Raw genomic sequence first — 72,089 nt, forward strand, 5'->3', positions numbered from 1 at the left:
CACCACCACCCTCACCATCATTTTCCCGTAGGAGTATCAAAAAACTCCATAGGAACCTCTAAGGCTCCATGAACAAGAAATTCATTAAAAAAAACTAAAAAAATTTTACATCTAAACAAATTATAAGAATAGATTTTAAGTAAATATATATATATATATTATTTAATTAAATTAAATATATAAAATGCCACAATTTAAACATCGCCTTGAGCTTAAAATTCTCTTGGGCCACCTTGCTCGATCGCATTGGTCACAACTCACAATCTTTCAATATAGAAACCTTATTCTATAGTACCTAAATGTTAATTAAAAAGGTAAAAAAATAGAAAAGCCAAGTTTTTCAAATTTGTATAGTTGACTGGCTCAAGTCAAGAGAAGTATAGACCAATACACCTGAAAATTCAACAATATCAATTGCCATGTAGCACGTAGGACAAGGCTTTCAACAATTGCTAAAGACTCTCTTTGTTGTGAGGGTGGCTAAGCTGTAACATCCATCATCAAGAGCAACTTAGTAAGAAATTTGCTAACAAACGCTTGGACATAGTAGCATCCAACGAAAAATGTTAACCTTGTCACAATTGCACTCATATCAAAAGCTTGTCTTCTTTCCTAGCTTCTTTCCTAGAAGAAATGGCTATTTAGCCTTAATTTTTGAACTATGTAGCCAAATAACTTATTTTTCAAATTATATAACAAAATTCTCTTATTTTGGAACTTGATATTGTTGATGTTGAGTTATGCTTGAAATTCAACATTAGCAATATTGAGTTTTATGCGTGTTTTTAAATGGAACTCAACATTCCTAATGTCAAATTTTGCACAAAATTTTCAAAAAAAAAAAAAAAATTATATAGCAAAATATGCATAGAACTCGACATAAACAATGTCAAATTCCAAAACAGGGTATTTTACTACATAGTTTGAAAATGAGGGTGTTTGACTACATAATTCAAAAATTAAGGCTAAAACAACTATTTTTCCCTTCCTTGGAAAAATTGAAAAATGGCTTGCCGTAAGAGAATCACTGCACTACTTTGTCTATCACGAGAATTTAAATCAGTATCCATTCTAAAAAGGCACATTTAAGCTTTATTTAAAATAATAATAATAATGAAGACAAAGAAAGACAAAGAAAAAATGATAGGAAGAATAATAAATTTACTTCAATTGTTCCTACAGTGTCTTTAATAGCTAGGCCAAAATTGAATTAATGAATACACATGCTAAATACTAAACTATGCATATAAAGCTATAAAAAAAATCTGGTCACAATCCTATCAATACAACTATAAACAAAAATATAAAATATAAAATAAAAACCTACAGAACAAACCAAACATGTTTTACAAAAAATATATATTAATATAGATAAAAACATTCATGTTGAAAAATGCGAGGACAGACAAACATGCTGAGCCAAATCGCGAATTTAATTAGTCCCAACCCGGTCAGCCTTAAATCATCTTGGTTGTCCCATCAAAAAAAAAAAATCATCTTGGGTTGGGTCAAATCCAACCCAGCCCGTAATATATGTATTTGGGTCATCACGAAACCCTCAACCCATCAAATTTAGGGCCTGGCCCGAATAAGTCTCTAGACCCATTTTTATTAAGGTCCACGTCAACTCACACAAGCCCACACACTCCAATCCCTAAATTTAAACCTCAAGCAGCCCAATTTCAAGCAAAACCAAGTCCAGTCCAAAACCCTTACAGCCCAACTCGAAAAACATCAGAATTTTTTTTTTTTGAGAAACACATCAGAATTTAAACTCAAACAAGTCCAATTTCTAACCCCCCCCCCCCCCCACAAAAAACATATTTAGCCAGCCCACTTTTAAACAAGAAAAAAAACAATAAAGCCGAAATACACTATTTGGTCTAGTATACCTTATGAGTGACTGAGCGCAATTGGTCTTTATGTTTAAAAAATTAGCTCTATTAATCATTTTATTGTATTTGGGGATTTTTTTTTTTTTCATGTTTGAATTGAATTTTTGATGTTGTAACCTTTATTGTTTCATATGGTGTAATTAAAGTGAAGCTGTAAGTAGGTAATCTGTGTGATGAGTTTCTTAATTTGATTAGAGGAGTATTTGATTAAAATTGGCATATGATTGACACATCCTCTTAGTGATTAGCATTATGATAGAACTGTGAAGAACTACTAAAGTACTGACGCATATATGAATGAACACGCTTATATGTTAACATAGTCATAAGATATCAATTGATCAAATTGCATGATAACTAATGTTTGTAATTCCATAGTTTTACTATTTCATAATTTCATCTATGGTGCTTACTTAATAGAGTGGAGCTTGGCCCCATTTATGATGACTCAATTCTTAATAGTCTTACGCAGAATTTGAGTCTCAATTCTAATATCCCTTAAGTCCAAGTAATGGAATGGACTGGATTCATCTATATAGTTTTGTACAGGGAATTTTGCTATAATTTGGGTTCTCCTTCACTGTAACGGTATCAGTCTTTGTAATGTATATGGAGGTTGCAACTAAAGCTACAGTATGCTTTACAGAATGATGCAGAGCTTGCTGTCTAGTTATTTGGCTTGCGCCAATGTTTTTTTGTTAGACAGGGAGCCTACTTTTTTAAGGTGTAATTAATTGCCATTTATGGGAATTATTTGAATGCAATTTGTGGAAACTTCAGGAGTTAAGGGAATGGCTAGTGGTGGTGATGGTGTGTCAGTTGTTGGTGGATTGCCAAAGAAATGTGTGGGAGAGAGAAGGGATTTTGGGGGAGAAACTTTGGGGAGTTGAAGAGAATGGTCCTCTTTTGAGTGAAAATGGGGAAATTGGGACCATTGAGGTTCCAATTGAGGATATAGGTGTGAACAAGGAAATGGAGATGGAAGAAGAAGGAAGCATGGATACTCAAGAAGAAGGTAAGAAGGATGGAGGTGTCGCTGAAAAAGAAGAGACAAACTTAGGCAAATTGGCATCATCATCTGGGTGGAAGAAAAGGAAAGGTACTAGCAGTGATCATGAAACTAATGCTCATTTGGGTATGGAGGCAACTTCCCACACCTGTGTAACAAGGACTAAGAGGAAGGACAAAGTGGTAATTGATGATGAACCTGTGTCAACAAAAAGGAAGAAGAAGAAGAATATACTGGGGTGCAAAAGAAGAAAGACAAAGAAGTAGAAGAGCCCCTTAACAAGGAACTGGAGTTAAACTCAAATCAGGCTAAACCAAAGAAAGCTGCTGAAATACCAGATGCAAAGTTAAAAAAAGCCCAAGTCAAAAAACCAAGCTGCTTGAACATCTGTTTTTGATATGAAGACAAGTGACAAGGAGAATGAGGAGGGGGAAGCTTCTGCTGCAGTGCTTTTTTTGACATTTGGATTAGGATCCTGTTTGCCTACTAAAGCTGACCTTATCAGAATTTATGGTAAGTTTGGCGAGCTAAAAAAAGCAAAAATAGAGATGTTCAATGACAGTTTTTGTGCTCAAATTGGCTTTAGAAGTCTCAGTGATGCCATAGAAGCCTTCAAGGAGTTGCTATGAAAGAACACTTTTACAAATCCCTGTTTCTATAAAAAAGAACGAATCCCCCTTTATCTTGCACCTAAGCTTGTAAATCTGTTTCCGACTACTAAAGCCTGGAATGGCCTCTTTTCCATGTTGTCTTCTAGATCCCGCACATTTGTTTCTGCCTCCTAAAGATTGCAATCTCTGTAGTTCTTTACCTCTATGCCACACCTGAGCATGTGAATCAGTTTTCGACTATTAAAGATTGCAATGTCAGTGCCTCTTTTCTCTGAGAAACTGAACATTTTGGAATTACACACAGACAGATATACATTGATCCATGTCTAGGTTTAGAAATATATATTATGTTACTTTCTTTTTTGCATGCTTGGAGTTGCAGAGGATGTAGGAGTTAATTCTCTTGCTGTTGTTTTTGTGAGTAGGTATTAACTTGACTTAGGTGGGCTACTCTTTTTAGTGTTTTAAGTAAGCTAGTTGCATTAGCACATGCTCACCGATATAGAGATTATCACTTTTTAGTCCCTCTTTTTCTATATGTCTCAGCTAGTATGGCAAGAAGCTAGTTTCCTACAATTTTTCTTAATAGAAAAGTGGAGATTACATATTTTTTTCCAAGTGCCAATCCCTCCATATTTGAACTTTTGTTTGTGTTTTGCTTATTTCCTAATCAAAGAATCAGAATGATCATGAGCAATGGACTAGTTTGGAGAAAGAACCTGAAATTTCTTAGTTAGGCTACTTATTTTGTCTCAAGATTGCATTTAGTTTATTTTTACTTTTTAGTAGTATCATACAGTTTTTTCTTCCAATTATTTTACTTCTGAATGGTAAGGCTTCACCACACCTTTTTTCCTCCCATTATTGTAAGGGCTCAAGTGGCCAATTTCTTAAAACTTCTAAGTTAGGCTTCCCTAGAGCCATTTTTAGTATTTAGTAACTCAACTATAAGTGTCTATAAGCACCTTTTGAGGTAATACTTGATTCTTGAAATGTCGTTTTCACCCATAAAAGATTTTTAAAAATGCATATTTTCAATCACTTGTATCAATTTGATCAACTTGTCGTAAATTTGAAAAGATTGACCTTGTTGCTGTGGCCTTTTAGGTGTCCTAGTTCCTAAAGAGCAAATCATAACCAATTCTGGTCCATCATAACTGTTTTCTTAGACAATACAATAAAGAATCTGATATTAGATTTATTGGGCAACACACTTGAACATTCTAGATTGTTGTCATAATCCTACTTCTATACGAGACCCAATTGGCATCTGGAAGGCCTAATGCTTGTATCCAGAATACATCTATGACTTTTTGCCAAGAATTTCCTCAACATGGGCACCACTTTTTAGTGCCCTTTTGGTCTCAGAAAAATGCAATTACTTCTGTAGCTTTGCTTCATGCTTTTGATAGACATATATGAGACATTATTTGCCCACCTGGTCATGAAAGCAATTGGTGGATTAATGCAAGATTTTGCCAGTTCTGGAGAAAATTTCTTCAGAGCCTACATCAAACCGCTACCTCTTCACCTTATAAACTGAAGGAAAGTTCTATTTAAAAGAATAATCGATCCATGTCACGGAGGAGATGTCACAGAATCCATACAAGCTAAAATTACAGAGATCAGGGTTAAGAGATAGCTTCAAAAAGGAGTCTACAAAGCAAGGGGAAGACAACATAAAAAAAACAGTGTTTTTCCCTATAAATATTTTCTTCATGTATACAAAATCTCTACAATGAGCAATTCTTGCAATTGTTTTTTGTATTATGGTATAGTGCATTGACCCATGTTTTAAAATTATAGTTTTTTTAGTTGTTGGTAAAGTTGGATTAGTAGTATCAAGGTAACAAATGACTTTAACTCGTCACATTTTATGGTAATTCACATCACATTCAACAATAATTTCAAAATTTTATAGCACTTATAGATTTATTTTTTTTTTTTTTTTCTTTACACTATGAAAGGATCACAAAAGATTGTGTATAACTGTATATGTCAAGTCTTGTGGTTGGCTCTACCACACCGTGTCTTAACAAGGTCATTATTTTTCTTATTCTTTGCTCAGGTAGTAACACAGTCACTCGTGACTATTACTTTTTGACATCCACCAGTAACTCTATCACATAGAGAAGTGACTCCATGATTTTTGGTTTTAGCCTATAGTTCTTGAAAAACCTACAAAATGGTCTTGGATATTAAGAGTTGGCATGCTTTAGTAGGCCACATTTAAAAGATTGCTACAACGGTGTTGATATCAAGGGTTGGCTGTGCTTTTGAAAAAAAATATGTATGCTTTATGTACTTGGAAAAGTAAATGATAATACAGTGTTTGTTTGGTTGATTTCTTTTGAATCTGTGAGTTTAGAGCATTCGCATTAGTCTCAAGTCTCAACAAACCAGCTGAAGGTTAAAAATGTATCTAAAAACCCACAAAAGACCTATGCATCAGTCTCAACAAACTACCAAAAAAATTTAACATTCAATTTTAGAGCGTTCTGTCCAAAATAGCATTTGCTTAAAATGATTGGCGCACACCATTTTGATACCAGCGTACACAATAATGTATTGGCTCAAGCCGGATATATGCGAATGCGATCACATGCCTCTATATATATAACCGAAGCAAATAAAAGGTTATGCTAAAACCTTCGGTCATTTGAAGAAGTGGTTTTTCCTTAAAATTAAACCACAGTACTAGTAAGTGTGTGTACTGTATCAGTCGAGTGTCTATGTGAGTCTTAGTTTTGACTTTATAACCCCAAGAGGTAGGTGAGGAGCAAGTCGCGATCGAGGGTGTGATGCCCTAGATTAATTGATTGGATGTTAATTGAGTGTATAGATGTGTAAGGAGTCCTGCATCAGGCTTTATTAAAAACTATAAGGAATTTCAATTGTAACTAGCATGTCATTATTTAACAACTATAAGGAATTTCAATTGTAAAGATGTACAGACTACATAAATATTGAAAAGAGTAATGTGTTCTATGCAGATGTTAACGGAAAGAAAGATATTTATATTCACTTGCAATGATGGGCTTTAATAAGATATCTTAGAATGCCTTTGATTCTAGAAAGATTATGCACGAGTGTAAACCCTTTCTTCAATAGCTTGTAGGAACAATTCAGTCTTTGATTGCAAAAGATTTATCTTTTGCCAGGAAGTTTGCAACATTTCATATTGCCGAAATGTTTGTTAAAAGCATTGAGCAATATCATTATCTTATATGCATATTTTGCTGAGAAAGCCAATATTGGCGCTGAGGTTTATGCTGGTGAAAGATTGAAATAAGGTAGCTGCTTTGAAAAACATTACTTGGCCTGGCTCTCCATATGTGCCTTGGGTGAAAAACTAAAAGCTAAATCTTCTTTACAAGGAAAAAAAATTTGGCTTGCCCGTATACCTTCATATTGTGCATTGTGGAAGACAGAAAATATTAAAATCATGATCTCTAGATGTGCATAGACGAAACCATTAAGCGCAAAGCAGAAAGTGTACGAAATAACTCCTGGTTTCATCAAGATGCCATCATACCATCACACCATCACTCAAACTTGAAGATAGAGTCAGTTAAGTTGTCCTTAAAAGATAAAATTTTGATTCCACAACTACTTGCAAAGAGTTGAGAGTACCTAATTTGGTCCTGATATCATTTGTTTTGGCACCTTCTAGTCCAAAACATTGCTTTGTAGAGGGGTTGGCTTTAATAAGAGTTTGTCCAACAAGGTTGAGCAAATTAAATTGGAAAATAACAATTAAGGCAACCTTCTGTGTTATTTGAATGTCTCTGGATGAGAGCAGATATCATACGCAGTATACTTAACCTATTTGGGTCACAAATCATTAAACTCTGTGTAAAGTCCAGGAGATAATCAGTCTAGAAGACATTCGGTATTTCCATAGGTAATACAGATTTATATATATATATATATATATTGGTAAGATAACATATGGATATCCTAGGTTTTAAACTCATGACTTCACTCTCAAATTGCTCTTACAAGGGAAAAATGCGTCATTCAAGTTAAATAGATCATTATACAAGGATTGTTTCCTATACTGTTCGTCCACCATAAGTCAGGCTTGTAGAAGAAAAGCTGCAAATCATACCTTTATCACCTACAGTACATTGAGAGCCTAAAACTAGATTAATGCAACATATTATAATCCATAGTATTCAGATGCTCCAAATGCTTAGTAATCTAAAAGTACACATCTCTAGATTACCATTTTGGATAATTCAAGGCACGAATTAGTAATGGAGGCTATATTCCTTCTATTCTCCAGCCCAATATGCAGTTTTTTAACTTGGGGGAGGGTGGCTGTTTCATATGATTTCACCTCTCCTTAAATAGTAATATACAATATCAATGAAATGATTAGAGAAGGAAGTTCATTACCTAAATCTACAATATCATGATATGCTTTAGTAAGATATTGACAGGAAAAAAAAGAAGAAGGAAAATCTAACTTAATTTTACCGAATAAGTGGAAGATGTGTCATGGCCAGTACATACGGACCAACAAGGAAAACTGCTGAGGCCAACAATAGTTACTCTTTGAAGCAATCCTATAGCTGACCACTATCACTACAGTAAACCCTATACATCAAACAGATAAGATCTAAGATCATATTCAATGAGTGGAAACAAATGCAACCCTTACAAAAAATACAAGAATTATGGTAAAAAGAGAGGATAAAACAATCAAGTGTCCGAAGTATGAGGAATGTTTTATCACCAAAAGAACCAGGGTATATTAATATAGATAGCTCATATAGCTTAGTTCTTAAACAAAATTCCCAGCCAATCTAATCATGTTTTTTGATTTTCCATGTGGGGGCAATCCAATGGGGCATAAAATCAGAAATGTGTTTCAAGATACTATGAATAAAAGAAATTTACACTGAATGGTTGTTAACTTCTTATTGAAACAAGAGTATCATAACCTTTTAAATGGCTTAACAACGAGGCAAGCTGAAAGAAGACTATTCTCCACAAAGTAACATAAGAATGCATGTTATCACTGACCTCAGGAAATGTATATTACACTTGCAATCCAGCAGGGATTGACACATGTTGAGTCTGAAGATATTCAACTAATAAATGCTTCCCTTTGTTACTCTGGAATTTCTATTTTCTAACTCCATTGTAGCATGCAAATATACCCTTTTGTTGTTGCCAAAAAAGTAATGAAACCAAGTGGGGATCAATCATTTTCATTTGCTGCATCAAATAGTAATGCATTAGTATCTGAATAATATAATTACAATAAGAAAAGAATAATTTTCCTGAAAGAATTAAAACACCATTAAAATATTAAAATTCTAAGTCAGAAAGAATTGCATGACCAAGAATAAATGTTATAAAGAACTAGATGAAAGAAGGGGAAATATATGTTTCAATTTTCTTAAGCTCTACAGGTTATGAGGGTACTACTAACAATTGCACTAGAGCATAATAGTTAATCACATATTTAAGGAACTCATGCATTTGGAATAAAACTCACCCCAGTTATTGACACAGCCACCTCATCCTATATGCCAGTGTTCCTAACCCTGTAATAGTACAGAGGTCAAGTACCTTAGAAACAGATTAATTTTGCTTTGATATGTTCTATAAATATATGGCTCCATTCAACTGGAAGGAGACCATATGGATAGAATAAAATAGGATGAAAACACATTCTTAGAAGCAAAAAACACAACAAGCAACGAAGGCCCTTGGAATTTCTTTTTTCTCATCATTGGGTGGGGGGGATGCAAAAAGAAGTTCCATCATCACGTGATTTTCCCTTTCAAGACCTTTTTAAAAAAAAATAGTAAATGATTCATTAAAGAGCAGGGGCATGCAACCCATGTACATGGGAAGTATACAAGAGATATACTAATAACCATGGATGATAATTACAAAGATCAAGTATCTCAAGTAAATTTGAAATGGAAAATTGTCCTGAAGCTGATATCCCTCATATAAGGATCTAAGAAAGGGAAAATACCTTCGCAATATTTGATGAATCCTCAGTCATTTCAATATTTTGTTTTTCCAGGCCAAACTTAGTTAACACACTTTGTTTCCTTTCTGCTCGCCAATTAAAGATAAAATTTCTGACCAGTAAGTCCATCCATGTTCACACCTAAACTTTAAACATGCCTTTAGTAGTTCACCTAGTGCATTGGTCAGTTTTTGTTACCAAGACACCCTTACCATTGTTCTTATAATTCCTCTTTTTCTCTCAAATGCAGAACTGCCATGAATGAGCTACACAAACTACATACGCATTATTCTTATACATGCAACCCATTTTCAACCAAACAATTCTCCACTGTATAATTGATCACTTAATGAATTACCACACTGACACTATTCACTGAAAAAATGTTTCAAACATCCATAGACAGTTACCTGTCTTGTTTTGGTTGTCTGCTTGGTTGTAACAGGAAATTTCTAATAATTTTCTTATTAATATGCATCTAGTGTCTCTCATATTCCAAAAGAAACTAGAGTAAACAATGTCATTACGGAAAAAAATTAATTAATAATAATATATCCAAAGGTAACAAACATGGTCACTTATAGGATCAATTCAATCCCAACCCTAGACCTTTTGTGTGGCAACATCTATTCCAATCTACCATGAAAACAAATTATTGCTAGATTGCAAATTTTCCAAGAATGTCAAAATTTATTTCTTTACTCAATCATTCAATTTGCATGGGATCCAAAATTATAAATGTAATTTTCAAAATAAAATAATATATAGATTGAATAGGTTTAGGATGTAGTTATAAACCTAATGATAACAGACAAGTTTTAACCATCAGGATGCAGAATATCAGTTACATAGAGAGAATGCCTCCGAAACATCCCTTTTGCAGGTGCTGATTTATTCTCCACAAAGTAACATAAGAATGCATGCTATCACTGACCTCAGGAAATGTATATTGCACTTGCAATCCAGCAGGGATTGACACATGTTGAGTCTGAAGATGTTCAACTAATAAATGCTTCCCTTTGTTACTCTGGAATTTCTATTTTCTAACCCCATTGTAGCATGCAAATATACCCTTTTTGTTGCCAAAAAAATAATGAAACCAAGTGGGGATCAATCATTTTCATTTGCTGCATCAAATAGTAATGCATTAGTATCTGAATAATATAATTACAATAAGAAAAGAATAATTCTCCTGAAAGAATTAAAACACCATTAAAATATTAAAATTCTAAGTCAGAAAGAATTGCATGACCAAGAATAAATGTTATAAAGAACTAGATGAAAGAAGGGGAAATATACGTTTCAATTTTCTTAAGCTCCACAGGTTATGAGGGTACTACTAACGATTGCACTAGAGCATAATAGTTAATCACATATCTATTGTTATTTAAGGAACTTATGCATTTGGAATACAACTCACCCCAGTTATTGACACAGCCACCTCATCCTATATGCCAGTGTTCCTATACCTGTAATAGTACAGCGGTTAAGTACCTTAGAATAAAATAGGATGAAAACACATTCTTAAAAGCAAAAAACACAAGAAGCAATGAAGGCCCTTGGAATATCTTTTTTCTCATCATTGGGTGGGGGGGAGGCAAAAAGAAGTTCCATCATCATGTGATTTTCCCTTTCAAAACCCTTTTTTTAAAATAGTAAATGATTCATTAAAGAGCAGGCGCATGCAACCCATGTACATGGGAAGTATACAAGAGATATACTAATAACCATTGATGATAATTACAAAGATCAAGCATCTCAAGTAAATTTGAAATGGAAAATTGTCCTGAAACTGATATCCCCTCATATAAGGATTTAAGAAAGGGAAAATGCCTTCACAATATTTGATGAATCCTCGGTCATTTCAATATTTTGTTTTTCCAGGCCAAACTTAGTTAACACACTTTGTTTCCCTTCTGCTCGCCAATTAAAGATAAAATTTCTAACCAGTAAGTCCATCCATGTTCACACCTAAACTTTAAACATGTCTTTAGCAGTTCACCCAGTGCATTGGTCAATTTTTGTTACCAAGACACCCTTACCATTGTTCTTATAATTCCTCTTTTTCTCTCAAATGCAAAACTAAATGCAAAACTGTCATGAATGAGCTGCACAATCTACATACGCATTATTCTTATACATGCAACCCATTTTCAACCAAACAATTCTCCATTGTATAATTGATCACTTAATGAATTACCACACTGACACTATTCACTGAAAAAATGTTTCAAACATCCATAGACAACACCTGTCTTGTTTTGGTTGTCTGCTTGGTTGTAACAGGAAATTTCTAATAATTTTCATATCAATATGCATTTAGTGTCTCTCATATTCCAAAACAAACTAGAGAAACAATGTTGTAGGGACTCGATTTAGAAAGGCCCTAACAATACATTTTTAGAGAGTGGGATGAAGAATTAGGCCCTAACAGACTGACAACAGTACACAGGGAACTTCTCACCATTGAAGGGGGAGGAACCCAACTTATTCCTAAGGGTAGCTCCTCGGCGCTAATCCGAGGAGGGTCCTTCTCCCTTTCTTTTCCCCCTCTCTTAACTGCTTTGCTCGCTCTTCTTATATAGTCCTCTTCCTCCTATCTCTTTCTTCCATTTGTTGATCATCTACTTGCCTTCCCTCTGACCGTCCGTCCCATCAGAAGCCTTATCAGTACTCGAGTGGTTCACAATGACCAATGTTGCCCTGTCCAGGGGTTACATCCCCATTAATGCGGCCAGGGGGTTAGGTGAGCGCATTTAGTGTGGAGGTGACAACCTGCCCTAGGCCCGTTCCCCCACCTGGAATTAGTCTCGGTCCGCCGAGGACAGGGATGTCCTCGGCGTGGATCTAAAAAAAGTATAAGCCTTCATACACCATTCTCGGATGATCCTCTTTCCTCAGCGTGGGCCTTGGGCCAAATGCAAAATGGGCCGAGGTCACCAAGCCCACGGGCCCCACAATAGCCCCTCAAAATCCTGCTGCCCGTTCCCTCGGACGGGGATGAGGGTTTTGATATCCCCGGGCCCTCTGCACGACTCACCCCACCTCGGTCCACATCAGTGCTGGTGACTTTTCGCTTGCCCAATGTACGTTTTTAGCGTTTCAAGACTTAGTGTGCGCCCGCATTAAATTTTGGCGGCTCCACGTTTCCCACTTCCAACGGTGTGATGGTAATCGTTCAGTGGGGACTTTCTGCTTTTATGGGCGGGAGGTTACGCTTGGTAAACTTAAATTGGGGATATAAATACTTGTTTGAACCGCTTGGCTTCCTTATTTGCGCACTCACGAACTTTTGTGCATATACTTTGAATCTGGTTCAACTTCCACACTACCCGAGGAGGATCTCCACATTTCTGTAAGTCTTCTTCTCTTAGTAGCACAAAATTTTCTTTGATTCTACTCTTTCTTTCCTTCTTTCGGATCCTTTTGTAGTTGCTATGAATGGGTAAATTTAAGAAGTTGGTTGAGTCCGACGAGATGATGAAGAAATTCATTGCCGATTATGGGATACCCAGTAATGTGAGCTTGAGGTATTGTAAGGAAAGGAGTGGTATATTAAGAGAAACGAGAGTGAAGTTGTGATCTCCATAGTCGCCTTCATAGAGGGAGGGATGAGAATCCCTATGAGGCCAGTGACGAGCAGTTACCTTAGGCATTTTCGGCTGGTACCTACCCAGTGTGCCGTTAATGTATTTAGGATACAAGGGTGCGTAGACGCCCTGAATGAGAAAATGGGGTTGAGATTAACTCATCATGACGTAAACTGGTGCTACAACCTTCAGCACCTGAGGGGTAAGACGTACTATATGAAGACGAGGGACGATAGGGTCCGACTTATCCAGTGCCTTCCCGATTCTAATAAGGGGTTGACTCAAGATTTCCTCATTGTGTTGGGGGAATGGCACGACGGTCTCTACTGCCCGACAATAGAGGGAGAGCCAGGTAGGGTACTCGAAGTAGGAGGCGGTCTGGATTCTTGTATTTTTTCTTTGTTGCATATCTGCTTTGGTTGATTGATCACAGGAGTTTTGCTTCTTTTTCTGCAGATCCGCACGCCTTCGCGCGTCATTTTCACCTGGTCAACAAGGAGGATTTGGAAGCCGTTCTTAGGGCAGAACTTTTTCTGAACGAGGTTGATAACCAGGTCAGAGCCGCCCACCAGATCCTCGGATGCGACCCAGCCCAGAAGTCGTTCTCGGTCCCAAAGCATGTTATTAGGGCTCGTGATCCTCGGCTTAGGCAAATCACTGTGGTAGAGGACGGTTTTGCATTTTTCGAAGGATCTTCTATTCCGGAAGGCATTCCGTTGGCAGGTTCTCCTTATCCCATAAAGCAACAGAAACCGAGGAAGGGAACCCTGAGAAGGCAGGGGAGGTGGTCGAACTGAGCTCGTCTGAGGACAAATTTAGTGTGTTTAACCTAGCTGATCAGTCCGAGGATCCCTCTGGTGATTTGGGGGATCCCCATTTGTCCGAAGCCGATCTTCAGTCCCCAAGGGTTGATACTCAGGCCGAGATGGGTTTAAAGAGATAGCCCCAAACCAGCCTTCTTGACCTGCTTGAGGGCAACTCCAAGAAGGGTGTGCCAAGAGAGTCACAGCCCAAGCCTCCATCACCTCTGCCCTAGCCTTTGTCTGTGCATACCAGGTCATCCTCTATCCCCCCAATTTCAGACCCTCAGTCAGAATCCTTCGACCCAAAAAGGAAGAGATCTACTAAGGGCAAGGACCCAATGGATGGGGGCAAATCCCATTCTTCGCCAGAGGAAGGTGGAATCCACCGACCTTCTAAACAATTGAGGCTCAGTGGTCAACGTAAAGGAAAGGAGATCATCCAGCAGTTCGAGGCCTAGGTCTGGCTGCCCGCTACCATGCTCTATGGTCAACCCTTGATGGATGACGCAACGATCCGAGAATCCCGAGGAGGCGAGGGGGCTCTCGTAGCCGACACCCTGGAGAAGTCTCTTCTCCTTCCCGCCGACATGACCGAGCTTGGGAGCATGAGTGGGCCAGAGGTTGCCGTTAACCTTAAGAGATATCTAGGCATGGTGGGTCCCCTGGTACTTGTTTATTCTATTTGAATTTTATTGCTTAGCACCTTTCCTTCTCTTTACGGCGTACTTGTTTTTGTTGGCAAGCTGTCCAGGCCATTTTCAGGCTGGATGAGGAGGTCGACGGCCAGAGTAACGCTTTAGTGCAGGAGCGTGACAAGTTCTTGAAAGCTGCAAGTACCCTTAAGAGGTCTGAGGCAGATCTAAAAAAGGCGATCGAAAATCTGGAGGAGATGACAAAGGCTAGAGATAATGCAGCCTCTGACCTAGCCGCGGCTACGAAGCAGTCTGAGGATCAAACAAAGCGCTTGCAGGATGTCGAGGGCCACCTACGAATTGTCAAAGAGGGCGTCGCCGACATGAAGAAAAAGTTGGCCGAGGCAGTCAGCGCGAAGGGTATTGCCGAGTATGCTAGGGACGAGGCTGTGAGAGCCAAAGACGAGACGGTGTTTGCGAGAATAGACGCTGAGCGCTCCGTAGAACAGGTGGAAGAGGAGGCCTTTGCCAAGGGGGTGGCTAAGACCGAAGCCGCCCTTAAAGCTCAAGTTCCTGCAGTTTGCAGGCGCTTCTGTTTTGAGACCTGGCATGAAGCCCTCAGCCAAGCGGGGGTTGATGCCTCGTCTGACCTTAGGAGGGCAGAGAGAGTATATTACCCCTCCGCGATTCGTGAGGTTGTCCCTAGTACTTCCGAGGAGGGGTCTGCATTGCCAGCGGCAAGTGAAAGTCAGATCAAAATCGCTGAGGACACACCATCAGCTGACAGACCTTTTGAGGAGGCTGAGCCCCATAGAGCGTTGGAGGGGGCTAGAACCGAGGGTCAAGAAGTGCCCCAAGATGTGGTGAGGCTTCCTACTGACTCCCCAGCCACACTCACTGTCCCTCCGATTTCCCCTACCGTGGAAGGGTTCCCTGAAGTAGCCCCTCCGAGACAAGGTCCCTAGGTTTTGGTTGAGCCTTTTGACAACCTCCTCAAGACAATTTGCCTACTGATTTGGGGGGGGGGGGGGGGGATTTGCCACAAAGGTCACAAGTGAACTTTATTGACTTCCACATGCGTGTTAACGGGTGGTCATGGACTTCAGTTTCTATGGTGAGCGGTAAAGTAGCGCATTTGCTGTGAAGGTTAAAGTTGCAGTGGGAACAACCGTAAGTGTATTCCTCAAGAAATTCTTTGCAGACTTCGCATTTGCTATACTCTTTGTCGCAAACACGTTTCCATTCCGCAAAGAGAATAAGAGAATGTTTTGGATGCAAAGGATGTTGCAACTCACGAGGTAGTTCTGCACACGATTTATGATGGTGAAACTTGTTGCATTTTATGCAACTGTAACTAGGACCCAATACTGGTTCCCTGCATGCCCAACAAAGAATTCCTCTTCTCTCGTCTTCATTGAATACCAAAGAATGCTCATTGTTGCAAACATGTTGATTTTCCATCTTTACAACGTGAAAACAAAAAAAAAAAAACAAAAAAAACATCCTAACTTGTTTAGGAAAAAAGAAAAGGAATTTATAGATTAACCAAATGTAGAGAAAAATTGTTGGAGATGGACTCATACCTTGATATGGATTATCTGAGAGTCAGATGGGCAGCAAAGTCTTCAATAATCTCTGCTGCTAGAGCCTAAAAGGTTCAGACACTTTTTGTGGAGAGACATGAAACTTGCCTTTCGGTTTGTTTATTGTGTGGACTGGGAGGGGTGGTAGTGGTAGCTTTTTTCTTCCTTCTTTTTTGGGTCAACAATACGACTATACTTATACAGCTATACACACTTCTTTAATCCTTTTGACTAGAAAATTAGTTAGTTCAATTTTGGATTTTTCTTTGCCTGTTTAGAGACCATAGATCTTCTAGTCTTTTTTTTTTTTTTTTTTTGGGGAATACTAGTCTCCTCTAGACTTTGGCTTAATATTGTTGCTTGTTTGGGTTACGTTTGCAGTTATTTGTGCCAATTTTTATTGCTGTTATTTGGGCTTTTAATTTTTGTTGAAGGATTATGTTTGGTAGCTCAAAGCTATTTTTGTAATTAATGTTTGGATACAATAAATGACAAAATAATTTTACAACATTCTTAAATTAGTATACTAAAAATTTTAAGTTAGTTAAATTATTTTTAAAAAATTAAAGATTGTGATGGACCTATAAGTGAGTCAATATGCTAAATTAAGAATGTTATAAAATTATTGTGTCATTTTGTTGTATTTCTTGCATCATGATGTTCAATATTTTATTTAAGTAGACAAAATATGTATAATTATGTATATAATTTTCTTTTTTGGCAAGTATATTATATATATTTATTTTTTCTACTTATTTTAAATTGTTCCTACAAACATCCTGGCTTCTATGTAGAGTTTTCCTTAGAATCGAAAGGATTATGCCTATGTTTTACTTGTTGCAACATTTTCATATTAAATTATTAACAAATAAAACAAGAAGTTGAGGTTTAGATTAAAATTCAAATTTCATTTTTACACAAAAATTTCAAGTTGATACCAAGTAAATGTTATAGTCAAGCACATCCTCCCTCTCTCATTCTCTAAAAAATTCTCTTGCATTCCGAACATATTTCCATGATGCTGTTTTCAAATTTCTCTGAGATATTTCTAGAGACTCCTACGTAGACGTAAAACTCAGCCACAAATTGTTGTAAAAGTCTAAAGGCTGTCATGGGCTGGATATTAAAATAATAATAAAATAAAGCCTAGAACTCTATTGTGGCAGAAATTATTTTTTATTGTGGCAGAAATTAGATGAAGCTAGAAGCTTCAGTGTCGGTTACTTAACAACTTTGGTTCCTACCTGTGATGTATGAGGTGCGAGAGACTTGTTCGGTAGAGTGTGAGACTAGTGAAAGGTGTGTGAGACTTGTTAGGTAGAGTGTGAGACTAGTGAAAGGTGTGTGAGACGTGTGGAATAAGGTGAAGTAGTGTGTGACGTGAAGTGCAGCAGGTGATGTGAAGAAAATAAAGTCAAGGGTTAGTAGCTAGGTGTCTAGGGGTAAAGTGTATGGTGTTAAGCGTGTGTTGGTGCATTGGAGAATAGTGTGTGTAGTTGTAACAGTGCCGTGTGTGTATTGATGCAATAATAGTGTTAATAAAGTGTTATAATTTGAAGAGTTAAGTTTTAAATAAAAACTCATCGTTCCGACCTTCGTTTAACAATATAGTGTTAAAACTACCGCTAATTCAATAGAAAAGAGTCTAGGTAAGCTTGCTTTCATATTTGTTTATGGTTAATTCTCTATGCAAATGTAGCTTAAGACCATATTTATTAAATTTGGAAATATCTTACCGAAATATCTGGAGTCAATTTTCTTGGCCACATGTTCAAAGGTTAACCCTTAGATAATTGTCAAGGAGACAAAAATGGGTATTTCCATAAGCAACAAAGATATATATATATATATATATATAAAAGTGATTTTTCTTGGCCACATGTTCAAAAGTGGACCCTTTGACAATGGTCTAGAGACAAAAATGGGTATTTCCATAGGCAACGCAAATCTTTTTTTATTTTATTTTATAGGAAATAAATATAGGTAAGTTAACACATAGATATTCTGGGTTTTAAAATTATTGTGTTATTTTAAGTTCAATGGGTCTTAACTCTTGACTTCACCCCCTCCCCACCTTGCTCTTATGAGGTGCTATTTGGGCTATACCTTATTGATCATATTCAGCATATTATCCTAATCCCATAACTCATCATATAGGTTACTGAAATAATATTATGACCTTGATACGAACCTAGTACTTGAGCACCAGAAATTTGACAAAAGCATTAAACAATTATGATGGCACTTAGCATACTGAGAAATTCAAGTATAGAATATACACCAGAATTCCATTAATATTCCAAATAACAAGACTAAAAGGAGAAAAGATCCAGATTTCTTTCACTTCATGTTATTTTACTTCAAAGAATGACACACACACCCAAAAGATAGACAAGAAAAAAAATGCCCAAATTTTTAGTTTTTCAAACACAAACTGTTCTCCCTGTAAATATGTTTTGCATCACTCACCCTATTTTATCTTGGTTGCAATCATTCAAATATAATCTCGGACCAATTTGATAGTACCACACGCACTTTTTTTGTGACAGTATTGTATATATGTATCCAACTAAATTAACTAATGTGCCCATAAGGTCAGCGTAAATAGACCATTGGTCGAGTAAGTTGGGAATTGCAAGTTTAGTTAGAAACTAATTGGATCGCGGTATTAGTAAATCTAGATCCAATCAAGAATTTGTACCTTGCTTTGTTCACTTACTGGTATTTGCTTCAAAACAAGCAGCACAAGCACACCCAAAAAGGAAAAAGAAAAAAAAAAGAACTACATAATGAGAGTAACGTTGATGGTGGTAATGGTACTTACATAAATCGTGGTACTAACATAGTTGCTGCATGTGTGTTCCTCTATCTCAAAGTTAGATTAGAGGTATTTATATAGACGGGGCATGGGTGACAGTCAAATGTGTAGGCACCAATAATTACAATTTGCATAGTAGTAGAATCAATGCATTGGGTTTTGTTCTTCACAAATATCACAATAATATTTTTTGGAATCATATTTAACAACATAGCTAAGAGTGATGGAGTGCCCGTGTTGTTTCTACCTTGTAGGATGCGGTAATGTAGCATATTCAAAGTGTAGTGAAATTCACAAGTGATACAACGAAATACTTGGAAGCTTTCAAAGTCACAACTAGTGCAGTTTGGTTTATATCTTGTGTTGGAGAAGATTAGTGCAATGTAACATTGACATAGTTCAAAGCAAGAAGATTCTACAAATATTTTCTAAACTAAGCCCTTAACTTATCAGACAAGATTTAAAGAAGTCTCTATGCACAGCAAGGTTTTAACTTTTAAAGATCACCAAGAGAAATTCAATCACAATATATACCTCAACCAGCCAAGTTATTAACAATTATTGCTCCCAAATAACCATACTTTTAACATCAACATTTACAAAGTACATAGTGTGCCTTCCAATTAAGATATTAGGCCAATATTTTTACTATGCTGATGTATAAAGTTTAGGCGTAAATGCACTTTTAGTCCCTACATTTTGATATGATTTTTATTTTGGTCCTTACATTTTATTTTTTATCACTTTTAGTCCCTAAACCAATTAACGCATGATATTTAAGTCCTTACCGTTACCCAACTAACAGAAAATGCTGACGTGGCTGATGGTACGGTTAAATAATAATTAAAAAATCTACTTTAGCATTAAAAAATTGCCACATCAGAATTTAAATTAAAAAAAATTAATTTGTTAATTTTAACTAAATGAAAATTAAAAAAAAAAAAAAAAAAAAAAAAAAAACACAAAAAANCCCCACCCAAATCTGATTAAAAAAAAAAAAAAAAACTTAGCTAGTCCAAGCACCATTCCTCTTCGATCTGAGAACGAAACCCATCACCAAACTCCAATCTGTGAACAAATCCCACCACCAAACTCCGATTTGTGCCATCACCGAAACCCACCACCAAACTCCAATCTCAGCCACTGAAACCCACCACCAAACTTCAATCCAGCCACCAACCATTACCGATCTAGCCACCGAACAATCATCTAGCCCATCACCGACTGACCCAAACTCTGATCTGTGCCATCACCAAAACTCCACCACAGACGTCGATCACCACAAACCCACACCCTCCACCACGTCGATCCACAAACTAAGACCTCCATCACACCGATCCCCACAACCCACGCCCTCCACCTCACCACCGCAAGTCGGCAACACCATATGCACAGAAACCCACCAAAAAAAAAATGCCAAAGAGAGAGACCCATTGATTTGAGAGACGAGCTTGAAGCATATGGGTTTGGGTTTGGGTAAGCACCAAGATAGAGGGAGAAAGAAGAAAAAGAAGAAGAAAGAAAGAAGAAAAGGAAAGAATGGAGGCGGAGAAATTGAGAGACCAATCTGGGGAAGAAAAAGAAAAAGAAAGAAGAAAACAAAAAAGAAAAAGAAACCCACAAGCATCATTGAGATAGGAGAGTTTCAGAAAGTTGTGATCCGAGATTGTGGTGTTTTGATCTATATTGGGCTTGATTTTTTGTTTTTAATTTTTTCATTTAGTTAAAATTAATAAATTAATTTTTTTAATTTAAATTCTGACATGGCAATTTTTTAATGCTAAAATAGATTTTTTAATTATTATTTTATTGTGCCATCAACCACGTCAACATTTTTAGTTAGTTGAGTAACGATAAGGATTTAAATGTTACGCATTAATTGGTTTAGGGAGTAAAAGTGGTAAAAATAAAATGTAGGGATCAAAATAGAAATCGGGTCAAAATATAGGGGACTAAAAGTGCATTTAAGCCTAAAATTTATGTTGAGAAAAGATAGAAGAATTGAACCTCACCATCTATGATAAGAGCATAATTTCGCTCTCATAGAATTAACAGTAACAACAATAATAACAATCAAGTAAAACTAATAACATAAAAGATGTTGATAAATATGTAAATATGTAATATCCTAAAATGCTTTTAAATCTTGGCATAGCATGTTTTGCATTCACTGCTAGCCGATTTGGTGTGGGAGAGGACAGTAATGTTCAGACAATTGTATTGAGAAAAGAAACACAAAGAGAGAGAGGCATGAAAAATGAGAATTACTTTTCTTCTTTTTTTGGTTTTATTTTTTGGAAAAATATGAAATTATGAATTGCTTTTTGGTTAGTGGCTGTCCAAGTAATGAATAGAAAGATCTTCGTGTCCTCTTCCTTGTGGTCTGTCTCCGAGAGTCCGAAGCATGAAGGCATGAACAGAGAAATGAAGGAAGATAGCAATTTCTACATGGGTCCCATTTACTTCTGTAATCCTCGACCTATTTGTTTCCCTTGGCTTTGGGAAACATCTACATTAATCCTTAAGAAAAAAAAAAAACCAACCTCATGTTTCTGGTCTGTTTCCCAGAGTTGCAGATTCCGCTAATAAGGCAAGAAAAAAACATTCCCATGTTTTAAAAAGAGAATGGACATCCATTTGATCTCTAATTTTGCAAATGTAACATAACAGTTTTCTTCATTGTCTATAAGATTTTTGTGAAGGACAATCAAGTATTAAACTTGTCTACAAAATCTCTCACGCTCATCGGCAATTCAACAAAGTGTTAATTAACATTTCCAGATGCATTTCAGGAAATCAAAAGCTTGTTCTTAGTATTTCTTTTTTCAACTATTTTCCTTTGTCCGAATTTGCCTTAATCAAGAATTTCTGGTTATTTCCGTATGTTTAATAGCTTATTCCTCCAAAAACAGTTTAATAAGTTAGTTTTAAGAAAACTAATTAATTATTTACCTACAAATGATAAGATCAATAGCAATCCATTTCATCCTATTTCTTAATCAATCCAATGCATTTCTTCTTTTTATCATCAAAATTCTTAAAAACACCAATGCCCAATTTTTTAGTTTTTCAAACACAAGTCAAAACATCGATTCAATTCACTTTTTGTGACAGTATTGTATTTATGTATCCAACTAATATGCCCATAAGGTCAGTGTAAAATAGACCATTGATCAAGTAAGTTGGGAAATTCTAGCACATAAAAATATATATACTAGAATCTCATTCTCACTATTGCAAACGAAGAAATTGCCTCAAAACATACGTAAAAACACGGTTTAGGGACAGAGTGCGTTTGCTAACACATTACAAATACATTACTCAAAATCAGGCTTTTCACAAAAATGAAAATCTCTATTAAGAAAAAATGTGGCAGTAATAAAAGGGTCTGAACAATCAGATAGAGGGTCAAGTTCAGGCGAGTGATACTGGCTAAGATCAATATTGCAAGGTCTGTAAAAAGAAATTGATTGGATCGTGGTATTAGATCCAACCAAGAAGCTGTACCTTGCGTATTTCACTTCCTTATTTTTGCTTCAAAACAAGAAAAACACACACACACACACACACAACGAAATGATAAAACTACAGAATGAAAAAAATATATATATAGATTGTAGCACATGTTTTTTTTTTCTGGATAAGAAACATGATTGGGATACTAACATATGCAGTACGCAGTGGGTGTTCTCTTTGTGAGAGTTTAGAGGTATTTATATAGATAGGGTTAAGTGAACCGAAGATTAGGGTTTTGCAAGGGGAGAGGACTAATGAGTGGTCTTTTTGTCATTTGGGCATGGGCTGGTTTGTCTTTGTACTAACCCAAATCAGCGGGAGGGCTCTGCTTCGTATGATACTAAAGGCCCAACAGATTATAACAAGAAAGACACAACTTTAGTTGGGTACTTTTTTCTTTTTCTTTTTTTTTTTCTTTTTTTTTCTTTTTTTTGCATTTGAATTCCTTTTTTTTTCCCCCAATAAATCAATGAAAATAACAATTATTTCACCCAAAGTCACCATGTTTCTAACCTCAACATTTACAAAGTACATAGTGTGTCTTCAAATTAAGATACCAGGCTAATATATTTACTGTGATGATGTATAAAATCTATGTTGAGAAAAGAAAATAAAAGAACCTCACCATCTTTTTTTTTTTTTTGATGAGAAGAACCTCACCATCTACGATAAGAGGAAAGGCACTTGTTAATCAAAATATTAGGCTCCCATCTAATGCAAAAAAAAGAGATGGACAACTTAATATGAGCTTAAGAAAAATGAATGCAGTCTAAATTGCATAGAAACAAAAAAGAGAGAGATATAGTCCTACAAGGCTACAAATAACAAGATATATTTCCACTATTGTTCATCATCCCGAATCAATGTTCCACATTGAGGGAGAACTTCCCGTTCTAAATATTGTACCATAAAACATTAAAAACTGAAAATTCATATTATCTCTACCTTTTCATTCAAAAAAAAAAAATCATATTATCATTGAAAATAACTATTGCATTGTCATTTGACGAATTTTTCACACTAGAAATTACGTGAACTAAGTCTAGTATAAAATAAAAATTAAAGCCAAATTTGTCTTTTCTATAAACAATACGTGTGCACATTGAAATTACATGATACACATTGGTAGAAAAACTCTTCATCACAAGGACCGTCACATTTGTGACATGCATGGTGGTCTTTAGTTTTATGAATCATAGTAAGAGGGTGTGGGTGACAGTCAAATGTGTAAGAAACTCCGAATTTAAAATTTGGATATTTCCCAAGAATACATTCCGGATGAGCAGGATAATTGCAATATGCACAGTAGTAAAACCATTGTTTTGGGTCTCTTTCTTCTTCACATATATCACAATAATATTCACCAGAGTCATCTTCAGCAGCATAACTAAGAATGAAGGGATGCTCATGTTGTTTATACCTTGCAGTAAGTGGTAGTGTAGCGCATTTAAAGTCTAGTACAAATTCACAAGTGATACAACGGAATCCTTGGGACCTTTCAAAGTTACAACTATCGCATTTTTGACTATATCTTGTGCTAGAGAGGCGAAGACAATGCTCGTGACCTTTATGGGTAAGAATATCCAAGATCAAACTACATTGAACATCGAGATCAAAATCGCACTTATTGCACTTGTAGGTGAAGCCATTGCAAAGCTGGCCACAAGCATCACACCAAAACAACATAGACCTACAAGGTGCCTTTGGGAAGAGAGTGAGTGAGTGTCGATGAAGAGGGTGTCGCTTTTTTCTAGGTAATTCAATACAAGATTTATGAAGAAAGAAACTGCACTTGACACAACTATAAAATGGAGGGAGAATGGCTCGTAAACACCCATCACATTTTTTGTTATTCTCAACCTCATCAATAAGTTTTAAGTCATGCTCATGACTGAAGTGTTTGATTTCTTTGGCAATTTCAATTCCGTCCCCACTTACAATGATTTTTTTGACTATGTAAGTTGCTGAGTCATTAGATTCATCGAGCTCTAAATCTTCATTTTCCAACTCACTATACTCTCCATCTTTAAGTTTCATCAAATTTATGTCCTCCCTATTTTCCTTGTCCATAGCACAATCAAGATGGACAACAAAATCGCAACTCAAGCAATAGTAAAACCCATAGTCTGTGTCTACTTTTTGGACACAAAGTTGACAAAATTGGGAAACAGATTGATGGACTTCAAGAGAAGAATAAGTGAGATGGAGGAGGTGGTCGTGACGTATAGCTTTTACACTACGTGGGTAAGAAGTGCAACTTTTATGAATACAAAAATTGCATGGGACACAAAGATAGGGCACATTACCTTCTTTGCCACAAAGGTCGCAAGTGAACTTCATCGACCTCCAAATGCGAGTTAATGGGTGCTCATGGACTTCAGATTCTATGGTGAGCGGTAAAGAAGCACATTTGTTGTGAAGGTTAAAGTTACAAAGAGAACAACCATAAGTGTATTGCCCACGGTATTGTTTGCAAACTTCGCATTTGCTATATTTTTTGTCCTTAAAAAAATTCATTTCATTAAAGAGAATAAGAGGGTGTTTTGGGTGCAAGGGATGTTGCAACTCACGGGGTAGTTCGGCACATGATTTATGATGGTAGTATCTTTCACATTTTATACAACTATAGCTAGGACCCAATATTGGTTCGTTGCACGCCCAACAACGAGGTCCTCCTCTCTCCTCTTCATTGAAGACCAACGGATGCTCATCATGGCAAAAATGTTGAATTTCCATCTCTATCACATGAACATATAAGATAAAAAACCCAATTTGTTTAGAAAAAGAGGAATTTATAGGACGCTAGATTGCACCCTAAATCCAAATCCAAATATAGATCAAAGAGGTAAAATAATTGGAGAAGGAGACATACCCTTTATAGATTACGGCAGCACAAGCCAAACTCTGCTCACAAAAGTCTTCAATAATCTCCGCTGCTACCCGATTTGGTAAATTCCATATCCAACCAAGAAGCTTTAACTAGCCTTTTTCACTTCCTTATTTTTGTTTCAAAGTAAGAACACACGAACAACAAAAAGAAAAACTCTCCTTCGAGAGAGTGAGAAGAAACTCTTTTTATTTTATTTTTTTTTTTTCACATCCCATTTTATTTACTTTCTCCAATATATATATATACACTCACCAGATAAATGCTAATGCACGTTGCGAGAAGGCATTATGTGTTAAAGAAATGCCCAGAAGACAAAGTCCAAGACGCAAGAACAGTATCTTATAGCTCTTTGATTTGGAATTTCATTAGACACATGACCACATACACTCTAAGCAGTTCCCATAGGGCAAGATGACTTTGACCCTGTAATTTTAACCTCTATTAAGAATTCCTAGACGGCACATGTGCATGTGCATTGCTCAAGACTTGTTTCTCATATATTATATATATTTATACCCACAGGAAAAAAAATAATATATATATATATATTATACGGACAATTTTATATTTTGACTGATTGGCCAAGTGTACATAATAAACAAAAATGAGAATTGTTAAATCCATCGGCCAATGAGCTCTTCAAAACCGCGGTCACGCCACGCATTAAAAATAATAATAATAATAATAATAAGGCAAAAATGCAAAACTGACTCTTTAACTTTTTAGCTTTTGTCATTTTAGTCCTCTAACTTTCAGCTTTATCATTTCAGTCCTTTAAGTTTTAATTTTTGTCAATGTAGTCTTCCGTTAGAACTCAGTTATCTTTTTTCGTTAAGCGATCAAAACTACACCGTTTTAACATTTTTTTTATAATAATTTCATAGTTAAAAGAAAACTAAAAAAAAAGCTGTAAAAAAAAAAAGAAAAAGAAAAAAACATGTCAGAAAACAAAGTCGGAAATGGTGAACGCAAATCCAGAGGGAATCAACGGAGTTGGATGAGTTTTAACCACTTCCAGTTCCTGTCTTCTGGGTTTATTTGTTTGGCTTCTTTTATTCTCGTACTAGGAACTACTGACTCTCAAGACTCTTGGCTTGATCACCTTTAATTTTCTTTCTACTTTGAATCTCTCTCTCAAACCCTTAAACCCAACGCACTCTCCCACAAAAATTACTCACAAAGATACCAACTTCGCTTACAAAGCCCAATACCACCCTTAATTCTGGTCTTACCTGCAACACGTAACGCAAGGTGAGTTTTTTTATTTTTTATTTTTATTATTATTTTTATTTTTAATGTGATCCCATTTTCTGTCTTTGAATTTCTGGAACTGGGTTTCATTTTGTTTTTTATAATGATTTGTTTAACATTTTAAAAAAAAAAAAAAGAGTATTGAAAATTTTCATTTCGTTTAGGATTTTGGTGGGCAATTTTCCTCTTGCGGCTGTTAGTGTTCACTGTTGAAACTAACAATGTCTATTATGTGCCAGCATTTGGTTGTGTTTTCAATTCTTTCTAAAAGAGACTGGTTGCTTGAAGCAAAATTTGCCTTAACTTTTGTTTTTGTGTGGTGTGGCCATGAACAAAGGTTGAAGCGAGCAAGTGTGTAATCCCACTCCACTTCGCTGCAAAACCTGCGCTTCTGTTCTCAACCCTTACGGCCTTACGCTTGCATTGTCTTCGCCGCCAGTATCTGGATCTGCCCCTTCTGTTACCAGCGCAACCATTTCCCTCCTCACTATTCCATGATCTCCGATACCAATCTCCCCGGCGAAGTCTATGCTCAACACACCACTGATCAATACACTCTCCCTGGTTTTCGTTTTTGTGCTCGATACTTGCATGATCGAGGAGGAGATAGGCTATGTCAAATCGACTTTGAGGCGTGCGGCGTGCCATTGGCTTGTTGCCAGAGAACGCCCTTGTTGGCTACGTTTCATTTGGGACTCAGATTCAAGTTCATGAATTGGACTTCTCCGACATGTTCAAGGTTTTGATTTCTCAGGTGAGAGGAACGACGTTGTTCCCCACTTCTTCTTTTTTTTTTTTTTTTTTTTAACAGCTTTTTTTAATTTTCTTTTAATTATGAAAATTATTATTAAAAAAAGAGTTGAAAGTTAGAGGGTCGCTTAACGGAAAAAGATAACTGAGTTCTAATAGAAGACTGCATTAACAAAAATTGAAACTTAAAAGACTGAAATAACAAAATTGAAAATTGAAGGACTGAAATGACAAAAGCTGAAAGTTAGAAGGTCAATTTTGCATTTTTACCTAATAATAATAATAAATATATTTTTATAAAAAAATTGACTAGGTATAAACTTTAAGAATTGGGGCATTTACCATATAATGAAGACTTCTGTCACATCCCATTTTATTTACTTTCTCCAATATAGATATACACTCACCAGATAAATGCTAATGCACGTTGCGAGAAGGCATTATGTGTTGAAGAAATGCCCCGAAGACAAAGTCCAAGACGCAAGAACAGTATCTTATAGCTCTTTGATTTGGAATTTCATTAGACACATGACCACATACACTCTAAGCAGTTCACATAGGGCAAGATGACTTTGACCCTGTAATTTTAACCTCTATTAAGAATTCCTAGACGGCACATGTGCATGTGCATTGCTCAAGACTTGTTCCTCATATATTATATATATTTATACCCACAGGGAAAAAAAATATATATGTATATATATATTATACGGACAATTTTATATTTTGACCGATTGGCCAAGTGTACATAATAAACAAAAATGAGAATTGTTAAATCTATCGGCCAATGAGCTCTTCAAAACGGCGGTCACGCCACGCATTAATAATAATAATAATAATAAATATATTTTTATAAAAAAATGGACTAGGTATAAACTTTAAGAATTGGGGCATTTACCATATAATGAAGACTTCTGTAGATTCCATCAAAAAAAAAAAGACTTATGTAGAAAGAGAATGGAAATGTCAAGGACCCGTTTGGTAGAGGAGTTTAAATAATGTTGTTTGTAATTTTTTGAAATACGTGTAAGTAAAAAAGTATGTGAAAATATGTGTAATGTTATTTAAAAACTAAAAATGGGTGTTTAAAATACCCTACCAAATTGCCCAAATTGTCTAACCATTTGCTTTGCTCGTATCAAAAATTGAAAGGACAAAAGCCTTGTTTCTTTATTTCTTTCTGTTTTTTGGGGTTGAGAAAGCCCAGTAGTTTCTGCTGAGTCTTTTTTTTTTTTTTTTTTTTTTTTTGTGAGTAAAAGTTTCTGCCGAGTCAGTTTAACAAGTTTGTTAATTTATTTTTATCTTTTTTATAACAAACTGACTCGACAATTTTAAAAAATGTAAGAGTCTTAGTGAAATAATGAAATAAGTGACATAGTCCACTATAAGAATAGTTACAATAATATAATTTCTCCAATAGTGGAGAGAGTGTATTTTATAAGACATCTATATTCTATATATATCTAAAAACTGAAGCGTAGCATTTATTGTTACTACGCTTCAATTAAGCCACATTAACATCTACGTCATTATCTTTTTTCTTTTCAATTTTTCTATAATTGTTATTAACATTTATTTTTTTAATATTTACACTTCTCTAACCTTTCTCCCTCCCTTACTTTTTCATCTCTCTACTATCATCTACTTTAATATCATTCTTCCTCTATCATTTCGTCTTCCTTTATTTTTGTTTGTTTTATTCACACTCTTTACTATAAATTTGTCACTATTTCTTTCATTCTATGCATAGTTTTCTCTCATAAAAATGTTCTCTCTCTCTCTCTCTCTCTCTCTCTCTCTCTCAATTTTTTGGTGAATTTTTTATTTTTCTTGTATTTCTACTTTAAGTTGATAATTTTTATATTCTTTAAAACTCTACTCTAGGCTAATGCAATTTAATTTTGTTTTTAAAATTGTTTTTTTCTTTATTCTCTTTGATTGTTAAATTTTATCCTATTGCGTTATAAAAAATTAAATATAACATATAAAAATTAAATATTATTCTATTACATAGCATGATTTGAATAATTTAATATTTATTATAATTTGATATTTATTCTATTACACATCATGATTTTTTATAATGCTCAATTTAAACGTTAAACTATGATATTTTACTAATTTTTGTTTATTTTTTAATCTTTTATGGTGGACAAAGTACTTTTAATAATTGTATTAGAAGTAATCTATAATGCCATTTATTTTATAAAAAAAAAAAAAAAAAAAAAAGCAAAGGTTAGCTAAACAAAAATAATCAAATGGGTGACAAATTTCAGCTTTTGCAATTTTACTTTAATTGTTATTATTATTTTATAACAATGTATATATAAAAATTTAATTCTTAGATTTTGCTAATAATTGTTTATTGGATAATATTTTCTGGGTGAATGAAATAACTATTTTTGCAAAGAAAATAAAAATAAAAGATTATCAACAACAAATTGTTTTTCCTAATTGGTCCAATTAATCATTGTTAAGTTTATTAATTTTCTTAGTTACATTTTTTGGTGTTTTGGATTGTAGGCAAAAAAAATAAAGTTTGAGAAAATTTGTTTAAAACTAAAAGAATAATTTCTTAATTTATATTCTTTTTAAGGATTTACAAAATGTTAGAAATAACGTTTATTAAAAAACAAATATTTTCGTTAACTTACCTATCAAATTTCTATAAAAAAATCGTATTGTTTTCATTTTAGTACGACAAGATTTATATTTATAATTTATGATTCTTCTTATATTACATTTATAATTGTTATTATAATAAATAAAAATATAATTATAAAATACATTATTCTTTATTAAATTAGTTTATATTGTAAAAAGAAAAAATAAAAATAAAACCACCATAAAAATGATTATTACGCGCAATGGGCGGGTTCGCAGCTAGTTATACTAATCCCATAGATCATCATGTTTTATACTGAAAAAATATCATAACCTTGCTACCATACTTCATAAGCACCAGAAATTTGACAAAAGCATTAAACAATCGTGATGGCACCATGTCTACTGAGAATATATTGTGATAGTATTATGTACCCAACCCTGGTCCCAATACGGTTAGTGAATAATAGTCCATTGGTCGATAGGCTGGGAAATTCAAGTATAGAATATATATCAGAATTTCATTAATATCATAGACAAGGAAATTGCCCCAGAACATCGTTAAAAAGATAGTTCTGGTACAAAGTGCATTTGCTATGATACAAAGACATTACCCTAATGATATTTATGTGGTCACACAAACAAAAGGTATAAAACAACTGCACCAAAAGGGGAACTGTCATCAATTCCAAAAAATTCTAAAACATATATTTTCTAAAAAATTTAAACATATCCTTAATGGTAAAAATAGTGCCCCCAAGCGATTGGGAAAAAATTAAAAAGAAAAAGAAGTAACAATATAAGAAGGTCCTGAAAAACCAGAATGATGGTCAAGCTAAGGTGAGTGATACTGGCGAGTTGAATATCACAAGTTTGTATTGAAACAACTGGATTGTAGTAACAATCAAGATCCAGTCATGAGGCTGTCCTTGATTTCTTCACTCCATGTTATTTTTACTTCAAAGAATGACATACACACACACCAAAAAATATAGAAAAGGAAAATGGAGTTGAAACGGAAATGAAAGTAAGAGGATTTTGGGAAGAGACTGAGACTTGTGTAGAAGTCTTTAACCAAATCCAGAGCTTAGGTTTAAACCAAAGCCAAATCAAAATGTTACCTATTTTATACCAAAGCTTCATACGGTCCATGTCTTTTTTATCCAAATCATTCCACTGGAGCTACCACTAATAGCTAAGCTACAAAATTATTTGAACAGTATTCCCACAAAATTAAGGAATGTGCAAATATAAGCATGCAGGTCAAATAACAAGACAACCTAACTTGCAAATTGAAGGTTTTTATTCTTCATTTGCTAAATCTTTCAACAACCAAGAAGCCGCAATAAAATCAAAACTTTCATCCCTAACGGGCTTCAAGAGTTTTCTCAAGCAATACATCAAACAAACTGAATTCAGATATATACAAAAGAGTGAGAGAGGGAGAGAGTCAACATCTGACTATGTCTCTAACCTTGCTAAAGGTGGGATGTTTGTGTGAAAAGATGCTTAGAAAAAATAGTTAGAGAGTGCAAATGTTAGAGATTTCAACAACTTAGTGTGTGTCTAGCAAAAATTATTTTTGCTAGCTTCTTTTACTATTCAGTTTATTTTTGCTACTATTTATGAGCCCCACTGCATTTTTTTTACTATTCATAAATCTAACTGTACTATTTCAGATAACTTTTACTTTTATTTACAGTATTTTTAACAAAAAAAATTCAGTTTCAGCAAAATAAGTAGATCCCAAATAGACCCTTAGTGTGAAAAATGAGCAAAATTTGGCCCACTATAAATCTGGGAAGAAGAAAACAACCACTCAGTTGATCATTGTATCATCATTGAGGTGTCTTATAGGACAAGATAAACACTCCATCCCTATTCTGCTTCCAACATGTACCAGGTCTTGTCAAGTGCATTGATGCCTCTTTGTGCTTGGTGGATTCATGAGAATTGCCACCAGCATAGAACAAAGCAGCAACTCTTAAGCTCAACATTAAGCTTTAAAGCATCAAACTACTCTCCACTTCAATTTCTTCACATACTTTTTTTTCTGAGCATTCCAAAGATGATAACAAAGCAACGAATAACAATTATGACTGTATTATTACATCCTCAGCAACTACTTAAATACACACCTGAACAACAATTTGAATCACCACCAAAAGCGCATCTGTATTACCGTTTTGGCATTACAACCACGAAGAAAAGCTTTTAGAATTTTATTCTTTAGTATATATCTAAAAAAAGAGTGCATCGTAGGATTAAAGAAGTTTTAAACTTTCAATTTCAGATGATTTAATACTGCTACCCTATAATCTAACACACAACTGGGGCAAAAAAATCTCTGAAACGTTTGAATGGGATTTCTTCTTTAAATTTCCCTGTTCAAGGAATGAATTCATACAGTTCTGACATTGGCAGCCATACTAACAACCCATTGAAGTGAAAGGAATTTCCTAGTGCTAACTATTAATTAGGTTTTCAAATCAAGCAATTGCCATCCATGTATAAAGCCGAATTGAATGTAGGGCTCTCTCTACTCAGATACCAAAACATTTTTTCCACATGACTCAGACCCAAACCTTACAATCCCCAAGCAATGACATAGAACATAATAATCCCACAATTCTTTAGTTGATTGGTAACTTATACACACACACACACACCCTGGATCTTGAACCCCTGACCCTACCTTCCATCATAGGATTAAAGAAGTTCCAAACTTTCAATTGCATGTATTTTATATATATCATTGTTGATATAAGTCTTCAAGACTCCCAATTTTCATTCATCTGTTGTGCTTCATAGTAACAGTCACTACGACCACATTATCACCACCTCATGCCACTATTGCTCCACAAACATACCATGAACATGCATCTAAGCTACTTTCCAAGTGATTGAATAATCTCTTTTTCCAGCTTTACATAAGCTTCATTTTCTGTTAAATCCTGACACCGTGTTGAATAATTTACTTTGCAAACTAGTCTTTCAACCAAATTGGGGGAGGGGGAAAGAACTCAATGGGATCAATGGGATCCCCCTGAAATCAAATAAAATGCAAACCAATAAAAAACGTATCACAAGGACAGGGAGAAAGAAGTTAATGGGATCCCCCTCAAATCAAATTAAATGCAAACAAATATATATATATATATATTATGGGTCTTGGACATCAATTTAGCATGATATAACACAAAAAATCATTACCTAGATGTTGCATATATTCCCAAACGTTTCCAACACAAGTAAATTTCAAGTTTCCTCATATGCTTCAAGTTTTCATTTCACACACAAGCAAGACTACAAAATAGACTTACGCTATGATATCAATCTTAAAAACAACCCAATAATCAGGTAAGAGGAAAAAAAATCATCTAATTAAATATTAGAAACTCAGCTCTCACTCTCAAGCAATGTGACATAGTACCTATTATGGGGAAAAGGCAATCATCAAATCACATTTCCCTTCTGTTGTGATTTGAAAATTGATTCTCCAATAGTAAACAAAACCCAATACTTTAATACTGCTACCCTATAATCCAAAACATAACTGGGGTAAAAAATTTCAGAAAGGTTTGGATTTTTTCTTTAATTTTCCTGCTCAAGATATGAATTCATACAGTTCCGACATCTGACATTGGCAGCCATAGTGGCAACTATTGAAGTCAAATGAGTTTCCTAGTGCTAAATATAAGTTAGGTTTTCAGATCAAACAGTTACCATCTATATATAAAGCTGAACTGTATGTAGGCCTCTCTCTACTCAGGTCCCAATATATTTTTTCAACATATAACTCAGACCTAATTCTTACAATCTGCAAGCAATGATATAGAACACAACAATCCCACAATTCTTTAATTTATTGGTAACTTACAATATAGATGCAACACTTGCAAACGTTTGTTATTGAACAAAAATTTCTAAAAGTATGATCAGCAGGGGGCATAAATACCAGATATTATAGAACAAAACTTCAAAGTATAATTAACAGAGGCTTGAAATTTTAGAGGTGCTATGTAACAATGACATTGTTCAAAGCAAGAAAGTCTGACTTACATTCTCTAAACTAAGCCCTTGACTTATCATACGCAAAAATCTGAAACATCCTTTTAACCAAAAAAATAAAAATTTTGGTAAATTCGGTTAAACATTAATACTAAACAAAATTAGTGTCCAAAAATAACATTATTATCCTCTAAATAAATCAAAAATCAACCAAATAAACTATAAATCCGGTCCAAGAGATTAACCACTAAACAATCACAAATCAACACAACTCAAATTCCTAAAATTTTTAGTTTTACCGTTCCCTCTACAGCTCTGCTTCTTTCTCTCTTCTTTCCGCCTCTCTCATCTCAAGCAAGCTTGCCTTTCTCCACCTCTCTGATTCCTTCTCTGCTCTCCGCCTCTCTCAACTGCTCAGTGCTCTGCCGCCTCTTCGCCTTTGCTCTGGGTTTTGAGTTCTCTGCTATCAGGTATTATTTCATTATTTGGACGCTTGGCTTTTTTTACTTTTTTGAGGAATGGGCGCTTGGCTTCAGTTTCAGCCTTTCTCTTCATTTTATTTGCTATATAAGACTTAAGATAAAAAGATTGCGCCGCCTGCCTCCTGCCTGGATGTTTCCCGTCGTTTGGGCCAAGTGTTTTTTTTTTTTTTTTTTTTGGGTTATAGATATTAGATAAGATTTGTTTTGTGTTTTTTTGGAGGTGGAAGTCTTGTGTTATGGCTGTGCTTAAATTTTTGTTATGCTTGTTGTTAATTTTTTTTTTAAATTTTAATCTTGTGTTTTATATATATATTTTAGTTAGTGGTAATATATTGAATAAGTCTTTATTTATGCAGGATGAGATTGTTAAAAACTTGTTATTGTTCGGTGAAACTACAACAATACTTTTTATATAAATTAGGTTCTATTTTTTATTTGCTCTACACTTGAAAGTTATTTTTTATTTTAGTCTTTATAAATATATTGTTTTGATTAAAAATGTCTACTAAAAAATATACATTTGGATATAAAAAAACTTAAAAAAGAAAAAAGAAAAAAAGAAGAAAAATTAATGGATTCTCAAAAATGATCAATGGATAAATTTATTATTAGTAATAAACAAAATATAACACAAAATTTAGATGAAAATATTACAAATGAGCAAAAAATGTACCAAAAAGAGTTAAAAGATAATGAAATGATACAATTGCAAGATAACAATTATGTTCAATTTTGCAATACAACAAATCTTGATAATAAACTTCAAAATAATTTAGACGAAAATGAAAATAATGATGAAAATGTCACAAATGAACAAGTTCACAATAATGATGTTCAACTAGAAGAAAATGAAAATAATAATGACATGTTGAATTATATTCCTTCAAATATTTATGATCCAGGTAATTGGAAAAATATTGACATAAAATTAAGAGATTTAAGAGTGGAAAGAGGTCCAATTAGAGACAATGATATAATTTTTCCTAGAGGTGATGACACTAGACATTTTTCTACTATTCATTACACTTGAATATTATCAAATGGGGAGAAGCATGATAGAAAATGGCTAGTGTATTCAAAAGATACAGACCAAGTATTTTGTTTTTGTTGCAAGTTGTTTGAGTCTAAACGTAATAACCAACTATGTAATGAAGGAACTCAAGATTGAAAAAATATTAGTTCTAAAATTAGAAACCATGAAACAATTAGAGAGCATATTAGAAGAACTTGAATACAAAAATTTAATTAGTCAATTTGCATTTCAAAAGGCAAAAAAAAAAAAAAGATTTTAAATGAAATATATTATAATATAAAAATATTAAATAAACATTAATTTAATTAATATATAAGTATAAAAAAACCTCATTTTTAGTTCTCACCTAAGGCCCCAAAATGTCTAAAGCCGGCCCTCATCATATCCCTAACTCAAAGTTCCACATTGAGTGCCAACTTCCCATTCTAGATATTGTACCATAAAACATTTAAAACTAAAAAAATCTTACTATCTACATATGAGGACAAGGCAAGGTACAACCAGACACATACAACCATGAGTTGGACAGTGTATTTATGTCCTACTAGTAAGTTTCCCGTGCGATGCACGGATAATTTTGTAATATTTTATGTAAGACATTTTTGGAGAATGTTATACATATATTTAAATGAAAAAATAATCTAAATTTGAGTAAAGAAACATATACATTTTGAGATATTAAAAATTAGATTAGTAACTTCACTGCACATTTGTAGCCTTCTCAGTGTAAGTTTAATTTTTCTTTTTAAATCATGAAACCAAAAATAAATACAAAAGAGTAGTAAGTCCATGAAAATCAACTAAGCTGTATTGTGTTCACATATTGCATACCATGAAATGAAAATACGTCCAACTCTCTCGCTGCTTTCCACTCATCAATAATGCGACATTAATAGATAGTGTGAGCAAGTGTATATGCGTGTATCATATAAATGATTTAAAACTATGGTAAAAAAAATTACCCGTGGAGATTTTGACGGCTTGATGGTGAGGAGAGGCCAATATGAAAGAGGTGGCGGCCCCTCAGATTTCTCTTACAAATGCTTTGTCAAACTCAAGTATTTTATTTTGGTAATAGTGAAACAATGTGTTTCATTTAACTATCCACAATATTTTCGTGTTTCTCTATCTCTACCTAGTGCCTTACATTGTTAGTTTTTTTTTTTTAGAGAACATGGTTAGTTATTAGTATTAGTCCTTAATTATTATTTTTCTTTTGTTTTTAATTCTAAAATGATGGTATGCTAAAAGAATTGAAGAAGAGAGAAAATGTGTGGTATAAGCTAAGGCAATCAATGGGAGATTAATAAGATAACAATAAAATATAAGTTAATGTAAACTTTTGGATAATAGTAAAAAAATACTTAATAAAAAGAGGTAAAAAATGTTAAATGTAAAATTAGAACACCATATGGCAAGACCTCATGCACTCTTGCATGAGGTCTTTGTTTTTTTTTTTTTTTTCCATTAACATAATTTTTTTCTTTAACACTGCAAATTATGAATGACTACAATAAAACAAAAAAAAGCACTAACTCACTTGAAGTTAAATAGGGGAATCACTTATTTTAGAATGTGTTGGACTTAGGAAAGCACTAATTGCATATGCTGCTTGTGATTATCTTTCAATGTTTTATGGCTGTTTGAATTGAGGGGAGTAGAACGGATTTGACCAAAAATTAGCTAATTTTTGGCCAACCCTACTCTACTCTCCTCTACTCTCTCTCCTTCCCCTCTCAATCCAAACGGGCCCTTAGAGCATTACGCTCCACAACTGACAATTTATCTGTACAAAAACGAAAGAACTTAACCCTGGACTTTTGTCTCTAGGAGTGTGATCTTAATAAAAAGAGTTCATTTTTAACCATTTAAATAAGGTTAGCATAGTTTAGGTAATGCACTTTTGCTATAGTTCTTATAAACATCATATCCTACTGATGGTTTTGAGAATGTTATACATATATTATAGCATAATTGTTATAGAATTTTGGTAGTAATGAGTTCATGGTAAAAGTTAACCAAAAAAAAAAAAAAAAACATGTAGAGGTTTCGCTGGCTTGATGGTGGTGGGAGGCCAGCCAGCATGACGATGGTGGTGGCCCCTTAGATTCCTTTCTTTCTTTCTCTTACAAATGTTTTGTTAATCTCAATTTTTTTTTTTTTTGGTAATTGTTAAACAATGCGTTCCATTTAACAATCAAAAATATTTTTGTGTCTCTCTATCTCTCTCTAGTACCTTGTTGGGTTAGTTATATTAGTCCTTAATTTTATTTTTATTTTTGGTACTTTTGTTTTTAATACTAAAATGGCAGGTATGCTAAAGCCTAAAAGACATGAAGAAAAGAGGAATGTGTGGTGTAAGCTTAGTCAATTAATGAGGTAATAGTAAAAATAAGTTAATGTGATATTTTGGGTAACAGTAAAAAAAAAACTTAATAAAAGAAGGTAAAAAATGTTAAATGCAAAATTAGAGTGCCACATGGCATGACCTCATGCATTCCCGTATGAGGTCTTTACTTTATGGTCCATTTGGATTGAATGAGAGGGAGGGTGAATAAAGTAGATTTGACCCAAAATTAGCTTATTTTTAGTCAACTCTACTCTAATCTCCTCCACTTCCCATTTTTCCCCTTTCAATCCAAATGGGCTCTTAGAGCATTACGCTCCACTACTGGCAATTTATCACAAAAACAAAAGAACTTAACCTTGGACTTTTGTCTCTAGGACTATGATCTCAATAAAAAGAGTTAATTTTTAACCATTTAAATAAGATTAGCATAGTTCAAGTAATGCACTTTTGCTACAATTCTTATAAACATCACATTCTACTTATGGTTTTAAGAATGTTATACATATATTATAGCATAATTGTTATAGAATTTTGGTAGTAATGAGTTCATGGTAAGAATTAACAAAAAAAAAATTACCCATAGAGGTTTCGCCGGCTTGATGGTGGTGGGAGGCCGGCTAGCATGGTGGTGGTGGGAGGCTAGCCAGCATGACAATGGTGGTGGCCCCTCAAATTCCTTTCTTTCTCTCTCTTACAAATGCTTTGTCAATCTCAAATTTTTTATTTTGGTAATTGTGGAACAATGCATTTCATTTAACAATCAAAAATATTTTTATGTTTCTCTATCTCTCCTTAGAACCTTATTGGATTAGTTATATTAGCCCTTAGTTATTGGGTTAGTACCTTACTTATTTATTTATTTTTGTGCTTTTGTTTTTAATACTAAAATGGTGGGTATGGTAAAAGAAATGAAGAAAAAAGAAAGTTGTGGTGTAAACTTAGTCAATTAATGAGGTAACAGTAAAAATAAGTTAATGTGATATTTTGGGTAAAAGTAAAAAATACTTATGGCTTGTTTGGAAGTTTAGAGAGGGAGGAGAGTAGAGGAGAGTAGAGGGGAGGGGAGTAGTGGGGAGGAGAGTAGAGGAGAATGATTCACTTCCACCTTATTTGGATGTTTTTAAAATTAGTAAGGGGGAAGGGAGTAATTAGCCCTTCCCCTTGTGTAATTTTGTTAATATAATAAGAGTAAATTAGGTAATTTACTTGGTCAATAGTTTATGTACTCTACTTCCCTTCCAAATCTTTCCAATTTGGGGGAATTAAAATTGGGGGGCTAGAGGGACTCTAAACCCCTCCAAACTCCTCCAAACTCCTCCCCCTCATTCTTTAAAAAACTTCCAAACAAGGTAATTGCATTACTCTCCCTCCCTCTACTCTACTCCCCCTCCTTTTTTAAACATCCAAACATGCCATTAATAAAAAGAGGTAAAAGAAACTAAAAGCAAAATTAGAGCGCCACATGGCATGACCTTATGCATTCCCGCATAAGGTCTTTGCTTTTATATATATATATATATATATTGATGTAGATCATGATGCCAAGAAAGTGCATTAAAAATAACTATTGCAATGTCATTTGATGAATTTCTCGCACCAAAAATTATGAGGACCAAGTCTAGTATAAAAATCACATTTGTCATTTCCATAAACAAGGTCTATGCAAGTAGAAATTACATGGGGCACATTGGTAGATAAATTCTTCACAAGGATGGCCACATTTGTGACAAGCAGGATGGTCTTTATTTTTCTCAATGAAAGTAAGGGGGTGTGGGTGACAATAAAATGAGTAAGCACTTCCAAACTTAAAATTTGGGTAGTTTCCAAGAATACATTTTGGATGAGCAGGATAACTACAATCTGCACAGTAGTAGAACCAATGATTTGGGTCTCGTTCCTCTTCACATATATCACAATAATATTCACCAGAGTCATCTTCAACAACATAACTGAGAGTGAAGGGATGCTCATGTTGTTTGTACCTAGCAGTAAGTGGTAGTGTAGCACATCTAAAGTCTAATGCAAATTCACAGGTAATACAGCGATATACTAGGAAACTTTCAAAGTCACAACTACTACAGTTCTGTTCATATCTTGTGTTTGAGAGGTAAAGATGATGCTCATGACCTTTGTGGATAAGGATGTCCAACATCAAACTACATTGAACATCAAGATCAAAGTCGCATTCCTCACAATGGTAGGTGAAGCCATTGCAATCTTGGCAACAAGCATCACACCTAAATAACTTACTCCTATAAGGTGCCTTTGGGAGAAGGTTGAGTGGGTGTCGATGAAGTGAGTGTCGTTTTTTTCTAGGTAATTCAATACAAGATTTATGAAGAAAGAAGTTGCACTTGGTACAACTGTAAAATGGAGGGAGAATGACTCGTAAGCAACCATCACATTTTTTGTTATTCTCAACCTTATCTGTAAGCTTTAAGTCATGCTCATGACTAAAGTGTTCGATTTCTGTGGCAATTTCAATTCCATCCTTACCTACATTGATTTTTTTGACCATGTAAGTTTTTGAGTTTATAGATCCATCCAACTCTAGATCATCATTTTTTGACTCATCTGTAAGTTTCAACAAATTTATGTCCTCCCTATTTTCCTTGTCCATAGCACAGTCAAGGTGGGCAACAAAATCACAACTTGAGCAATAATAAAACCCATAATCTGTGTCCACTTTCTGAACACAGAGGCGACAAAATCGGGAAGCAGATTGATTGACTTCAAGAGAAGAGATGGTAAGGTGGAGGATGTGGTCATGACGTATAACTTCGACATTGCGTACGTAATACGCACAACTTGGATGAATACAGAAATTGGACGGTGCACAAAGAAAGGGCACATTGCCTTCTTTGCCACAAAGGTCACAAGTGAACTTTATTGACTTCCACATGCGTGTTAATGGGTGGTCATGGACTTCAGTTTCTATGGTGATCGGTAAAGAAGCACATTTGCTGTGAAGGTTAAAGTTGCAATGGGAACAGCCATAAGTGTATTCCTCAAGAAATTCTTTGCAGACTTCGCATTTGCTATACTCTTCCTCGCAAACACATTTCCATTCCGCAAAGAGAATGAGAGAATGTTTTGGATGCAAAGGATGTTGCAATTCACGAGGTAGTTCTGCACACGATTTATGATGGTGAAACTTGTTGCATTTTATGCAACTGTAACTAGGACCCAATACTGGTTCCCTGCATGCCCAACAAAGAATTCCTCTTCTCTCGTCTTCATTGAATACCAAAGAATGCTCATTGTTGCAAACATGTTGATTTTCGATCTTTACAACGTGAACAGAGAAAAAAAAATCCAACTTGTTTAGGTAAAAGAAAAAAAAAGGAATTTATAGATTACCCAAATGTAGAGAAAAATGGTTGGAGATGGACTCATACCTTGATATAGATTATCTGAGAGTCAGATGGGCAGCAAAGTCTTCAATAATCTCTGCTGCTAGCCGATTTGGTGTGGGAGAGTAAAGGGCCTGAAAGGTTCAAACACTTCTTGTAGGGAGAGATGAAACTTGCCTTTTGGTTTGGTTGGTGTGTGGATTGGGAGGGCTAGTAGTGGTACTCGTAGCTTCTTTTTTTCCTTCTTTTTAGGTTCAACAATAGGACTATACTTATACAGCTATACACACTTCTTTAATTCTTTTGACTAGAAAAGTAGTTAGTTCAATTTTGGATTTTTCTTTGCCTATTTAGAGATAGATCATAGATCATAGGAAAGAAAACCGAAGTACAGAAACAAAGAATTAATGAAGTCTAATATATCATATATGTTTCCAAATTCACATGTAAAACATACCTCAACTAGGCCATATATTGATTCTCCAAAAAAAAAAAAAAACACTAAGCTATATATTACACACACAAACAAAATCCTTATATGTACCTTCAGTCAGTAAACAATGAAGCAAAAGACAAAAGTACTTTAGTTAACAAAAATAGTTCCAAACAAAATCTTCAAATTTAAGAACCGGGTCCGGTTCTTAAATTTGAAGATTTTGTCTTTTGTTAACAAAAAGACAAAAGTACTTTAGTTAACAAAAATAGTTCCAAACATGCAAACAATTATTGCTAATAAATAAAAATGGAAAATTCTTAGTTGGTGACAGCGGAATCTTTCGTCCAAAATGGAAAAACACAAGGAGAAAGCAGTTGGCGACTGCTTTAAGTCTGGCAGTGTGAATGTGAGAAAAAAAGAATTAAGTCATTTGCTCTCTCTCCAGGCTGCTTTTCTGTCCAATTAGAAGATGAATTCATAATTTTTAGCTGCTTGTTTCCAGTTTATCCTCTTCTTCCGTGAAATAGACTTTTTGTTTTTTTTTTAAATGGGAGTGAAATAGACATATTTAGTTTCACACTGACCTCCTTTAAAAAAATAATAATAATAATAATAAATAAATAATAAAAATTGGAGGAGCAGGTAGGACTTAGGAGATCAAATGTCATGCAAGAAAAGTTAATTTTCTTAGTAGCTAAGGGTATATGAATTTTATAACAAGTTATTGGGTGATGTAACATTATTTAGAATTACACCAGGTGTAATTTGAACCCAACTCTTTCATATATATATATATATATATATATATAGATGGGTTCAAGTTACACCTTTTTATAGCTATTGATTGTTAAAATATTTAACGGCTAAAAAGAAAACATTATTATGCATATTATTATTAAATACTTACCTAATTAATAACATTCTTATTATCTCTCTCCTTATTAATTACACTCACAAATCTACTAACTTTTAGTGGGAGAGAGAAAACAAACAGCAAATATGGCAAGACCGTGTGTATTGCTCCAATCTTCCACCACCTTGTCTCTAAACTTGAGACTCATTTTCTCATTTTGTTAATTAAGAACAAAATTTTATATTCTCTTAACTGTTTTGTTTCTTGGTTTTGTTCTCGTTGACAATTGACTCAGGAATTTGATAGAGGTAAATTCTTTAGCTTGATTACAAGCAGTGACGACTCTAGGAATTTTGTTCAGGGTGTTCCTATTTCACTTTGAAAAAATTTCGGGTCATTTCGGTCTATTTCGGGTGCTTCGGGATGTTTCGGTAAATACTGGCCGAAATTCAAGATTTGACCGGCATGAAGTTTGTGCTAAAAAAAAAAAATTATAAACTATAATTTGTTGTTTAGTTATTTCATTAATAAAATTATAAGTTCATTTAAAATATTAATAAAATTATTAATTATTGTTGTTTAGTTGTTTCATTAATTTGTTTGTCTTTTATAAACTATAATTTGTTGCAATGTTATGAATATTGTTTCGAAACCCGTTTCGGTTTGTCCAATGAAACGGAATATTTTGATACTAGCTTATTTCGGCGTACCGTTTTAGAGTGTTTCGGAGTTCTTTAAAAAAAAGTATATTCTTATACAACATAAAATTATCAATTCAAAAAAGTATTACTAAATATCAAATATTACAAATCATTTAATATTAAGCCTTAACATCAATATCACATCCAAGATTTATAACAAGTCATTACTTACATAACAGTAATTAATAAAATAATCCCATAAAAAATTAAATAAAATAATACCTGTGGGGCCCATGGGCCTGATAGCCTCGGCCCATCATGTAGCAGGCCCGAGGCCCAGGCCAAGGAGCACAGGCTATTCAGGGCCAAGGTGAGGGAAAGCCTTTTTTTCCAATCCACACTGAGGACCACCTTATCCTCGGCCTGACGAACGTGATTTTGGGGTGAGACTAACCCCAAAGTAAGCTGTCACTCTCACATTTAATGCATTCAACTAACCCCCCCTGGCCGCATTAATGGGGAGGTAACCCCTTGGCAGGATAACGTTGATCAGAGTGAACCACTTGAGTATCGATAAGGCCTCTGATGGGACGGACGGCCAGAAAAAAAGGCAAATAGATGATCAACAGATGGAAGGAGGGGATAGGAAGATGAAAACTATAAAAGAAAAGCTAGTAAAGTAAAAGAGGGGGGGAAAAAAAAAGAGAGAACAATAAGGCCTCCTCGGCCACGGGCCGAGGAGCATCCCCCATTTGTAAATACACTCTTAGCATTTTTTATAAGAAAAGTTCATGCATGGTGATCGACGGCCAGCACCTAAACCTTTCAATCCACTCTCTATAAATTTATTGTTTGGGCTGGTTAGGCTGAAAACCCATTCGTATTCAGGGTCAATCCAAATTGGGTCCCTACAATACCTTTACTTATTTCTATTAATATAGTGATTTAGAAAGAAAATCTTAAAAAGGGGTTTAGATTGTTTTTTTTTTTTTTAAATTCATATTTGAGTTATTATGTAAATAAATGAATTTTTTTAAACCAAAATTTTGTAAATAAATGAATATTTTGTTAATTTGGTATAATTATAATCATGATTTATGAAGCTTCTAGGAAGCTCCACTCCCACCTACGCTCGCATGCCTTGAGTCATTTTCCCTTAATAGTCAATATCACTTTTCAAAGCTGCATTTGTCATTTACAAGTCTCATAAAATGTAACTATCTCACTCCGGAAGTTCTAGAGAGTAGAGACAACTCAAACAAGCCTTGAAGAAGAGATTTTAAATGGTAAGCAAATTAACTTCCACTTCTTCCACCATACTGTCAAAGCTTGGATTTCTGCTTTCTTCTTCTTCTTTTTCTCTGTTTTTTTTTTCCCTAACAAATCATTTGGTATTGATCTGAGTTCAAAATTTGTTTGGCATAAATATTTTTGAGAGTATTCCTAAATTTTCTTGAGGGTGTTCCTATTTTAATTTTTAAGGGTAAACAAATAAAAAAAATTTAAATTATTATATATAATTTTTTTTTTTTTTTTTGCAGGTCAGGGTGTTCCTGGGAACACCCTGACTTCAATGTGGCGTCGCCACTGATTACAAGAATAAATATTAGAGAGCAAAAACTAAGAGCAAACGCCATCCAATTTTTCATTTCAATTATTAAATTGCTAAAAATTTTATTAAGAGGAAAAAAAGGGAATGAAGGAATGATAAGAATCAAATCAGCAGCACTCCAAGCAAGCAAAGTAATTGACTTTCAGTTTCATCTCTTTGTTATTCCATCTCCAGGCCAAAGCCCATATACTCCGCCTCTTCAATCTTGCTCCTCGTTGAAGTCCATCTTAATGGCATTTGGAGAGTGAAATTTATATATATAAAAAATCAAAATTTTTAATATGAATATGAGCGAGTCTTCTCTACCCAAATTACTTTTCCTCTGGTACTACTTCTATTCTACCCTTTTATGCTTTATATTTCACTAATCCATTTCTATGTCCTTAACTGTGTCAAAAACCAAAAACAATATAAAGAGAAAAGATTACATAAATACGTATGAGAGAGAGAGAGAGAGAGAGAGAGAGAGAGAGAGAGAGAGAGAGAGTGAGAGAAATAAGTATACCTTTTTTGGGTTAAGAGATAAGTATGGAATATCATAAATAAAGAATAATACATGAGATCCTAATCTCAGTATTAATGAGTGTCTTTCTTTAACCGTTAGATTTATTTAAATCCAATGGTTTAGAAAAGATGTAACTCTAAAGAGTTACACCAAGTGTAACTTGAACTCATCTCATATATATATATATATATTGGCCGAATGACTTTACAAATGTATTTACAATACTCTTTTATCCTACATCTTCTTCTACTAGATTACCACTACTACTCTCTCTTTCCTTATACTTGTCTGCTGTACCTTTCCTTGTTTTCCTTTTTCTTTCTAAATTCTTTTTTTTTTTTTTTTAGGATTCTTTCTAAGTCTTTGTTCCTCCTCTCTATTCTCTTGCGCCACTTTCAGATTGGATCTATTATCTCCCCCAGCCTACCTTTGTTCAAATTTTTATTTTTATTTCTATATGTAGTTTCATCTGGAGCTTCTTTTTTCTTTTTTCCGCTAGGTAATATTTGACGCCCATAACTCTTGAAACCCAAATAAGAAAAAAATGGAAGAGAAAATTAGAAGATAGCCATTGAAACCAAAAATTAATAGAAAATTAATTGTAGTTATGTTGTTGATGACTTGATGAAACTGCTACCCCCCATAAGGATCTCCATCAAAAGGAAATTCATCATCATTGAACTGATTTTAAATTGATGATATGACAGTAATTTTTTGATGCTTATAATTGCTGCTCTTGGAGTTAATATTTTTGCTTAAACATTTTATGAAAATGGACGATAAAAGTGATAGAGGAAAAATGAATTAAAGTGAAATAAAGAGAGAAAAAGAGATACAAGAAGTAATTAATAAGGAGAGAGTTATTAAGGATGTTGTTAATTAGGTAAGTATTTAATGAGATATGAAAAAATTGTGCTTTCTTTTTTACCGTTAGATCTTTTGGAAATCTATGGCCTAAAAAAAGTGTAACTCTTATAGAGTTATATCAGATGTAACTTGAATCTATCTTATATGAAAAATGTTTTAAATAATGAGTAAGGAGAGAGAGAAAAAAAATTGCTATTAATTAAGTAAATAATGTGTAAATTAATTAGCATTTAATGCTATTTTTTTAACCATTAGATTGATTAGAAATCTCCGGTTTAAAAATAGTGTGATGTGTTCTGTTGTATCAGTGGGCTGAAGGTTTCGGATGTTGATGATTTTGTACCTAAGTCCTGAGAAAATATACACAGAATCAAAGGAGACTGGTTGAAGCTGGCCAAGAATCCTCCGATGGTAAAGTTAGTCTCTTTATCACTTCCAAAAATGTTGAAAGTTTCTGCCTCCCTTACCCTCTTGTTGGCAATCGTTTATATAGTGTGTGGGCAATGGTTACTTATTTGTTAACCGTTCCTATTGCTGAGTAGTATGAAAGATTCGGAGGTAACTTTCATAACTGCCTTGGAGGTTACATTATCTAGACATGCATCCCACAACGGTTGGATTTGGCTTGCAATAGTTCGGCTTCTCTCACACTTGGTGAAAATATGCTCGTCTACAGCTCCAGGAGCTAAGGACACAGTAACCTCGTCCGTCCCCTAGAGACGAACGGATGAAGCTGATGCGGACGAGCACGAGGTAATTCCCTCTTTTCCTTTGGATGGCACTTATGGATGAGAAATGACTTGGTATTTTGTTATTACACCATCAGTTGCCCCCTCATCCATATGGGTCGTCCAAAGGGAAAGAGGTAACCTTACGTTACTTGGGTAACTGGTGTTAATGTGTGGATGTGCCACGTGTCACCATTTAATTGGTGGCCTGTTTCGTCGATTCATTTTTTCGAGACGAAGGCCACGTGTCATCATTCGATTGGCTGTGTCGTTTCATATGCTTAGGTCAGTCATCTATAAATAGTGGAATGCCTCCCCTGCCCTCCTCACTTCTGAGATTTTCCTTCTTTGACATTCCTCGTCTAGAGCCTCGTCTAGGAGTTTCCTCGCGTCCATAGTCTCTGTTCGTCCTAGAGCCAGGTATTCCCTCTTTTCTCGTCTTTTAGGTTTCCAAAATTTTCTTTTCGAAAAATGTCAGAAATAACTATCTCCTCATCTAGCAATAGCACTGAGAAAGCTATAGACAAGTATTATGATAACAGTAGTGATAGCTCTAGTGACACTAGTAACAGTAGTGGGGGAAACACCACGGACGAGGAATATGTCTCAGGGATCCTTGGGTTTCCCTTAGAAGTAGTGCAAGAACAACTTAGAAAAACTTCAGGGTCCCAGGCAGGCATCTCGTCCTTCATCCCTCCGTCTAGTCCTTTGGACGAGACGGAGATAACTGTGTATAGTTGCGCTATAGATATTTCTTCCAAGACGGACGAGGATAGACTAAACAATCTTAAGGAATGGTATCAAATTCCGGACGAGTTTAATCCTAGATTACCCGTCCGTGGAGAGTGGTATTGTAATCCCCATTTTGGGATAGGTATATATGAAGCTTACCTTCTAGGGGGTCTTAGGTTTCTTTTGAATGCCTTTACTAGAGAGTTGTTATTTAGACTAGGTTTAGGAGTGTGTCAATTTAACCTAAATGCATGGAGATTGATTATCTCTATGCAAATTTTGTGGAGGGAAGTGTTTGGAGGGGACCGTCCTATTACAGTGAACGAGTTCCTCTACTGTTACAAACCTTCAGAAATTCATCAATCCCCTGGCTTTTATCAATTCATGGCCAAGGGTAAAGATTGTAGACTAGTCAAATCCTTGGCCTCGTCTGACAGAAAGTGGAAGACGGAGTTTTTCTTTGTCTTTAGCTTCTGGGCTGGAAATCCTGTAGACGTTGGCCTGGATACATTTGGTCGTTTTACTGGGGACCTAAGGAACCTTCGTCCTGAGGGTAAGTCCCTTAGTTTTTCCCCACTCTTCTTGTTTTTGTTTGTAATTATCATTATTTAATCTCCCCTTTTTTCATTACAGCCATTGGACGACCTTCTTTGAGCAAGCTGCATCGAGACCGCCTCCACAGGGCTCGTCTACACACAGACGGGGATTTTCATTCCTTGGTCAATCTTAGACGACTTGCCAAGTGGGGGTTAGGCCTTAAACTATCTGACATAGCACTTGTACACGAAATTACTGTAAGAAAAAGTAAGTTTCAAATTCCAAACATTCCCTGCATCTTTTATTTTTATTTTCCTTTGTGTCAAAGTAAACTCTTTTCCTCTTTTTTCTTTATAGGAATGGCAACCATGAGAGGTAACAAGGGAAAGAAGGTAAGTGCTGAGGGGGTTTGTCTTAAGCCTGAACTTCAAGCTCGTCCATTGGCTAGAGATAAGAGGAAGACTCTATCCAAAAACTTGGATTTGGAAAATCTTCCTAGTAAACGTGGCAAGAAGACCAAGCATGGCTCGTCCCAAGTAGTCAAACCTACTCTGTCGTCCCACCAGCTCGCCAAAGTCTTTGATGTTGACTTGTCTACTCCTGTTGAGTCCACCCCGTCTAAGACTCCACCATCTAAAACTGTGACAACCTCGTCTCAACCTTCCCACAAGGTCCCTTCAAATATTATTGAAAATGAAAACCTAGCCTGGGAACGTTTCAAGAATGCTATTTCTGACGAGGATATAAACGTTTGCTATGACATGTCCCTTAAAGATTTTGAACACTCTGGTGTCCATGACCTTTTCAAGATAACATTTATCTTCGTCCTGACTAAATTTTCAGTCTCCTCCTTTTTTTTTTAACTTTTATTTGTTGTTTTCTATAGGGCATGTCCAAGTTTATAGCAACGTCTAGATAGGCCACTGGGTTGGACAAGAGAAGGATCTTGTTAGAGACGAGGATACAGGAGTTGAAGGACGAGGCTAAACAATGGGCTGAAGTGGCTGCCAAAACCATGGACGAGGTGAGGGAGTTAAAAACTTTGGTTGAGGATTTGAAGGCTAGTGTTGCGGAAAAAGATGCTCGTCTTGAAGACTTGCAGAAAAAGAGCGATAAGCATAGCATTCTTCTCTCCAAGGCAAAGGAAGACGCAGTGGCTGAATTCAAAGCATCTAAACAATACACTTATGTTTTGGATACCAACTATGCAACAGGGTTTGAAGATTTTAGGATGGATGCTATTGAAAAGTTTCCTAATGTAGACTTTAGCTCCATTGTACTCAATTTGAATGCTGCCACCACTAGCTCTCTCCTTCACCTCGGCTATGAGGACGCTAATATAGAGGACGATGCCACGACCTAACCTCAAGATGACCTCAACGTTGATGCCTTAGTTTAAAAAATATTTCGATGTTTTATGTCTTCATCCAATTTTTTTTTTTTTTTTTTATGTAATCCAAGTACATTTGGCTCGTCCACGTTTAAGGACGAGTTTTTATAAAACAGTTTTAATTTTGTAAGGGTGTTTGGACATTTCTCGTTCGCCCTTTTGAAACAATTTAATGATTGCTATTTCTCTTATATATGCATACCTTGTTTAGCTCGTCTACATTTCACATATATGCTTGAACCACTTTTATCGAAATTTTACGAAGTGTAGTTTATTCAGGTGAAATGAAAATTATCAGCGTTACCCGTCCTTAGGTTTAGCTGATTCTGACATTTAATAATGGTAAGACTTTTGTTTTTCTCGTCCATGTGTTAGTACATTCTTGGCGTCCATGCACTAGAACGTTTTTGGTGCATGAATAAGTACATACATTTCCTCGTCCATGTCATGGATTTGCACGTCTTACCTCGTCCATCATATGGACGAATATGCCTCGGGCATTGAAATTTGCTCAAGGTATAAGGTTTTACCTCATCTTACTTCGTCCATTATATGGACGAATATGCCTTGGGCATTGAGATTTGCTCAAGGTATAGGGTTTTACCTCGTCCTTTACTTTGGACAAGCACGCCCTGATTTCATTTAGACAAGCTGATGTTACATCTCTGCGTCCAGAGAGTTTTTTTTCGTCTTTGAGCTTTTTTGTCTTCTCATGGGTTGATTTGTATAGAAATAACATGGTAGTGATTCACACAACATTATATACATAGCATAAATATTGTTCATAGACAAGGCACATGCTTATGAGCTAGTGCTTATTGTAAAAACAAATACAAGCCAAATTATAACTTCGTCCATAAGTTTTAACATAATAATAGAGCAATATCAGAAATATAGATAATATTAGACATAGATAAACAAGTCTCATGTAGCTTCTAGGTTCATCCAGAGTTTTGCTCCTTTAGGCTGGCTTTTTTATTGATAGTACCTCATCAGGTGTTCAACATTCCAATGATGCTCCAACTCCTTGTCTTTTATAGTTGACCATGTAAGGGCCTTCCCAATTAGGTCCCAACTTCCCATGAGCTGGGTTCTTTGTTGCCAAAGATACCCTTTTCAAGACGAGGTCTCCTATGTTAAAACGCCTTAGCTTCACCATTGCATCATATTGCCTAGCCATAAGGTTTTTGTACCTGGCCACTCTTTGTTCAGCGTCCGTCCTTACCTCGTCTATGAGGTCGAGGTTTAAATGGAGTTGCTCATTGTTGTCTTCGTCCTGGTAGGCTGCCACCCTATGACTGGCCATGTGCACTTCTGCAGGTATGACTACTTCAGTTCCATAGGCTAGTCTGAAAGGAGTTTCTCCTGTTGGAGTTCTCACTGTCATCCTATACGCCCAAAAAACACCCGGCAGCTCATCTGGTCATACTCCCTTTGCCCCCTCATGCCGAGTCTTGATTATTTTTAGTAAGGATCGGTTTGTAACTTCAGCCTGGCCGTTAGCTTGTGGGTGGGCGGGTGAAGAATAGTGATTTTGAATTCTAAAATGTGTGCAAAAATCTTTGAAGAGTGCATTGTCGAATTATCGTCCGTTGTCGGATACCAGCACCCTAGGCACTCCAAATCTACACACGATGTTCTTCCACACGAAATTTTTTACATTTTGTTGTGTGATATTAGCTAAGGGTTCTGCTTCAACCCACTTAGTAAAATAATCGATGCCCACCACAAGAAATTTCATTTGCCTTACACCTAGTGGAAAAGGACCCAGAATGTCTAGTCCCCATTGTGCAAAGGGCCATAGGGCCGTCATTGAGGTTAGGTATTCTGATGGTTGCCTAGGGACGTTACTAAACCGTTGGCATTAATCGCAAACCTTAACATAGGCCTTAGCATCAGCTTGCATATTTGGCCAGTAATATCCTGCTCAAACGACTTTGTGGACGAGTGATCTAGCTCTCGAATGATTGCCACACACTCTCTCATGAATTTCTCTAAGTATATAGTTTGCTTCGTCTGGAGCCAAACGCCGGAGATAAGGCTGAGAAAATCCTCTTTTGTACAGAACCCCGTCCATAAGAACGTACCTGGCTGACCTTACCCTCAGCTTTCTAGCTTCCCCTTTTTTCTTCTGGAAGTCGTCTGTCTTTTAAGTACGATACAACCGGGGCCATCCAATTTCCTTTGCTCTGCACCTGTTGTACTTTTGGGATGTCTACACTCGGCAAATACTGAATCTCATTAAACTTATCCACGGCTTCACTCGCCGAGGCTTCTCTTGCTAAGGTATCTGCTTCCGTATTCTCTTCCATTGGGATTTGAACGAAGTTAGCTTCCTTAAATTTTTTCATAAGTTGCATCACCCTATTAAGATACTTCCTCATTCGTTCTTCCTTAGCCTCACACACCCCATTCACTTGGCCCATGATTAGCTGAGAATCTCCCAAGACAAGTATTGACTTTGCTTCCACAGACTTGGCCAACGCCAGCCCTTTAAGAAGAGCTTCATACTTAACTTCATTATTGGTTGCTTGGTACTGCAAGCGAACTTTGTATTTCAGTTTATCCCATTCTGGAGATTGCAAAACCACACCTATTCTTCTGGTGTGCTGTGTAGACGATCCATCCACATGGACGATCCACTTCTGGTTGTCTTCCATCTTACTTACATCGTCACAACTAGGGGTGAACTCTGCACTGAAGTCTGCCAGAGCCAGAGCTTTTATGGCATGCCTTGTTTGGTACCTTATATCAAACTCACTAAGCTCGACAACCCATTGTATCAATCGTCCTGTAGCCTCTAATTTGTTCATTGCCTTCTTGAGTGGGTGATCCGTCATGACGTTGATGACATGAGCCTGGAAGTAATGTCTTAGTTTCCTAGAGGCTGTTATTAGTGCGAAAGCTAATTTCTCCATTAGTGGATATCGTCCTTCCGCTCCCCTCAGTGCTCTACTTGTATAGTACACTGGCTTTTGTACTTTCCCTTCCTCTCTTATTAATGCTGAGCTCACGGCATGCGGGGTTACTTCAGGTATAAAAACAACTTTTCTCCTGTTACGGACGGACTCAGCAATGGAGTCGTAATGAGGTACGTTTTCAAGTCTTGAAAGGCTCTTTGGCACTCGTTCATCCACTCAAATGCTCTCTTTAGAACCTTGAAAAACGGTAAACACTTGTCAATAGCTTTAGAAACAAACCTGTTAAGGGCAGCAACTCGCCTGGTGAGGGACTAGACTTCTTTAACATTGCTCGGAGGCTTCATGTCCAATATTGCTCGAATTTTATCAGGGTTCGCCTCGATCCCTCTGTGGGAGACCATAAATCCAAGGAATTTCCCTGATGACACTCCAAAAGCACATTTGCTAGGATTCAACTTCATGTGGTACTGCCTCAGTGTGTCAAATGTCTCCTTCAAGTCATCCAGATGTCCTCCCTCGTCCTGACTTTTCACCAGCATGTCATCAATGTAGACTTCCATATTCTGCCCGATCTGTGGACGAAACATGTAGTTAACCAGTCGTTGGTATGTTGCTCCAGCATTTTTCAAGCCAAAGGGCATTACTTCATAACAGAATAATCCCTGACTAGTAACAAAGGATGTCTTCTCTTGGTCTGCTTCGTCCATCCTTATTTAGTTATATCCTGAGAAAGCATCCATAAAACTAATTAGTTTATGGCCTGCAGTAGAATCCACCAGTTGGTCAATGTGTGGTAGTGGATAACTGTCCTTGGGGCAAGCCTTATTTAAATCAATAAAATCCACACACATCCTCCACTTGCCGTTCGTCTTTTTCACCATTACTACATTGGCCAACCATTGTGGGTAGTATACTTCCTGTATAAATTTCGCGGCCATCAATTTCTGTACTTCGTCTTTAATAGCATTATCTCTCTCAGGGGTGAACACCCTTTTCTTTTGTCACACTAGCTTAGAGGAAGGATCTACATTCAAACAGTGGGTAATAACACTGGGATCTATACCCAGCATGTCTTCATTACTCCAAGCAAACACATCAATATTTTTCTTCAAAAACCAGATGAGATCCCTTTTAACCTCATCTCCCAGGTCTGCTCCAACATTGGTACACCTTTCAGGGTTATACTCGTCTAGGAAAACATCTTCTAACACTTCAATGGGTTCTACAACAACTCTCCTTTCTTCAATTTTCATTACCTGAATTTGCTCGTCCATGGCCAGCATGGCCAAATAACACTTTCTTGCTACCAATTGGTCTCCTTGTACTTGTCCCACTCCATGTTCTGTTGGGAACTTGATTGACAGGTGGTAGATAGATGTGACTGCCTTCCAACTGTTTAAAGTTGGCCTTCCAATTATGGCATTGTAGGAGGATGAACAATATACCACAAGGAAGTTCACATCCTTGGTGATTTGTTGCGGGTATCGCCCCACTGTCAACGGTAATGAAATAGTGCCTACGGGTTGTACCTTCATCCCACCAAATCCTACTAGGGGGGAGCTTGCTGGACGGCGCCGGTCTCGTCCCAACCTCATCTGCTGAAAAGCTAGATAACATAAAATATCAGCCGAGCTTCCATTGTCTACCAGCACCCTTCTAGTTTTGTAGTCAACAATGAGGAGGGTGATAACAATAGCATCGTCATGAGGGTGATGAATTCTCTCGGCATCCTCGTCCGTGAAAGTGACTGCTTGCTCGTCTGTGGTCCTTGCTCTCGGTGATCATCCAGAGAGTTGGACGCTCTGCACTACTTTCAGGTATGCCTTCTTTGATTTGGACGACTGTCCTGTTGAATTTCCCCTATGATGACTCTTATTTCTCCAAGCGGTGGTCATGACGATTTCTTTACCTTCCCCTTCAATTTCTCGTCCTTCTAGTCTTGTCCCAGGAAATTTCTCAGCTTCCCTTGCCTAATGAGATTCTCAATCTGCTGCTTTAAATCAAAGCATTCGTCCGTGTCATGCCCATGATCTCTATGGAAGCGACAATACTTATTCCTATTGCGCTTGTTGGGATCTCCCTTCATCTTCTCCGGCCACTTCAAGGAAGGCTCGTCCTTGATTTGCATAAGGACTTGCTCGAGTGGCACATTCAAAGGGGTGTACTGTTGATTCCGTGCTGAAGGACCTATCTTCTTGTCTCAGTCTTTCCTATCTTCTATTCGTCCCTTCTTAGGACGAGGACCTTGTTCCGAATGACGCACTGAGTTGGCTTCCACTTTCTCAACTCTCTTCCTTTTCTTGGCTATGATAGCGTCCTCCGCATTCATAAAGTTCTGGGCTAAATGGACTAGTTCAGCCATGGTCTGAGGTGCCTGTTCGTATAACTTGTGGATAAACAAGTCAGAATGAACCCCATTATGGAATGCCGCCAAAAGGAGCTTATCATCCACCTCGTCCACTGCCAAGGCATCCCTGTTGAACCGCGTGATGAAGGACCGCAAACTTTCATTCTCTCCTTGCTCTATAGTTAGCAAGCTAGACGAAAAACGTTTATGCCTCTACCCTCCGATAAAATTATTAACGAACAACTTGCTTAACTCCTCGAAGGATGTCACTGTGTTAGGAGGTATGAAAAGCTCTGCACATTATTTCATCCGGAACCCATTGAAGGTGCATAGTAGTTTTGAAGGTGGAAATATAGTTAAAAGGATCCCGCGTCCCATCATACGAATCTAACGAAGACATCTTGAACTTGGGTGGCAAAGGATGGGCATTGATGAAAGCCACGAAGGGGGAATCAGTCCTGTGAACTAAATCTTCTACAGTGTTCATTTTCTTCATATTCTCCCTCATCTCATCCATAACTCTTCTCATTTGATCCATTTCCTTTTCCAAATAAGGTACCCTCCGTGAAGCGGTACCCCTTGACCGGCTTTCAGGTTCAACATTCCTTTCCTCTTCTTAACTCTGGGCCTGTCCTTCGGTGTTCCGTTCATGACACTGCCTCCTTAAATCAAGCTGTCTGACCAACTCCTGGTTCTGGCTGGTTAACTCCACCATAGCAGCAGCCATGGATTGCATGTGTTAGACTGAAGATGGTTGCATGGTAGGCGCTGATTGACAGTCGTGAAAAGGGTTACTAGAGGCGTCCCTGCTCTGTTGAAGGCCTAGACTAGTAGCCGTAGATCTTGTCCGAACCATTTCAACCCTTTGTCAGAGAAAGAAATCGTAGAACTCAACAAATTAAGTTCAAGGGCGAAGAATGTTGGGAGTTTCTGCCTTCCTTACCCTCTTGTTGGCGATCGTTTATATAGTGTGTGGGCAATGGTTACTTATTTGTTAACCGTTCCTATTGCTGAGTAGTACGAAAGATTCGGAGGTAACTTTCATAACCACCTTGGAGGTTACATTATCTGGACATGCATCCCACAACGGTTGGATTTAGCTTGCAATGGTTCGGCTTCTCTCACACTTGGTGAAAATATGCTCGTCTACAGCTCCAGGAGCTAAGGACATAATAACGTCGTCCGTCCCCTAGAGACGAACGGATGAAGTTGATGCGGACGAGCACGAGGTAATTCCCTCTTTTCCTTTGGATGGCACTTATGGACAAGAAATGACTTGGTATTTTGTTATTGCACCATCATAGTGTAACTCTCGTCAAGTTACACCAGATGTAACTTGAACTCATCTCTCTCTCTCTCTCTCTCTCTCTCTCTATATATATATATATATATATTGTAATGACCTCACCCCAACTATGTAAATATTATCCACTTTGATGCCTATCTATACTCCTCACAATTTTGGATTTTTCTTCGCCTATATATATATATATTGTAATGACCTCACCCCAACTATGTAAATATTGTCCACTTTGATGCCTATCTATATTCCTCACAATTTTGGATTTTTCTTTGCCTATTTAGAGACCATAGATCTTCTAGTCTTTTTTTTTTTTTTTTTTGGAATACTAGTCTCTTTTAGACTTTGGCTTAATCTTGTTGCTTGTTTGGGTTATGTTTGGAGATATTTGGGTAGAAAGCTCAAACAACACATAAAACTGAGCCAATTTTTATTGTTGATATTTGGGCTTTTAATTTTTTGTTGAAGGATTATGTTTGGTAGGCCGAAATTATTTTTTGTGATTAATGTTAGTATACAACAAAATGGCACAACAATTTTACAACATTTCTAAATTAGCATACCAAAAAATTTAAATTAATTATATTATTAAAAATTAATGATTGTGATGGACCCATAAGTGAGTTGATATGCTAAATTAAGAATGTTGTAAAATTGTTGTGTCATTTTGTTGTATCCCTAGCATTACTCTAATTTTTGTTGAACCCAAATTCTTGAGATTCTCAAGTCAAGATGTTCAATATTTTATTTAGGTAGACAAAATATGTATAATTATGTATATAATTTTCTTTTTTTGCAAGTATATTATATATATTTATTTTGTCTACTTATTTTAAATTGTTCCGACAAACATCCTGACTTTTATGTAGAGTTTTCCTTGGAATCAAAAGTATTGTACCTATGTTTTACCTATTGCAGCATTTTCATATTAAATCATTAACAAATAAAACAAGAAGTTGAGGTCCAGATTGAAATTCATGTTTCATTTTTACACAAAGAATTCAAGTTGATACCAAGAAAAAAGTCCAGCTAAGCTTGCTTTCATATTTGTTTATGGTTAATTCTCTATGCAAATGTAGCTTAAGACCATATTTAATAAATTTGGAAATATCTTACCAAAATATCTAGAGTCAATTTTCTTGGCCACATGTTCAAAAGTTGACACTTTGATAATCGTCAATTTTCCATAGGCAACAAATATATTTATTGTAACACTCCATAATTTTGATACCAATTTAATTATTATATGTAAATTAAAAAGGAGGCCTACAATTAAATGGATTTAATTGATTTGGGCATAAGATATTAAAAATAAGATAAATACTATGGAATATGAAGCCCAAGTGAGGTGGCATAAGTAAATATATGGGCTTTGATAAGCTTTTAAAAATCCTAGCTTTTTACCTCTTAAGATACACGTGTGTGTATATATGCAAGATTTTCTTTTGTTTTAGCCGCAACACCCGATTGAATAACTTATTTTTTTCTACTTTGCGGCTGAACGTGAGACTGTAGCAGGTATGGTTTCCTTTAGCTCTAAATTTAGGGAGTTGAATATTCAATGGCTAGACTTGTCCCACGTTTGCAGGAAAGAGCTGTGCTTGAAGTTACTTTAGTAGCTAATAGGATAATAGGCATCACTTTATAAAACCTAACCTATCAATATATTAAAAGAAAAAGAACTTCTAGGCATATGTTTGACCTGTCAATCTCCACCTATCCTTATATTAATGGAGAAGATGACTTATAATTGTTATTATATTGGAGTAAGAATGATGCATATAGCCTTTTTGTTTTCTCCTATTCTCATTGTCAAATATGGTCTTGACCTTTCAGCCACTAGCAGGTTGAGATGCATTCTTAAAACAAGAAATTTCCAACAAAGAAAATATCTAGATATTTCTTATACCCTTTTCAATGACATAAAAAATAATGTTTTCATTGTCTTTCTATATTAGCAAAGAAAACGTCCACTAACTAGGAATGAAATTGGGCAGTAGAGAGGGAAAAGAAATTTGGGCAAAACTAGGCCCTACATATAGTTTGAATTATATGGCAGCCACAGTACTGCAATCAAAGTGGCACAAAGAATCTAACATCTCCATAGGCTTTAATATTGATAGATTAAACTATTTAAGTGTGAAAATTGATTTTAAGTGGGAAATTTGTGTATTGATGAACCTATTTTTGGTGTTGCAAGGTTCTAATTTTACTAATTTAGTGTGACTCAAGGGTGGTTGATTTCATATTTTTGCAAATAAGAGGTAAGTAGTGATTACTAATTTTGGAGGTTTTCCTAAAATAGTGTTGATTATTGAACTATTTTATATCAAAGAAATATTTTGATATTCTATATATAAATTGATATTTTATAAATGTTTGATGTGCATATTGACTATTCGTTTTATGAAAAACTTGTGGAACAACCTAAATTTTTATAAACTTGTATGTGTGAATATATCTTTATATTTTTGAGAATTATGAATTGATTATTTTTGTGAGCATATTGAATATGTTTTGAATCCTATAGCAAGTCATGATTAAAAGCTCAGTATTGTATTTGGTCCTTAGTAAGGAACAATCATACTGTAGCTAGTCCTTAGTAAGGGACGGTCCCAGAAAATGGGACAGTGCACATTTGATATCTCATTAGCAATGAAGTATATACTATTAAGGATCCAAAAAGGAAGCTCCTTAGCAAGAAAGTGCACCTTCAGGTTCCAAAGGAGCCACCCCTAAGAAAGGGGATGAAAAGGAGGTTCCAGTCCCAAAAAAGGGACAACACAACCCTATTAACGGGCCGTAAACGTTGACCACGAGAAAAACTTAGGAAATTATTTATATGATGGTATTGATATATGTATTATGATGGCTCACAATATAAAGATATATATATATATATATATATTATATGAAGTATTTGATGATAAAATATTGATGAATTACAAGTTATGAATTTGTTGTAAAAATTATTTATTTGAAAGGTTTGTTCCCACACTCCAATATTAGTGAATTCCACTTATTGAGTTATCTCACCCTCCTTTCCCCTTTACAGATACACTAGAAGAATTATTAGAGTTGAGATTCTTGGAAGACAATAGTTACGAATTAGTTTGTGAAACTGAAGATTTTATTATTATTTTTATGGTATCAAATATTGTACTGGAGAATTATTTTGTGGATGTTTTATTTTTGATGGATTAGAGCTTTGACATTTGTGATGAGATTTTAGGTTGCCGGTTGCTTTTATTTAATATTTTTATGGATTATTTAGATTGAATAAACTTTTATTGCTTATGATTTTGGGGCGTTACATTTATAAAAGTCATTTTTCTTGGCCACATGTTCAAAAGTGGGCCCTTTGATAATCGTCTAGAGACAAAAACGGGTATTTCCATAGGCAACACAAATATTTATTTATTTATTTTATGGGAAATAAATATAGGTAAGTTAATACAAGGATATTCTGGGTTTTAAAGGGGCCGTTTGATAATGTTGTTCTAGTAACGTTATTTGTATTTTTTGAAAATACATGTGAGTGAAAAAATGTGTGAAGATAGATATAATATTGTTTAAAAACTGAAAACATGTGTTTAAACATATATACTAAACGGGTCAAAATCAGTGTCATTTTAAGTTCAATGGGTCTTAACTTTTGACTTCACCCCCTCTCCACCTTGCTCTTATGAGGTGCTATTTGAGCTATACCTTATTGATCATATTCAGCATATTATTCAAATCCCATAACTCATCATATACTTTACTGAAATAATATTATGACCTTGATACCAACCTAGTACTTCAAGAGCACCAGAAATTTGACAAAAGCATTAAACAATTATGATGGCACTTAGCATACTGAGAAATTCAAGTATAAAATATACACCAGAATTCCATTAATATTTGAAATAACAAGACTAAAAGGAGAAAAGATCCAGATTTCTTTCACTTCATGTTATTTTACTTCAAAGAATGACACACACACCCAAAAGATAGACAAGAAAAAAAATGCCCAAATTTTTAGTTTTTCAAACACAAATTGTTCTCCCCGTAAATATGTTTTGCATCACTCACCCTATTTTATCTGGTTTGCAATCATTCAAATATAATCTCGGACCAATTTGATAGTACCACACGCACTTTTTTTGTGACAGTATTGTATATATGTATCCAACTAAGTTAACTAATGCGCCCATAAGGTCAGTGTAAAATAGACCATTGGTCGAGTAAGTTGGGAATTGCAAGTTTAGTTAGAAACTGATTGGATCGCGGTATTAGTAAATCTAGATCCAATCAAGAATCTGTACCTTGCTTTTTTCACTTACTGGTATTTGCTTCAAAACAAGCAGCACAAGCACCCCCAAAAAAAAATAAAAAAATAAAAAAAAAAACTACATAATGAGAGTAACGTTGATGGTGGTAATGATACTTACATAAATCGTTTTACTAACATAGTTGCCGCATGTCTGTTCCTCTATCTCAAAGTTAGATTAGAGGTATTTATATAGACGAGGCGTAGGTCAAATGTGTAGGCACCAATAATTACAATTTGCATAGTAGTAGAACCAATGCATTGGGTCTTGCTCTTCACAAATATCACAATAATATTTGTTGGAATCATCTTTAACAACATAATTAAGAGTGATGGAGTGCCCGTGTTGTTTCTACCTTGTAGGATGTGGTAATGTAGCATATTCAAAGTGTAGTGAAATTCACAAGTGATACAACGAAATACTTGGAAGCTTTCAAAGTCACAACTAGTGCAGTTTGGTTTATATCTTCGTGTTGGAGAAGATTAGTGCAATGTAACATTGACATAGTTCAAAGCAAGAAGATTCTACAAATATTTTCTAAACTAAGCCCTTAACTTATCAGACAAGATTTAAAGAAGTCTCTATGCACAGCAAGGTTTTAACTTTTAAAGATCACCAAGAGAAATTCAATTACAATATATACCTCAACCAGCCAAGTTATCAACAATTATTGGTCCCAAATAACCATGCTCTTAACATCAACATTTACAAAGTACATAGTGTGCCTTCAAATTAAGATATCAGGCCAATATTTTTACTATGCTGATGTATAAAATTAATGTTGAGAAAAGATAGAAGAATTGAACCTCACCATCTATGATAAGAGCATAATTTCACTTTCATATAATTAACAGTAACAACAATAATAACAATTAAGTAAAACTAATAACATAAAAGATGTTGATAAATATGTAAATACGTAACATCCTAAAATGCTGTTGAATCTTGGCATAGCATGTTTTGCGTTCACTGCTAGCCAATTTGGTGTGGGAGAGGACAGTAATGTTCAGACAATTTTATTGAGAAAAGAAACAGAGAGAGAGAGAGAGAGGCCTGAGAAATGAGAATTACTTTTCTTCTTTTTTTTTTGGTATTATTTTTTGGAAAAATATGAAATTATGAATTGCTTTTTGGTTTGTGGTTGTCCAAGTAAAGAACAGAAAGATTTTCGTGTCCTCTTCTTTGTGGTCTGTCTCCGAAGCATGAATGCATGAGCAGAGAACAGAAGGAAGATGGCAATTTCTACATTGGCCCCATTTACTACTGTAATCCTCAACCTATTTGTTTCCCTTAAAAACCAACCTCATGTTTCTGGTCTGTTTCCACTAGTTGCAGATTCCACAAAGGCAATATAATTGCATAAAAAAAACATTCCCATGTATTAAACTTGTTCGCAAAATCTTTCGCGCTCATCGGCATCGGCATTTCAACAAAGTGCATTTCCAGATGCATTTCAGGAAATCAGGAGCTCATTCTAAGTATTTCCTTTTTTTTCATCTATTTTCCTTGGTCCGAATTTACCTCAAGACATTTTACATGAATTTCTGGTCATTTCCGTATGTTTAATGGCTTATTACTCCAAAAATAGTTTAATGAGTGAAACTAACTAATTATTTACCTACAAATGATAAGATCAATAGCAATCCATTTCATCCTATTTCTAAATCAATTCAATGCATTTCTTCTTCTTATCATCAAAAGAAGTTAAGAACATAAATGCCCAATTTATTAGTTTTTCAAACACAAGTCAAAAGATCGATTCAATGCACTTTTTTTTTTTTTGTAACAGTATTGTATTTTGTATCCAACTAATATGCCAATAAGGTCGGTGTAAAATAGACCATTGGTCAAGTAAGTTGGGAAATTCTAGCACATAAAAATATATATACTAGAATCTCATTCTTACTATTGCAAACGAAGAAATTGCCTCAGAACATTCGTGAAAACACGGTTTAGGGACAGAGTGCGTTTGCTAACACGTTACAAATACATTACTCAAAATCAAGTTTTTCACAAAAATGAAAATCTCTATAAAGAAAAAAATGTGGCAGTAATAAAAGGGTCTGAACAATCAGATAGAGGGTCAAGTTCAGGCGAGTGATACTGGCTAAGTTCAATATTGCAAGGCCTGTAAAAAGAAATTGACTGGATCGTGGTATTAGATCCAACCAAGAAGCTGTACCTTGCGTATTTCACTTCCTTAAAACAATAAACACACACACACACACATAACGAAATGAAAAAACTACAGAATGAAAAAAAATATATATAGATTGCAGTACATGTTTTTTTTTTTTTTCTGGGTAAGAAACATAGATTGTGGTACTAACATATGTAGTACGCAGTGTGTGTTCCTCTCTCTGAGAGTTAGAGGTATTTATATAGATAGGGTTAAGTGAACCGAAGATTAGGGTTTTGCAAGGTGAGAGGAGTAATGAGTGGTCTTTTTGTCATTTGGGCATGGGCTGGTTTGTCTTTGTCCTAACCCAAATCAGTGTGAGGGCTCTGCTTCGTATGATACTAAAGGCCCACCAGGTTATAACAAGAAAACACACTTTCGTTGGGTACTTTTTTTATTTCCAATAAATCAATGAAAATAACAATTATTTAACCCAAAGTCACCATGTTTCTAACCTCAACATTTACAAAGTACATAGTGTGTCTTCAAATTAAGATGCCAGGATAAAATATTTAATGTGATGATGTATAAAATCTATGTTGAGAAAAGAAAATAAAAGAACCTCACCATCTATGATAAGAAGAAGGGCAGTTGTTAATCAAAATATTAAGATCCCACCTAATGCAAAAAAAAAAAAAAAAAAAAAAGAGATGGGACAATTTAATATGAGCTCAAGAAAGAAGAAGGGCAGTTGTTAATCAAAATATTAAGATCCCACCTAATGAAAAAAAAAAAAAAAAAAAAAAAGAGATGGGACAATTTAATATGAGCTCAAGAAAAATGAATGCAGTCTAAATTGCATAGAAACAGAAAAGAGAGAGATATAGTCCTACAAGGCTACAAATAAGTGAATAACAAGATATAGTTCCACTATTGTTCATCATCCCTGAATCAATGTTCCACATTGAGGGCCAACTTCCCGTTCTAAATATTGTACCATAAAACATTAAAAACTAAAAATTCATATCATCTAGACGCTTATTGTTTCTAAGAGATTAAGACAAGGAAGGTTACAACCAGACAACCATGAGTTGGTATAATGTATTTGTGTCCTATTTGAATCATGATGCCAAGGAAAAGCATTAAAAATAACTATTGCATTGTCATTTAACTAATTTCTCACACTAGAAATTATGTGCACTAAGTCTAGTATAAAATAAAAATTAAAACCATATTTATCTTTTCTATAAACAATATGTGTGCACGATGAAATTACATGAGACACATTGGCAGAAAAACTCTTTATCGCAAGGACCATCACATCTGTGACATGCATGGTGGTCTTTAGTTTTCTGAATGATAGTAAGGGGGTATGGGTGACAGTCAAATGTGTAAAAAACTCCAAATTTAAAATTTGAATATTTCCCAAGAATACATTTCGGATGAGCAGGATAACTACAATATGCACAGTAGTAGAACCATTGTTCAGGGTCTCTTTCTTCACAAATATCACAATAATATTCACCAGAGTCATCTTCAGCAGTATAACTAAGAATGAAAGGATGCTCATGTTGTTTGTACCTTGCAATAAGTGGTAGTATAGCGCATTTAAAGTCTAGTGCAAATTCACAAGTGATACAATGAAATCCTTGGGACCTTTCAAAGTTACAACTATTGCAATTCTGACTATATCTTGTGCTGGAGAGGCGAAGACAATGCTCGTGACCTTTGTGGGTAAGAATATCCAAGATCAAACTACTTTGAACATCGAGATCAAAATCGCATTTATTACACTTGTAGGTAAAGCCATTGCAAAGCTGGCCACAAGCATCACACCAAAACAACATAGACCTACAAGGTGCCTTTGGGAAGAGAGTAAGTGAGTGCTGATGAAGAAGGTGTCACTTTTTTCTAGGTAATTCAATACAAGATTTATGAAGAAAGAAGTTGTCCTTGACGCTACTGTAAAATGGAGGGAGAATGGCTCGTAAACACCCATCGCATTATTTGTTATTCTCAACCTTATCAATAAGCCTTAAGTCATGCTCATGACTGAAGTGTTTGACTTTTTTGGCAATTTCAGTTCCGTCTTCACCTACAATGATTTTTTTGACTATGTAAGTTGCTGAGTCATTAGATTCATCGAGCTCTAAATCTTCATTTTCTGACTCATTGGACTCTCCATCTTTAAGTTTCATCAAATTTATGTCCTCTCTATTTTCCTCGTCCATAGCACAATCAAGATGGGCAACAAAATCAACACTCAAGCAATAGTAAAACCCATAGTTTGTGTCTACTTTTTGAACACAAAGTTGACAAAATTGGGAAATATATTGATGGACTTCAAAAGAAGAATAAGTGAGGTGGAGGAGGTGGTCGTGATGTATAGCTTTCACACATGGGTGAGAAATGCAACTTTTATGAATACAAAATTGCATGGGACACAAAGATAGGGCACATTACCTTCTTTGCCACAAAGGTTGCAAGTGAACTTCATCGACCTCCAAATGCGAGTTAATGGGTGCTCATGGACTTCAAATTCTATGGTGAGCGGTAAAGAAGCACATTTGTTGTGAAGGTTAAAGTTGCAATGAAAGCAACCATAAGTGTACTGCCCACAATATTGTTTGCAAATTTCGCATTTGCTATATTTTTTGTCCTTAAAAAAATTCGTTTTGTTAAAGAGAATAAAAGGGTGTTTTGAGTGCAAGGGATGTTGCAACTCATGGGATAATTCGGCACTTGATTTATGATGGTAGTATCTTTTACATTTTATACAATTGTAGCAAGGACCCAATATTGGTTCGTTGCATGCCCAATATGGTAGTATCTAGGGCTGTCCACGGGTCGGGCCAAGTCGGTTTTGGACCCAACCCGGACCTGACCCGCCGGCGTCAGGTGGAAGACGGAAGGACCCGAAACCGACCGCCGACGTCACTCAGTCGAGTCGGTTTCAGGTTCGGGTGGTGTTCGATCGAGTTGCTGGATCCTGCAAGCTCGCTGGAATCTTCAAAAAATTCGCCGGAATTTATAAAAACCCAATAGATCTACACCAAAAATCACCGAAATCAGCCTAGATCTCCTCGAATCTTGATCTCACCAAATATGGTCGAGATCTCGCTTGGATCTCCTCGAATGTCGCTGGATCTCACCATATCTCGCTTGGATCTCCTCAAACGTCGCCGGATCTCACCAAATCTCGCTTGGATCTCCTCAAATGTCGTCGGATCTCAACAAATCTCACTTGGATCTCCCCGAATATCGCCGAATTTGTATTTAACGTCGGTCGGGTCAGGTGGCTCTGGTTTTGGAGAAGAAAACCCGCCACTCAACCTGCCAGCGTTGGGTCTTGGGCGCAGAAACCTGTCACCGACCGTTGGAGTGGTTGGTTCGGGCGGTTGCCGTTCGGGTTCAGGCGGGTTGCTCGAGTTGGTTAGGTTCCGTGTTGGGTTGGACACCCCTAGTAGTATCTTTGATTTGGAATTTCATTAGATACATGACCACATAGTCAATCTTGCCCTATGAGAGTTGTTGAGTCTATCAGTCAATAGGCTCTTCAAAAAGGCCATCACGCCATGCTTTAAAAAATAATATAATTAAATTTTTTTTTTTTTTTTAAAGTTGACTAGGTGACTAAGTGTAAACTTTAAGAATTAGGGCATTTACCATATAATGAAGGCTTCTGTATAAAGAGAAAGGAAATGTCTAACCACTTGCTTTGTTGGTATCAAAAATTAAATGGACAAAAAGCCCAATTTTTTCTTTCTTTCTTTATGTTTTATGGGGTTAAGAAGCCCAATAGTTTCTGCTGTGTCAGTTTTTTTTTTTTTTTTTTTTTGAGAAAATTTTAATCTATGGCATCCGCTCCTGATGATAACTCTTTTATCATCAGACCAAGACACCAATCAATTTTGGTGTAGACAAGGATTGAACCCTAAATCTCTTATACAATTATCAAAGACTTTACCAGTTGAACTGACTGAAACCCACTTCTACTGAGTTAGTTTAACAAGTCTGTTAATTTTTTTTTTTTATCATAACTGACTTGGTAACTTAAAAAAAAGGTGGAAATCTTAGCGGAATTATAAACAAATGGCATGGTCCACCATGAGAATTGTATAATTTTTCCAATAGTAGGGAGTGTATTTCATAAAACATTATTGTAAGGACTCAATCTGAATTGAGTGTTGGGTTTTCAGCCCAACAAGCCCAAACAATACATTTATAGAGAGTGGGCTGACAGGCTTAGGTGCTGGCCGTTGATCACCATGCCCAAACCTCTTTTTAAATGGCTAAGTGTTTTCTTACAAATGAGGGAATGCTCCTCGGCCTGTGGCCGAGGAGGCCTTTCTTTTTTTCCCCCCCTCTATTTGCTTTACTAGCTCTTCTTTTATAGTTTTAATCTTCCTATCTTTTGCTTCCATCTGTTGATTGTCTATTCGCCTTTTTCTCTGGTAGTCCATCCCATCAGAAGCTTTATCGATACTCAAGTGGCTCACTCTGACCAACGTTATCCTGCCAAGGGGTTACCTCTCCATTAATGCGGCCAGGAGGGTTAGTTGAGTGCATTAAATGTGAGAGTGACAGCTTACCTTGGGGTTAGCCACTCCCCGAAATCACTCTTGTCAGGCCGAGGACAAGGTGTCCTCGGCGTGGATTCAAGAGAATAGGCTTCCCCCCTTTCTTCTCAGAAATAGCTTGCACTCCTCGGCATGGGCCTTGGGCCTGCTATATGAAGGACTGAGGCTATCAGGCCCACGGACCCCACAATTATATTAATCCCATAGATCATATTTTATGCTGAAAAAATATCATAATCTTAATCTTGCTACCACGCTTCAAAAGCACCAGAAATTTGACAAAAGCATTAAATAATTGTGATGGCACTACGACTAGTGAGAATATAATGTGATAGTATTATATCCCAAACCCCGGTCCCAATACGGTTAGTGAATAATAGCCCAGTGGTCGATAGGCTATGATTCAAGTATAGAATATATATACACAAGAATTTCATTAATATCACAAACAACGAAATTGCCCCAGAACATTGTTAAATAGACAGCTCTGGTACAAAGTGCATTTGCTAATGATACAAAGACATCACCCAAATGATATTTATGTGGTCACACAAACTAGAGGTATAAAACAACTGCACCGGAAGGAGAACTGTCATCAATTCCAAACAATACTAAAACATATATTTTCTAAAAAATTTTAAACATATCCTTAATAGTAAGAATAGTGACCCCAAGTGATTGGGGAACAATTAAAAAGAGAGAGTAACAATATAAGAAGGTCCTGAAAAACCAGAATGATGGTCAGGTTAAGGTGAGTGATTCTGGCAAGTTGAATATCACAAATTTGTATTGAATCAACTGCATTGTAAAAACAATCAAGATCCAGTCAAGAGGCTGTCCTTGATTTCTTCACTCCATGTTATTTTACTTCATAGAATGAGACACGCACCAAAAATATAGAAAAGGAAAATGGAGATGAAATGGAAATGGAAATGAGAGTAAGAGGATTTGGGGTGGAGACTGAAACATTTAGAGAAGCAAAATCCAGAGCTTGAGGTTTTTATATAAGGTACCAAAGACTTGTGTAGAGGTCTTTAACCAAATCCAGAGCTTAGGTTTAAACCAAAGCCAAATCCAAATGTTACCTATTTTATACCAGAGCTTCATACGGTCCATGTCTTTTTTATCCAAATCATTCCACTGGAGCTACCCCTAATAGTTAAGCTACAAAATTATTTGAACAGTATTCCCACAAAATTAAGGAATGTGCAAATATACCCATGCAGGTCAAATAACAAGACAACCTAACTTCCAAATTGAAGGTTTTTATTCTTCATTTGCTAAGTCTTTCAACAACCAAGAAGTCACAATAAAATCAAAACTTTCATCCCTAACGGGCTTCAAAAGTTTTCTCCGACAATAAATCAAACAAACTGAATTCAGATATATACAAGAGAGAGAGACACAGAGAGAGAGAGAGTCAACATCTGACTATGGCTCTAAACTTGCTCAAGGTGGGATGTTTGTGTGAAAAGATGCATAGAAAAAATAGTTAAGAGAGTGCAAATAAATGTTAGAGATTTGAAGTTTTGAACAACCTAGTGTGAAAATGGGTAATTTGGCCCATTATAAATCTGGGGAGAAGAAAACAACCACTCAGTTGATCATTGTATCATCATTGAGGTGTCTTATAGGACAAGATAAATACTCCATCCCTATTCTGCTTCCAACATGTCCCAGGTCTTGTCAAGTGCATTGACGCCTCTTTGTGCTCGGTGGATTCATGAGAATTGCCACCAGCGTAGAACAAAGCAGCAACTCTTGAGCTCAACATTAAGCTTTAAAGCATCAAACTACTCTCCTATTCAATTTCTTCACATACTCTTTTTACTGAGCCTTCCAAAGATGATAACAAAGTAACAAACAAAAATTATGACTGTATTATGACATCCTCGGCAACTAGTTAAATACACACCTGAACAACAATTTGAATCACCACCAAAAGCATATCTGTATTACTGTTTTGGCATTACAACCACAAAGAAAAACTTTTAGAATGTATTCTTTAGTATATATCTTAAAAAGAGTGCATCATAGGATTAAAGAAGTTTTAAACTTTCAATTGCACATATTCTAATACTGCTACCCTATGATCTAACACAACTGGGGTAAAAAAATCTATGAAACATTTGAATGTGATTTCTTCTTTAAATTTCCCTGTTCAAGGAATGAATTCATACAGTTCTGACATTGGCAGCCATACTAACTATAGTGAAAGGAATCCAGTTGAATTCCTTTCCTAGTGCTAACTATAAGTTAGGTTTTCAAATCAAGCAGTTGCCATCTATATATAAAGCTGAAGTGAATGTAGGCCCTCTCTCTACTCAGGTCCCAAAACATTTTTTCCACATGACTCAGACCCTGTCCTTAGAATCACCAAGCAATGACATAAAACATAATTGTCCCACAATTCTTTAGTTGATTGGTAACTTATACACACACACACACACTGGATCTTGAACCCATGACCCTGCCTTCCATCATAGGATTAAAGAAGTTCCAAACTTTCAATTGCACATATTTTATATATATCATTGTTGATATAAGGCTTCAAAACTCCCCTTTTTCATTCATCTGTTGTGTTTCATAGTAACAGTCACTAATTTTGATACTAATTAAATTCGTATACATAAATTAAAAAGGAGGCCCACAATTAAATGGATTTAATTGATTTGGGCCTAAGATATTAAAAATAAGATAAATACTATGAAATATGAAGCCTAAGTGAGGTTGCATAAGTAAATATATGGGCCTTGATAAGCGTAAAAAAAATAAAAAATAAAATTAAAAAAAACGCTAGTCTTTTACTTCTTAAGCTACACGTGTATTTGTTGATGGGGCTTCCTTTTGCTTCATTAGCAACACACTACTAAACCTTGCTTTGCTTCACTGTGGTTGGGAGTGGAGACTGCAGGTATAGCTCTCCTCTACTCTAAACTTAGGAGGGTTGAAATATTGAATGGCTAGCTTTTGTTCCCACTCTTATAGCATCTGTTTTAGCGTACCTAATAGACGAAAAAAAAAATATATATATATATATATATATAGATAGGGGCTGCTGTTATGGATCTAAAGCTAGGATTATTATATTAGAACAAGGGTGCCTTGTGGTTTACATATAATTGTTTGTAGTCTCACTTTATTCACTGTCAAACTGACACGCATCCACACCCTTATTATTGTCTAAATACTAGTCTAGCGGCATCAAGGGAATATTAGGCAACTAGATTGATAAATTATGGCTATCACGTGGCTTCCAATATTAGATTGAATATATATAATATTAGAGTGAATAGATATGAATAAAACCTATGGCTATTACATTCAGATTGATCAGATATTCATTATTCGGCCATATTGAAGTTTCATGAATATGTATGATTACGTTAATGGAAAAATCTGATTAGACAGCAATATTTTTAAGTCCAAAAATCTGATCAAAGCTGAAAGTAAATTGGATAGTTAGGTGAATAAATAGCGAATTTTGGATATATCAATTTGTCTAGGATAAAACCTTTTAAGTGTGAAAATAGATTTTTGAGTGGGAAATTGTGTCTTGATGGACCTATTTTTGATGTTGCTAGGTTCTAATCCTACTAAGTTATTGTGATTCAAGGGAGTTGGTCTCATATTTTTTGCAAATAAGAGGTAAGTGATGTTTACTAATTTTGGGGGTTTTCCCAAAACAGTTTTGATTATTAAACTATTCTATATCAAAGAAATATGTTGATATTCTATATATAAATTGATATTTTATAAATGTTTGATGTGCATATTGACTACTCGTTTTATGAAAAACTTGTGGGACAACCTAAATTTATTTAAACTTGTATGTGTAAATATATCTTTATATTTTTGAGAATTACAAATGGATTATTTTTGTGAGCATATTAAATATGTTTTGAAAACCTATGGCAAGTTTTGATTAAAAACTCAGTGTGGTATTTTAGTCCTTAGCAAGGGACAATCATACTGTAGTTAGTTCTTAGCAAAGGACAATCCCAGAAAAAGAGAACAGTGCACATTTGATAGCTCCTTAGCAAGGGAGTATACTATTGAGGATCCAAAAAAGAAGCTCCTTAACAAAAGAGTGCACTTTTAGGTTCCAAGGGAGCCATCCTTAAGAAAATGAATGAAAATGAGGTTCTAGTTCATAAAGGTGACAACACAACCCTATCAATGGGCCGTAAACATTGACCACGAGAAAAATCTAAGAAATTGTTTATATAATGGTATTGATATATATATATATATATTATGATGGCTCATAATATAAAGATATTTTTTTTATGTGAAATATTTGATGATAAAATATTGATGAGTTACAAGTTATGAATTTGTGGTAAGAATTATTTATTTGAAAGGTTTGTTCCTACACCCCAATGTTAGTGAATTTCACTTATTGAGTTATCACACCCCCACCCCCCTTTTATTTCCCCTTATAGATACATTAGAGGGATTATTGGAGTAGATATTCTTAGAAGACAATAGTTACGAATTATCTTGTGGAACTGAAGATTTTATTATTATTTTTATGGCATTATACATTGTAAAGGAGAATTATTTTGAGGATGTTTTATCTTTGGTGGATTAGAGCTCTGACATTTGTTACATGCCACTATTACTCCACAACATACCATGAAAATGCATCTAAGCTACATTCCAAGTGAGTGAATTATCTCTTTTTCCAGCTTTACATAAGCTTCAGTTGTTGTTAAATCCTGACACCATGTTGAATAATTTACTTTGCAAACTAGTCTTTCAACCAAATTGGGGGAGGGGAAAAGAACTCAATGGGATCCCCCTCAAATCAAATAAAATTAAAACCAATAAAAAAACATATCACAAGGACAGGGAGAAAGAACTTAACGAGATCCCCCTCAATTTAAATAAAATGCAAACAAATTAAAAAAAATATTGTGGGTCTTGGACATCAAATTAGCATGATAGAACACAAAAATCATTACCTATATATTGCATATATTCCCAAAGCTTTCCAACACAAGTATATTTCAAGTTTCCTTATATGCTT

The 72,089-nt window shown here is 35.4% G+C and overlaps 2 protein-coding genes and 3 long non-coding RNA genes across 8 annotated transcripts; all 5 read right to left on the reverse strand.

Moving 5' to 3' along the window:
* Positions 1 to 7,438: 7,438 nt before the first annotated feature.
* LOC112031948 (uncharacterized) lies at positions 7,439 to 41,277 on the reverse strand. Of its 4 annotated transcripts, XR_010624168.1 has the most exons (5): positions 16,119 to 16,385; positions 15,831 to 15,996; positions 10,931 to 10,979; positions 10,445 to 10,637; positions 7,439 to 8,117 (listed from the first exon to the last, which is right to left on the reverse strand). It is a non-coding gene; the product is annotated as an uncharacterized LOC112031948 (long non-coding RNA). The 4 variants fall into 4 exon arrangements; XR_010624165.1 differs by lacking the exon at positions 7,439 to 8,117 and having other exon boundaries at positions 10,409 to 10,637; positions 16,119 to 16,389; XR_010624166.1 differs by lacking the exons at positions 7,439 to 8,117; positions 15,831 to 15,996; positions 16,119 to 16,385 and adding an exon at positions 41,222 to 41,277 and having other exon boundaries at positions 10,409 to 10,637.
* On the reverse strand, positions 8,248 to 10,397 carry LOC112010519 (uncharacterized). The gene is made up of 2 exons (XR_010624164.1): positions 9,025 to 10,397; positions 8,248 to 8,741 (listed from the first exon to the last, which is right to left on the reverse strand). It is a non-coding gene; the product is annotated as an uncharacterized LOC112010519 (long non-coding RNA).
* Positions 23,512 to 25,744, reverse strand: LOC111984730 (uncharacterized). The gene is made up of 2 exons (XM_024016349.2): positions 25,325 to 25,744; positions 23,512 to 25,190 (listed from the first exon to the last, which is right to left on the reverse strand). Exon 2 carries the CDS (start codon positions 25,186 to 25,188, stop codon positions 23,533 to 23,535), a length of 1,656 nt encoding a protein of 551 aa, XP_023872117.2. The 5' UTR covers positions 25,189 to 25,190; positions 25,325 to 25,744; the 3' UTR covers positions 23,512 to 23,532.
* On the reverse strand, positions 32,296 to 34,663 carry LOC136062423 (uncharacterized). Its single transcript, XR_010624163.1, has 2 exons — positions 34,258 to 34,663; positions 32,296 to 32,993 (listed from the first exon to the last, which is right to left on the reverse strand). It is a non-coding gene; the product is annotated as an uncharacterized LOC136062423 (long non-coding RNA).
* Positions 39,463 to 40,725, reverse strand: LOC111984740 (uncharacterized). The gene has a single exon (XM_024016360.1). The coding sequence runs from the start codon at positions 40,723 to 40,725 to the stop codon at positions 39,463 to 39,465; it is 1,263 nt and encodes a 420-aa protein (XP_023872128.1).
* Positions 41,278 to 72,089: the final 30,812 nt, after the last annotated feature.

This window comes from Quercus suber, unplaced genomic scaffold (assembly GCF_002906115.3).
Source record: "Quercus suber isolate HL8 unplaced genomic scaffold, Cork oak 2.0 scaffold_412, whole genome shotgun sequence".
NCBI lineage: Eukaryota > Viridiplantae > Streptophyta > Magnoliopsida > Fagales > Fagaceae > Quercus > Quercus suber.

Coding starts and splice junctions, on each gene's coding strand:
- LOC111984730 (XM_024016349.2), bottom strand. CDS start 25,188: ATGGAAATTCAACATTTTTGCCATGATGAGCATCCGTTGGTCTTCAAT.
- LOC111984740 (XM_024016360.1), bottom strand. CDS start 40,725: ATGTGGAAGTCAATAAAGTTCACTTGTGACCTTTGTGGCAAAGAAGGC.